The following is a 72,089-nucleotide window of genomic DNA, read 5'->3' on the forward strand; positions in this document are numbered from 1 at the left end:
AACTGTTGACGTTGGACAAGGAAGATAACGTATGATTTATGTTTGTTCACATTCACATAGAAGTTATATTGTTATAGATCCTCTAACATGTGGTGCTTGCCCAATATCCCTGCTAGCCAAAACTCCGCACTAATTAGAGATACTACTTGTGCGTCCAAAACCTTAAACCCAAATCCATGTTTTAAGAGTCCACCATACCAACCTATGGATTGAGTAAGATCCTTCAAGTAAGTTGTCATCGGTGCACAAGGCAATAAAAATTGCTTCTAAACATGTTCGATCATTTAGTGCAAGGGAAATTAAGTGTTGTACGAAGTTGTGATGGCGATAATAAAAGCGATAAAATGCATGATAAAGGCTGCCAGCATAAGGGGAAATATAACGTAACGTTCCTTTGCACTATGGGATTTGGCATACAACCAAAAAGCGCATGAAAACCTCTGCTTCCCTCTATGAAGGGCCTATCTTTTACTTTTACGTATTTACTTTTATGCAAGAGTCAAAGTTTTCTTCTGTGCTCCTTTTTATTTTCTCTTTCACAAGCATCATGTGGCGGGGAAAGATCTAGACATATATATCCAGTTGAATGTGGGTGGTCATTACTTATTATTGTTGACATCACCCTTGAGGTGAATACGTTTAGAGGCGACACTTTAAGCCCCTATCTTTCTATGTGTCCAATTGAAATCTTTTGCTCATATGTATGCGGTGAGTGTTAGCCATCATAGAAGACTAAATGATGATTGAGTATGTATAATTGCTTAAAAGATCTGATATGTGACCCTTCCTGAAAATGTGATGAATTGTGTTGCAAAGTTGACTTAAAACATAGATTGTTAATTTTCAACAGAGTTTATGCTTCATACTTCGGTGTTGTGATGAATTACTTGTTTATGAGAAGTTTTTATAATGAAAATGTTGTGATGAAGTATTTTATAAAGTTTATTTTCTGTTATAATAACGAGGATGATGCTACTATATTCGTATTTTGTTTTTACCGACACCTCTCTCTCAAAGCATGTGGTCATGATTTTCGTTATCGGCTTTCGCTTAAGGACAAGCGAGGTCTAAGCTTGGGGGAGTTGATACGTCCATTTTGCATCATGTTTTATCACTATTATTTATAGTGTTTTTCTGCATTATACCACTTTATGGAGTAATTCTAATGTCTTTTCTCTCATAATATGCAAGGTTTGCACCAAGAGGGAGAATGTCGTCAGATGGAATTCTGGATCTGAAAAAGCTATGTCAGAGATACCTATTCTGCACATCTCCAAATGGGCTGAAACTTCATGATGATTTTTTATGAAATAAATAAGAAATATTGGAAGAAATAAGTACCAGAGGGGGTCTTCTAGGTGGCCACTAGGCACCTGGCGCGCCCTGGTGGGTAGTGGGCTGCTCCGCCCACTTCTGGCGACCATCTTCTGGTATATATTCATTCTTGACCTGAAAAAATCAGTAGAGGACTTTCGGAATGAAGCGTTGCCATCTCGAAGCAGAACCTGGGCAGGAGCACTTCTGCCCTCCAGCGGAGTGATTCCGACGGAGGAACTTCCCTCCTAGAGGGGGAAATCGAGGCCATCGTCATCACCAACAACACTCTCATCTTTGGGAGTAAAATCTTTATCAACGTCTTCAACAACACCATCTCCTCTCAAAACCCTAGTTCATCTCTTGTGCTCAATCTTGTACTGGAACCTCAGATTGGTACCTGGGGGTGACTAGTAGTGTTTATTACATCTTGTAGTTGATGCTTTATGGTTTATTTGTTGGAAGATCATATGTTTAGATCCAATATGCTATTTAATACCTCTCTGATCATGAGCATTCTTATCACTTATGAGTGTTAGAAATATGCCCTAGAGGCAATAATAAAATAGTTATTATTATATTTCCTGTTTCAAGATAATCGTTTATTATCCATGCTATAATTGTATTGAATGGAGACATAAATGCATGTGTGGATATATAGAACAAACAATATCCCTAGTGAGCCTCTAGTTGACTAGCTTGTTGATCAAGGATGGTGAAGGTTTCCTAGCCATAGACAAGTGTTGTCACTTGATGAAGGGATCACATCATTAGGAGAATGATGTGATGGACAAGACCCAAACTATAAACGTAGCATATGATCGTGTCATTTTGTTGCTATTGTTTTCTGCATGTGAAGTATACATTCCTAGGACCATCAGATCATGTAACTCACTCACACTGTAGGAATGCCTTGTGTGTATCAAACGTCGCGACATTACTGGGTTACTATAAAGGTGACCTATAGGTATCTCCAAAGGTGTCCATTGAGTTAGCATGGATCAAGACTGGGATTTGTCACTCTGTGTGATAGACAGGTATCTCGGGGCCCACTCGGTAATACAACATCACAAACAAGCCTTACAAGCAATGTGACTAAAGAGTTAGCCACATGATCTTGTATTATGGAACGAGTAAAGAGACTTTCCGGTAATGAGATTGAAATAGGTATGTCGATACTGACGATCGAATCTCGGGCAAGTAAGATACCGAAGGACAAAGGGAATGATATGCGAGATTGTGTGAATCCTTGATATAGAGGTTCAACCGACAAGATCTTCATAGAATATGTTGGATCCAATATGGACGTCCAGGTCCCGCTATTGGATATTGACCAGAGAGTGACTCGGTCATGTCTACGTAGTTCTCGAACCCGCAGGGTCTGCACACTTAAGGTTCGGTGACGTTTTTGGTATAGTTGAATTATTGATGTTGGTAACTGAATGTTGTTCGGAGTCCCGGATGAGATCCCGAACGTCACGAGTGTCTCCGGAATGGTCCTGAAACGAATATTTATATATATAGGATTGTTGCATTTGGCTTTCGGAAAGATTTCAGGCATTACCGATAAAGTACCGGGAGTGACAAATGGGTTCCGGGGTTTTACCGGGAGGGGCCACCCACCCGGGAGAGGACCTAATAGGCCCATGGGTGGTGCACCAGCCCTTAGTGGGCTGGTGAGGCCAGCCCAATAAGCCTATTTCCGCCAAGGCAAAAATAAAGAAGGAAAGGAAAAAAAGAGAACGAAGGAGGTGGACAAGATGGGAAGGAGTCCTCCACCAAACCGAATTGGAGGAGGACTCCTCCCTCTTGGTCGGCCGACTCCTCCTCCTTGGAGTAGGAGGCAAGCCACCCCTCCTTGTTCCTCCTATATATAGTGGAGGTTTGAGAGGGTTTTTGCACCTCAAGCCTTTGTGCAGCCCTCTCTCCCTCCACTACTTCGTGACACCCCGTAGCTAGTTCGGTACGGCACGCCGAAGCCGTGCCGGGGTAGCTCCACCACGTCGTCGTGCTGCCGGAGAATTCAGCTACCTCTTCATCTCTCTTGATGGATCAAGAAGGCGGAGATCGTCATTGAGTTGTACGTGTGCTGAACGCGGAGGTGCCGTCCGTTCGGTGCTAGACGGGACGGATCGTCAGACAGCAGTGATTTGGATCGCGAAGACGTTCCACTGCATCAACTGCTTTTCTTAACGCTTCCCACTTAGCAATCTGCAAGGATATGTGGATCCAATCTCCCTCTCGTATATGATCATCACCATGATAGGTATTCGTGTGCGTAGGAATTTTTTTGTTTTCCATGCAATGTTCCCCAACAGTGAGTAGTTACTTTTGTTCTTGAGGCCATGGGAGAAGTCATGTTGCAAGTAGTCATGTGAAGTTGATATTCATTCAATATTTTGATGATATGAATATTCTGATTCCCTTAGTGGTGCTATGTGAACGTCGACTACATAACACTTCACCATCTTTGGGCCTAAGGGAATGCATTGTGGAGTAGTTATTATATGGTGGGTTGCGAGACTTACACAAACTTAAACCCCAATTTATGCGCTATTCCATAAGGGGCTAATTTGGATCCCTATGTTTAATGGTATGGTTAGAATTTATTCTTAATACCTTCCTCATAGTTTCGGATGCTTGCGGGAGGGTTAATCATAAGTGGGAGGCTTGTTCAAGTAAGAACAACACCCAAGCACCGGTCCACCCACATATCAAATTATCAAGTACCGAATGCGAATTAACCCGACATGACGAAAGTGACTAGATGAAATTCCCGTGTGCCCTCAAGAGCGCTTTGCCTATTATAAGAAACCATTTCGGCTTGTCCTTTGCCCCAAAAGGATTGGGCTACCATGTTGCACCTATTGTTACTATTGCTACTCATTACTTGTTACAATTATCTTGCTATCAAACAACTTGTTACCGCTATTTTAATGCTTACAAAAATAACCTTTTCTGAAAATAGCTTGTCATTTCTGTCGGCTCCTCGTTGGGTTCGACACTCTTACTTATCTAAAGGACTACCATAGATTCCCTATACTTGTGGGTCATCATGCATTAACGACCACATGTGGAACGTTGACTGACGAGCCGAGCATTTTTTTCAAATTTGATTGCGCAGAGCTTTTGACCTCCACATATAAAATTAGAAAGGTGCACGGTTGATTTCTATTACTTCATTATTTGGCAGATAAATAGTTGCACGAGTCTCTGGGTGCCTTGATGTGTCTTCTCAGGAAGAGAGCTCTTTAATCTATTGTTGTGTCTACTTAACAATATACACCACACATTATAACTTTCATTTTCTGTGATATAATCATTGTTCCCTGTCACTAAATTTTTGTGTTAGGTTGGAATTGGAGGCTCCCTTTTTTATTTTGGTGGTTACTTTATTGGCATGAAATTTTATGATGAGGAAAAAACTCCATTCATACCTAGGAATATAATTCTTGAATGCGTGAGGCATTTCAAGACAAACATGTATATGTCATTAGTGTAAATGTTGCATGGCATGCAAGTATTTTTTTTTCCTCTGTTTATACAAACGCCAGTTTCCAATCCCGATTAAAGGAGAAGGGTTGTGATAGGCTTGGCGAGCCAACGTCAAAACCCAGCCATCCTTATGGAGATGAAACCAAAATGGTTTTCGTTGGGGCATAACCCTCTCAGCGACGCACCACATCGAAACTCGGGTATGGTGTCAAATGGGCAAGGGCCGGGCTGTCACCCCCAGGTGGCGCGCCGTATGGTGATCTAGATACGGTGGCAAGTGAGCAAGGATCGGGTCATCGCATCCTTAGTGGCGCACTACATCGGCGCCCGTGTGTAGTGGAAAATGAGCAAGGGTATTTGCATTTGACTCGATGAGTGCGAAGGGTAAGGAAGCTAGCCGAGCCTAGGAGGATTCTCTTAGGTAGCTGGAACGTAGGGTCGCTAACAGCTAAGCTTCAGGAGGTAGTTGATACAGCAATGAGGATAGGTGTTGATATCCTTTGCGTCCAAGTGACCAAATGGAGGGGACGTAAGGCGAAGGAGGTGGAGGGTACCGGCTTCAAGTTGTGGTACACGGGGATAGTTGCAAGCAGAAATGGATTAGGCATCTTAATCAGCAAGAGCCTCAAGAATGGAGTGGTAGATGTTAAGAGACGTGGGGACTAGATTATCCTAGTCAAGTTGGTAGTTGGGGACTTAGTTCTCAACGTTATCAGCGTGTATGCCCCGCAAGTAAGCCGCAATGAGAACACCGAGAGGGAGTTCTCGGAAGGCCTGGAGGATATGGTTAGGAGTGTACCGATTGGCTAGAGGCTCTTCATAGGAGGATACCCCAATGGCCGCGTGGGCACATCTAACAGAAGTTCTGAAGGAGTGCATGGGGGATTTGACTATGGCATCAGGACTCGAGAAGGAGAAGATGTTTTAAGCTTTGCTCTAGCCTACAACATGATCGTAGCTAACACCCTATTTAAGAAGAGAGAATCACATCTAGTGACTTACAATAGTGGTCAACACTCTAGCCAGATTGATTTCATCCTCCCGAGAAGAGAAGACACGCGTGCATGTCTAGACTGTAAGGTGATACCTGGAGAGAGTGTTGTCCCTTGGCATAGGCTTGTGGTTGCTGACTTCTGCTTTTGGGTTCGTGTCCAGTGGGACAAGCATGCCAATGTTGCTAGAACGGAGTGATGGAAGCTCGGGGGGGAGGTAGCTCATGCATTCAAGGATAAGGTCATTAAGGAGGGCCCTTGGAAGGAAGGAGGTGATGTAGACAACATGTGGATGAATTTGGCGACTTGCATTCGCAAGGTGGCCTCAGAGGAGTTTAGAGTGTCCAGGGGAAGTAGAAGAGAAGCTAAAGATACCTGGTGGTGGAAAGATGATATCTAGGAGGCAATTAAGGAGAAGAAAGATTGTTTCAGACGCCTATATATGGATAGGAGTGCACGCAACATAGAGAAGTACAAGATGGCAAAGAAGTCCGCAAAGCAAGCTGTGAGTGAAGCAAGGTGTCAGGCGTATGATGACCTCTACTATAGGTTAGACACAAAGGAAGGCGAAAGGGACATCTAGAGATGGCCAAGATCCGAGAGAGAAAGACGAGGTATGTTGACCAAATCAAGTTCATCAAGGATAGAGCAGATCAACTCCTGGTGAAGAACGAGGAGATTAAGTATAGATGGAGGAGTATTTTGACAAGCTATTCAATGGGGAGAGTGAGAGCTCTACAATTGAACTGGACGACTTCTTTGATAATACTAGCAGGCGTTTTGTGCGACGAATCCAGGACTCGGAGGTCGAGGAGGCTTTAGATAGGATGAATGGAGGCAAGGCAATGGCCCCTGATTGTATCCCCATTGAGGTGCGGGGAGGCCTCAGGGACATAGGGATAGTATGGCTAACCAAACTTTTCAACCTCATTTTTTGGGCAAACAAGATGCCAGAAGCATGGAGACAGAGTATATTAGTACCAAACTTCAATAACAAGGGGGATGTTCGGACTTGTACTAATTACCGTAGAATTAAACTGACGAGCCATACAATGAAGCTATGGGAGAGAGTCATTGAGCATCGCTTAAGAAGAATGACAAGCGTGACCAAAATTCAGTTTGGTTTCATGCCTAGGAGGTCGACCATGGAAGCCATTTTCTTGGTACGACAACTTATGGAGAGAGATATGGAGCAAAAGGACTTGCATATGGTGTTCATTGACTTCGAGAAGGCCTATGATAAGATACCACAGAATGTTATGTGGCGGGCCTTGGAGAAACACAAAGTGCCAGCAAAGTACATTACCCTCATCAAGAGCATGTACGATAATGTTGTGACAAGTGCTCGAATAAGTGATGGCGACACTGATGACTTCCCGATTAAGATAGGACTACGTCAGGGGTCAGCTTTGAGCTCTTACCTTTTTGCCTTGGTGATGGATGAGGTCACAAGGGATATACAAGGAGATATCCCATGGTGTATGCTCTTTGCGGACTACGTGGTGCTAGTCGATGATAGTCAGACATGGGTCAAAGAAAGCTGGAGTTATGGAGACAAACCTTGGAATTGAAAGGTTTTAGACTTAGTGGGACTAAAATCGAGTACATGAGATGCGCTTTCAGTACTACTAGGCACGAGGGTGAGGAAGATGTTAGCCTTGATGGGCAGGTGGTGCCTCAAAAGGACACCTTTCGATATTTGGGGTCAATGTTGCAGAAGGATCGGGATATCGATGAAGATGTGAGCCATCGAATTAAAGCCGGATGGATGAAGTGGCACCAAGCTTCTCGCATTCTCTATGACAAGAGAGTGCCACAAAAGCTAAAAGTCAAGTTCTATAAGACAGCGGTTCGACCCGCAATGTTGTTTGGCGCTGAGTTTTGGCCGACTAAAAGACGACACGTGCAACAATTAGATGTGGTGGAGATGTACATGTTGAGATGGATGTTTGGCCACACAAAGAAGGACAAAATCTGCAATGATGATATATAGGATAGAGTTGGTATAACACCGACTGAAGAGAAGCTTGTCCAACATCGTCTCAGATGGTTTGGGTATATTCAGCGCGGGCCTCCAAAAGCCCCAGTGCATAGCGGACGGCTAAAGCATGCGGATAATGTCAAAAGAGGCCAGGGTAGACCAAACTTAACATGGAAAGAGTCCGTAAAGATAATCTGAAGGATTGAAGCATCACCAAAGAATCAACCATGGACAGGGATGCGTTGAAGCGTGCTATCCATATGCCAGAACCATGAGTTGGTCGCAAGGTCTTATGAGTTTCACCTTTAGCCTACCTCAATTTGTTTGGGACTAAAGGCTTCGTTGTTGTTGTTGTAGTATAAATACTCAAGTTTCGGTGTACTCCACTTGCTAAAAACATCGGACGATTCGAATATTGCGGAAGCTAGTTCTGTATTAAATTAGCTCTGCAAGATATATATCTTTTTGACTTATATTTGGATCACTGCCTAAAGTTTTAGACACTGTCTGCTAAATTTGTGGTAAGTTTGGTTGTCGGTCTATCTTGGACCTCCAGATACCACTTTAATCTGAAACTCAAGTGCTCTTGGGTTTTACACTCAATTAGTCGCACTCGTAAATACATTTGAATGCTATGTATGCACTGTAAATGCAATTGCTTCTGATGCTAAAGCTTAATTGTGTGCGTGTTTGACAGGACCATTGATGCTAGCAGTACAACAAGCTACAATTTAAACAGGTCACTAGAACGCCCCAGAACTATAATTACAATAGTGCTTTACATGAATTTACTCATTTGCTAACTCTAAAGGATCACTTTTTGAATGATGGCGAGTGTCGAAACCTCAAGGAAACTGCATCCTTGCATCTGGATGCAGATACTCTCGCGGCAGCCACCTCGTGCGCTCGCCACGCGTTTCGTGGATCTGCGTACACGTGGTCTCCCTCATCCTTACCTCCTCAAGTGAACACCGCTCAGCCACTCGTTTCTTCCCTAATCCGTTGAGTCTGTCCATTTCTCCCCTATTCCCTCTCCTTTGAAATTGATTGGATCTCGCCGGTGGGGGCTTCTCTGTGCTACTCTGGCGATGCTGCGATGGTTGTCGCTGTGCTACGAGCATATGTTGCGATGGTTGTCGCCGTGCTGCGAGCAGATGTTGCGATGGTGGCTCGGGCTACTCCGGCGATGCTGCGATGGTTACCACCGTGTTGCGAGCAGATGCTGCGACGGTGGCTCGGGCTACTCCGGCGATGGAGTGATGGTCGTGGCCGTGCTGCGTGCCGATGCTGCAACGTCAGTTATGGCTACTCCAGCGATGCTGCGATGGTCGTCGTTGTGTTGTGAGTCGATGTTGCGATGACAGCTATGGCTAATCTGGCGATGCTACGATGGTCGTCGTTGTGCTGTGAGCCGATGATGCGATGGTGGCTATGGCTACTCCGACGATGCTTCGATGGTTGCCATTGTGCTGTGAGCCGATGCTGTGATGGCGGCTTTGGCTACTCCGAGGATGTTGCAATGGTCGCCGTTGTGTTGCGAACCGATGCTGGGATGGCGGCTATGGCTACTCCGGCGATGCGGGGATGGTCGCCGTTGTGCTGCGAGCTAATGCTGCCATGACGGCTATGGCTACTCCGACGATGCTGCGATGGTCATCGTTGTGCTGCGAGTCGATGCTGCGATGACCGGCGGTGTGTTGAGTTGCAAACCGTACATCGGCTGTCGGACGATGCTTCAATATGATGCCACCGTAATACTGTGTAAAATAGCAAGCGGATAAAAAAATTAGATGGCAGACGCTGAGCATCTGACGGCTGTCAACACGGATGTTCGGATGACGGCTAGCACGCACCAAACCTCAAGGGCAGTGCTCTGCGCCGGTGTGCCGGTCAAAACTTTCGGTCGGCCACGCGCGGGCCGCCTGATCCACCAGTTGCACGTGGGCCGCACCGTTAGATCTCCATGCAGCAAAAAAATTCAATGCAACAAATTTCGTCCATGATGCAGCAATTTTCGTCCACTGTTACAACAAAAATATAGTTGTAGCAAAAAAAATATCAATGTGGTCGTAACAAAAAAATGAAGCTGATGATGCGTGGTAGCAAAACAAAATAAGGGTTGTAGCAAAACAATCCGGTGAACTCGGGTTGCAACTCTCACGAACGTGTATGCAACTTTTTTAGTGAACGGTTGCAGCAAAAAATGATACCGGTTGTAGAAAAATTAACACAGTTGTAGAAAAAACACCGGTTGTAGCAAAAAATTCGATGAATTGAGGTTGCAACCAAACGTATATGCAGCTTTTTTAGTGGACAAATGTAGCAAATTTGGACACCGGTTGTAGCAAATTTAAACGATCATCATAAGGGAAAATGTTGCATGATCATACTCGCGGGTCGCGCGCGAGACGCGTGGGCAGCGAGCGACCGGCGCGTTGCTTCCGCCGGCGTGCCGAAGGGAAACGTTTCCCCAAACCTCAATGGGTTTATCCAGAGAGCGATTTGTTTTTCCTGAACGACGAGGCCGAATTGATAGTAACCCTTTATAATGTTAGAGTTATAATATAAGTCATGTACCCTTTTGTATTTATCCCAATATATAAGGGGTTTCCTGCATATAGTCCATCACCTGTACATGTATATATACTGGCCTATGGCCTCATGGGAATACAAGTTGCTTATTCCTAACATGGTATCAGAGCCTTAGGGTTTTTTTCTCGCACGCGCAACTCGTGCTCCGATACAATCTCGTCTCCCCGCAGTCGCCTTCCGTCTTGTCCGCATCTAGAGGCTGCTGGTTCCCGTCGCGCTCAACGGCTCAAGTCAACGCCGGGCTCCTGGCTCATGGAATCTCGCTTCGCTCCTGGCCGAAGTCATTCTGGGTGTTGTCCGGGTCGTTCCCCATCGCCTACTCCCGCCGCCCTGCTGGTCCCCGTCGCCCTGCTCGTTCTCGTCCTCACCAGCTCGAGGCGCGGCCGCCTGCATCCCGTCCCCGTCGCCTACTCCCACCAGATCGAGGCGAGGCGCTCTGGTTCCCGTCGCCTCTGCTGATTCCCGTCGCCACCAGATCGAGGCGCGACAGTCTGCTGGTTCCCGTCGCCTCTGCTGGTTCCGTCACCATGAGATCGAGGCGTGGGCCTGCTGATTCCCGTCATCACCAGATCGAGGCGAGGTCGTCTCCTGGTTCCCGTCGCCTCTGCTGGTTCCCATTCCCCTGCTGGTTCCCGTCACCACCAGATCGAGGCGCGGGCCTGTTGCTTCCGATTTCGTCGGTCCCGACGTGATCTCTAAAAAAAAGGTGATGGACTATATGCAGGAAACCCCTTATATATTGGGATAAATACAAAAGGGTACATGACTTATATTATAACTCTAACACCCCCCTCAAACTCATGGTGGATGAACAACACTGAGTTTGGAGAGATAAAAGCCATGTTGTGCTCTAGTCTGGGCCTTCGTCAGGAAATCCGCCAGCTGTAACTCAGAAGGCACATACTGAAGAGCAACAACCTGATCCTACACAGCAGCGCGCACATAGAAAGCATCAACACCAATATGCTTGGTGAGCTCATGCTTCACATGATCGTGCGCAATGCTAATAGCACATGTACTATCAGATAAGAGCGGAGTTGGTGTAGTGACAGAAACACCAAAATCCTGAAGTAACCACCGTAACCAAGTCACCTCTGCCGTCAAAAGAGCCATCGCTCGCAACTCAGCCTCTGCACTCGAACGGGAAAATGCAATATGTTTCTTCGTCTTCCAGGCAATGAGAGAACCACCAAGAAAAACACAGTAAGCAGAAAGTGAACGGAGATCTGAAGGATCACTAGCCCACGTAGCATCCGAATAGGCATGAAGCTGTAAAGAACTGGAGCGAGGAAAGAATAGACGGTGAGAGATCGTGCCCCGAAGATATCGGAGAACACGAAGGAGATGACTATAGTGAACCGATGTGGGAGTAGAGACAAACTGACTCAGAATATGAACCGGATAAGAGATATTCGGACGAGTGGCAGCTAGATAAACAAGACTGCCAACAAGATGACGATAGCGCGTCGGGTCAGGGAGGGGATCACCATCAGTAGCAGAGAGGTGAACATTGAGCTCCATAGGAGTCTCAACAATGCGCTCTTCAGTAAGAGCACCACGAGCAAGAAGATCCTGGATATACTTTTCCTGGGATATAAAGAAGCCATCAGAGGTAGAAGAGACTTCAATCCCAAGAAGGTAGCCAAGAGGTCCAAGATCAAAAATAAGGAACTGCTCACTAAGACGGGCCTTGACAAAGGCAATATACTCGGGGTCATCCCCAGTGATGACCATGTCATCAACATAGAGAAGAAGAAGAGTCCGACCATGAGGAGAAAGGTGAATAAACAATGCTGGATCATGAACACTGGGTGAAAAACCAGCGGTGGTCACCACAGAGGCAAAACGCTCAAACCAGGCGCGGGGGGCTTGCTTAAGGCCATAGAGGGAGCGACGAAGACGACATACCATGCCATCAGGAATAGAATACCCAGGTGGAGGCTGCATGTACACCTCCTCACGCAGCTCACCATTAAGAAAAGCATTCTTAACATCAAGCTAAGAGATAGACCAGTGGCGTGTAGAGGCCACGGCAAGAAGTGTACGAACAGTGGTCATATGAGCCACAGGAGCAAAAGTCTCGTCATAATCACGACCATGCTCCTGCTAAAAACCACGAGCCACAAGACGAGCTTTGTGACGCTCAAGAGAACCATCGGAGCGAGTCTTAACCTTGTAGACCCACTTACAAGTGATGGGACGGACTCCGGGAGGAAGAGAAACAAGATCCCACGTACCAGTGCGTTCAAGAGCAGCAATCTCCTCAACCATCGCAAACTGCCATTCAGGATGAACAACATCCTGATGATAAGTAGTCGGCTCAAGAACAGCAGCGCCAGCGGTGGAAAATCCAAAGCGATCAACAGGCGGACGAGGACGAGATCGCAAGCCATAAGTAGGATGAGACGAGGATGACGACACATCCGCAGAGGCATCCATAGAACGTGAACAACGAGTGTAACACTGAGGAAAAGATGGAACAATGGAAGGAGGAATCGCCAAAATAGAATCGGGGAGTGGCGACGAAGAAGTCACCGGAGATGAAGGTGTAGAATCCGGTGACATGCTAGAAGAAGAGATCGTGGAAGATGGTGGCGACAAATCGACTGGAGGTGGAGAAGCAGGGGGAGCGGAACGAGTAGGCAAAGGCTCGACGGGCGTGATAGGTGTCTCAGGAAAAGTGAGAAAAGAGATATCCTCCACTGTAAAAGTCGAGGAAGATGGGCGTGGGTAGAAGGGACGAGACTCATCAAAAGTCACATCCCGAGAGATACGCATCCGACGACCGATAGGATCCCAACAACTATAGCCCTTATGCTCATCACTATATCCTAAGAAGACACACTCAACAGACTGAGCTATCAGTTTGGTGCGTTCGCGGGGGGCAAGAAGAACATAGCAAACACAACAAAACAAGCGAAGCATCGAATAATTGGGAGAACGATCAAAAAGACGCTCGGAAGGAACACCACCCTGTAGGGCAGCTGAAGGCTGGAAATTGATGAGATAGGTGGAGGTGGAGACGGCCTCAGCCCAAAAATGAGGCGGGAGAGAGGCAGCAATCATCAATGCACGAGCCGTCTCAAGAAGATGACGATGCTTGCGCTCAGCAACGCCATTCTGAGCGTGAGCACCAGGACAAGAGAATTGAGAGAGAGTCCCTTGCTCAGCAAGAACACCACGCAACATCTTAGAGATATATTCGCCAGCGGAGTCAGCACGGAACACACGAATGGGAGAAGAGAACTGAGTATGAACCATGGCAGCAAAACGCTTATAAATGGATAACACCTCACTACGAGAAGTCATGAAATAAAGCCATGTGTAACGAGAGAAGTCATCTATGAAAATAATATAGTATTTATGACCCCCTTTAGAAGTAAAGGGAGCCGGCCCCCATACATCGGAATGAACTAAATCAAAAGGACGCTTAGACACTGACTCACTATGTGGATATGGTAGCTGAATCTGCTTGCCAAGACGACAACCCTGACACTTTAAAGAGGCATCTCCTGAGACACACCCCAGAAGACCTCGATGAACTAACGACGACAAACGAGAACCACACAGATGACCAAGTCGATGATGCCACTCCTGGAAAGAACCAGTAGCCGAGGCAACCAAAGCGGAAGAACTCGCGATAGAGTGGGGCAGCGGAAGGAACATGAAGCCAGTCCAAAACATTTTATGTTTTCTTCAAACTTTTATTTCAAAATTCTAAGTTTTATAAATTGCAGAAGTTTTTCAAAGTTCTAAATTATTTAAATTAAAAAATGGAACAAAAAAATGAAAATAAAAAACGAGACTAAAAACAGAGGCATGAACTGTATTTAAGATTTTTACACAGACTTTTGTTTAAAATCATTGACTTTTTTTATTTTATGGACATTTTCTCAAAATTTAAACATTTTTTGTATATGCAAACATTTTTCAAAACTCCTGAGTAGTTTGTGAATTCCCAAAATATATATGTTTTTTTTGAATATTTTATTTCGAAATTCTCACTTTCTTAAAATTGAGAAAAGTTATTTGAAGTTCTAAATTATTTAAAGTAGAAAAACAAAATGGAACTGCAAAGAAAAATTGAAAACTGAACTAAAAAAACAGGCGCCCACGCATGGCCCGGCCCAAACAGGTGTGCTGCATTTTTTTCCAATGCCCAGAGCGTAATATAGGAGGCGTCTACATGGGTCGGCCCAGTCCGGAGATTTTCCTGTTTGAAACGTTTTCTATGACTCGCATTGGTGGGTAATTTTAGCCAACTTTAGAGGCAATTTAAATGACGTACGGCAGAAGCGGTACCTGCTTTATTATTAGGGAGAGAGGTAAGACTACCGGACTCCTCCCAGATATGTACCGGAGTCCTACCAGATACGTGATACAGTAATATGTTTCAACAGATCCATCAGCCTGTCCAAATACAATAGTTTCTATAAAAATTAGTGATGTACGGTATTTTAGAAGATTCTCTTCTTCCTTAATAATCACTTCTTCTTACTCTCAAGAGACAATTTTTCAGGTAAGACGTACTGTCAACTTTACTGAAACATCAAACTCCAAGGAGACGACACGACAGAACAGGAGAACATCTGCATTCAGTAGCGCATTTTTTCAGTGGAGACCAGCACATAAATGCAGCCGTTACAATGTACAGGTCAAATTCTACAGAAACAATAATCTATTCTGCATAATCACTAACTAAACTAATATATGTACACGAGCTGAAATGGTTACAAAATTTGGTAGAAGCTCCAACTAAGTTCACTCCTGGCTCCTGGCAGATCATTCATTTGGTAGAAGCAGCAATAGCTAATGAGGAAACTGCCCCGGTGTTTGTTCAGAATCATCTACAATCATTTCTAAATAACGTTCAGTACAACGGTATTGTTATTGGCATATCTTATTACCATTGACTCCTGAGATCATCTCTTCTTCACATTGTACAGACCATCATTCAGAAGCAAAGCGAGAAGACCATGAAATCAGATGACAATGACTCACAGTTGATGGGGAGAAACAAAATAAGAACAAGTGTATATAAATATTGCGTGGCCGCGCGAACCAGTTTGAGATATTTCAAACGCGCTCAAGGATAAGAAATGAGATATTTGAAAGATATGTAGGTCAAGAAAGAGTACACAATACCGTTGTTAGTAGGTGCAACCATGCAGAAATAGCTAACCTCCAGTTCTACCCCCCCCCCCCTGATTTTGACCTCTGTAAAGAAAAGATCTTCGGCACCACAGTTACAATCATCAGCTCCTTTAGTCTTCATAGTGAAATTGATATGATAGTACCTACGACCATTGCCCCCAGCAACTGATTCCAAGCACACAACATTTTTGAGTTCATATGCAAGATCCCGAAATTAAGAAACATCAATATGATCACCAACCAACTGTTATATGAATATATGACAACACAATGCAATCTTCTAGAAAAGAAGAAAAAAATGAGTGCGGGAGAGATGAGCAGAGATCAAACCCCTGAAAGATGGTGCTGGTCATTATACTTGTCCACCAAAGTTTGAACCAACTGGCGCTTCCAATAACGCCTTTCATCCATTTGTTGCGATTCTGAAAGCTTCTTTCTTGTGCCATCAGGACAGTAAAGAGATAGTCTTACCACCCTTTCCAGCCGAGAAACGGTTACAACTCTAGGACTGCACCTTATGGAATAGACAGCTAATCTGAACTTCATTGAATGAACATAACCATGGTCCTTGAGCGAATAAAAGCGAACGATGGTAGGCAGTTTTGCACTCCGATCTGGGACGCTTGGCACCAGAACCGCTCGCCGGCGTCCCGCCGCCGCCCCTGGGTGCAGCGGCGCCGGCCGTAGCGGTGCTCCTGGCCCGGTTCCTGACGAAGGCGCGCTGGAAGCGCCACGGCATGAGCGCCTTGTACCTCCGCCCGCTGGTCGCCCTGGGCGGCACCGCCGCCTCCCCGATCTCCATCTCGCGCCGCGGCCGCCCTCCCGTCGCCTCGCGCATCTTCTCGGACGGGCCCCTGTATTCGGAGGAAAACAAATCTCGCCGGGTCTCAGCACAGATCGAACGGAAGGTGCCAGAGAGGGGGAGAGAGAGAGGAGATGGGGTCAGGAGAGGAGGGGGCGTACCTGAGCGAGGGCCGGCTGCGGCGACCTCACCTTCCCACCTCGACGTCGGTGACCGTCGGTGAGGATCTCCTCCAGTCCGCCGACAAGGGCGCCGCCACTCACCTTGTCGTGCTCCAATGCGGCTGGAAGAGGATAAGATCAAACAAAGGATGGCGACTGAAAATTTTACAGATGCAGGGGCTTTCTTGCAAATCTGAAACGTTTTTCCACATATCCACTTAATCAGGGACTGCGGGTTGAATGCTCGAAAATGGAGGGACTTTTTCGTAAAAAAGCCACGACGGACGACAGAAGCGCTACGCGCTTTATTATTAGGGGAGATTGCAAACACCGTACGAGGAAAAAAAGACTCTTTTTACTGTGAAAATTTTGTCACACGTTGAAAGAGTTTTGGGTAATCTAATCAATTGCGGCATACAGTGATACACAAAACAGAATTCATTAGGCTTGTGTTTGTAGCAACCAACAGGTGTACATTATTCACAGATTGTACAACTTTCTATTGGGCACTACATGCCTCCTGCAGGAAAATAGGCGGAAAAGGAAGAATCTCACAGCTGACATAATCATAAGACGACACTTGCTAATAATTAACACATACAGCAGCCGATCATCCGCGCTTGCCTCCAAAGTATAAGTGGGCGGCAAAGAAGTGGCTCCGGGACACAACTTCCAAGCACTAGCCACTCCTCAGTGAAGAAAGGAAGCCTTGTGTCAAGGAGAAACAGAACTCTCGCTGTTTCTTGTATTCACCGTACCGTAGGAAGAAGTATCCAAGGTAATCAAAATCGATTGGGGATACCCTTGCCTGCAATTAGATTACAGCACATATTTTGTTATGACAGTTGCATGGCACTCTTCCTATGTGCTAAAAGTAGATTAATGGTGTTTACCTGAATGAGTGCCCACAATGCCCAGTAGACGTGCGATGCCAATCTGAAGGTGTTTGTTTCAGTATAAAGGGCATCCAGATTCTGCTCTTGGACCTTCGGTAAAAGGACAGTCAGATTGTTATGGTGAAAGTATATTACGCGAGAATTATCTATGTTCTGCTATTCGAGGAAGACACTTGTTTTCTCAGTAGCACTCTGAATGTCTTCCTACCTTGTATTGTATGGATGCCAAGTATCCTACTTTTCTCATAAAAAGATGCAAATCATCTTTAACTTATAAGATGTAAAGTACATGTAGCACATGACCTGGTGTTTTTCTATTTAATTCCAAAATGAGAAACAAAGCTACTCTTAGAATGAGCACCATCTAAGTTACAGTAGTGGGCACTTATGAATATCTTTCTTTCCACGGAGACAAAACCTGCACAACCTATGAATACCTTTCAGTTGGTTTTGCCCAGAGAAGATAATGTATTGAATTCACATACCTCACTTGGTCTATCGGATAGATAATTCCTGAAGAAATGGTACTGTGCATCTTTATCTGGGTACCTAAATGAAGCAACAAAATAAACATTAGTACTAGGCAAGAGCAAAGACCAAAGCTCCATTGGACTATTCAACCAGCAAGAAGAGAACGTACAAGTTATAGTCACAATCAAAGCCCGCGTACTCATTGAAATGGTTTGCGATGTCGTAGCCACGGTAGCTATATGATCCATATTCAAAATCAATGAAATAGAGCTTCTCTGCAAAACAAAAAAGGGAAGACAATATTACAACAAACAGAGAGACAATCTAAGCCTTTGCAAAACGGGCAAAAGGAAAGCTTAAGTATGAAAGCATAATGTACTAAACAATCAAGAGAAGGTGACAAGCTAATGTGATATTTACCTTCCAAATCATTTAGCATCAGATTACCCGATAGCAAGTCATTGTGTGCAAAAACGACAGGAGCATGCAAAAGATCGGAGAGATCCTATAAGAGGACAGCAAGACATTATATTCACGGATACCAATTTAGCAAACAGTCATGTAGCCATTTGATTGAATGATTGTGCTATAGGATTAATCTAATAGCATGAATACGTAATATGCCTTTGTGACAAAGCCAAATTAGAAAGAAAAAAACTCCCTCTGTAAACTAATATAAGGCTGTTTAGATCAATAAAATGGTGATCTAAACGGTCTTATATTAGTTTACAGAGGGAGTACTCCTTTAGGAATATGAAACTGAAGTGCACTCAAATTGCTGCAGTGGTCAATAGTACATGACGGTAAGTCTTATAACAAAGTACCTTAAGTTCTTTAACTTCATCTTGTATTTCTCTAAAAGAGATCGTCTCATACCTCTTCTGCTTCTCGTTATCTTCAAACTTCAATACGGAAGCTAAGATAAATAGTTCACAGCACACAACAACATTACGTAATGTCATTCATGATGAGACTGAAATAAAAGTAACCAATTCCAAAATGAAATATCCAAAACAAATTCGGGGTTGGGAATGTAACCTTTTTTCAAAAACTTGAATATGTCATTCCACAACTGTGGTTCTTTTGATCCCGGTATATCTACTTGATGAAATTTCTGTAGCTGCTTGGCAATTTCAGCAGCTATTCTAGGTTCCTTCATGTCTGAAAAACAGAACAAGGGAAATAAACACACTATTTGCAGAAGCATTTATCGCAGACTCTCCAGTCTCTACACACCTATGGGTGCAAAATAACAACCACTGAGTATATACCTAAAACCACAGATCACTTCAAATTACCGTGTGAAAAGATAGAAAATGAGAAAAGATAAATCGCTCCATTAAGTAGACAATGAAATCACCCATTTGTATTGTGCAGAATATAAAAATGCCTACCTGAAGGTGTTAGTGTCCTAGCATGGATGAATGACGAAACCACTCCATTCTCAAATACTCCAAGTAACCGAGCCCCAAACCCTGCAGCTGAGAGATATGGTATGGCCTAACCATGATTGTAATAGATGTATGCATTAGGAAACAGTTCAGCCCCAAAAATGACAACAGAATACTCGGTTTACTTGACAACTTAGTTTTATGTAACAATGAGGTACTTCGAGTGTTATGGCATAGGTACTATTTCTATGGAAGGAAATGACCATTGCATTTCAGAAATTTTAAACTGAACCACAACTAAGAAAGCACCAACAAATAAACCAATACTGTAATGGACAATCAATCACAGGAACACTACAGAATGCAGGTAAATATTACTACATGCCAGTAGCACAAACAATTTTCATACACTATGATTGAAACTCTCACCTGCAATTCCCTCTCCCGATCAATCACCAAGTCTGTATTTGGGCCATACAGCCGAACAGTCACAGAAGACTGACTATCCGTGCCTTCTTTGACAGATACTTTCAGCACTGCAGGTCATGAACATCACGAACAATATAAGATAATCATTTAGGTATTATTGCTGTATCTATGATTCACAAGTAAATTATGTACAGTTGCTCATAGAAACGGTTATTATTTCATAACGCCTCTAAAATAATGGGTCCTGAACTCCGGATGCAATGATAGTAGGAGTGTTTTCGAAGCAGAAATGAGTGCAAAACACTGATGATAAAGAGTGTATGGTCTCAAAAAGGCTGCCAGATGCAATCAAGTTCTAGTGCCACATCTGAAACGATGAGCAAAGTGTGGCAGCAAGCAAACATTAAAGTGCAGTCATTAAGTTATGGCATGGTCTGTGTGGACAATTCAAGCAACTGCCTTGCCTAAGAATTACTATAATTACATAGCCTCTGTTTTTTTCCTCTTTCAAGCATGCTCAGGTAGTCATGTGAGGGAGATGGATCAGGAGCCAGGACAGTGCCGCAAGCCATGCCACTGGCAAGGAGCAGAACTCACACAGGTTGGTGATACCGCCGGACACCGTCGAGATGGAGAAGCACGAGCTGTCCAGGGACGACCACCCCTTCACCAACTCCTTGCAGAGATCTCTGGAGAAGCAAGCAACCTTATTATATTAGAAAAACAAAACGGGAAGCGGGGAAATAATCAGGGGCAGCGGCGCCTGTCGCTCTCTACTAGGCATTTCTCCAAACACCGTCAGTTCATACACCCGCGCGCGCAGAAGCAAAATGGGGAGAGGGGTCAGGGGACTTGCATGACGCGGGGGGTCATCTCGGGGAGCGGCAGCGAGATGTCGACCGCGGCGGCCGACGTGGGCACCTCCGCCGGCGCCGCCCTCGTCTTCTCCTCGCCGCCGCCGCCGGCACCGCCGGCGACCCCGCTCCAGCTCCGGCCATCCGATCCCATGTCCCTCGCTTCCGGGCGATCCTTTCGCTCGCGCGAGGAAGCTCGTTGTCGCGGGGCTATTCTGGTGGGAGCCTCAAGGCGATTCGGTGCCGATGCGATGCGATGCGATCGGAGAGGGACGGAAGTGTGGTGGAGGAATGCGGGGCCTCGAACAGAGGACACCATTTATAGGGCCCAGTCGCCACCCGCCGCGTGGCGGGGGAGGCCAGGAGGGGCCGCCCACGTCAGCTGATGCCCAGGCCCCACCGACCTACCCACCGGGTAGGGTGCCCGTGGCGGCAATCGCGTGGTCCCTGGGATGGGACAGCGACGGGCTTTTGTGTGGCGTGATGGACGGTGAGGATTCGGTGGCTTGTACGGGCCCGCTCAACAGTCACGTGATGGGGGGCCCTCCTCCCTTTGTCTGTTGCTCACTGTCGCTGGGGCTGTCTGGATTTGGGGCGATGCCGGCTCTGTTTTTCTCTCGAGATATTTTGGATGGATGGTGATTTTGTTAGACCATCTCCAACACGCGCCATACAAGCGTCACACCGTAAAAAAAGCAGTTTTAGCGCGCGCGCAACGCGGCTGGCAGCTCCAGCGGGCGCGCGCCATTTCCAGTTCAGCTCGCTGACCGAAACGCAATCCCGCGCCCCTTATTTGCTGCGCCGGCTCCCGCACCCGCGACTCTCCCGCGCTCGCTCCCCCCATCCGGCCGCGCCGCCGCCGCCGCTCGCGCCCCCGCGATCGTTCAGCGCTTCCCTCGCCTATCCCCGCGCCGCCGTCGTCGCCCGCGCCCGCCGGCGGCCACTCAGGCGCTTCCCCGGCCTGTCTCCGCTGCGGGCGCCGCCCGCGCCCCCCGGCGACCGTTCAGGCGCTTCCCCGGCCTCCCCGCACCGCCGCGCTTCCGCCCCACCCCCTCCTAGTCCGGCCGGCCCTCGCGCACCTCCGACGTCCGAGGAACAGCGCCCGAGAGCTCGCTGCCGCGCCGCGCCCGCAAGGTGTTCGACAAAACGCCTACAAGGTAAGTATTGCTCCAAACTTATGAATTTGGTGCATGTTTTGAATGGTAGTTTTTATAGTATAGTATTGAACATTGTAGATGAGTTCGTCGTATGATTCTTCCGAAGAAGAATTTGATATGGAAGAGGAGGAGGATCTTGCAATGATCATAGCTATGCATATCAATAAAAAACCGAAGCACGGTGGTTCGGTTATGGGTCGGGAGAAAATTTGGAGAGATAGGATTGATGCCCATAACAGATTGATGAAGAACTATTTCGTGGAGAATCCCACATACCCGTAGTCGTATTTTCGTCGCCGGTTTAGGATGAGCACAGACTTGTTCAAGCGCATTGCAGAGAAACTAGCGAGCCATGACCGGTTTTTTCAGCAAAGGAGGAATGCCGCCGGAGAGCTCGGGCATAGCACCTTTCTGAAGGTGACAGCCGCATTGCGTATGTTGGCAAACAGTATCCCGGCTGATCTAGTTGATGATCACTTGGCTATGGGTGAGAGTCAAGCCATCATGTGTGTCAAGTGCTTTGCAGTGGGAATTGTGCAAGTGTTTAGCGAGGAGTATTTGAGATCTCCCACTGCTGAAGACGTCGCAAGGCTATTGGCGATGAACAAGGCTCGCGGCTGTCCTGGCATGCTTGGCTCAATAGATTGCATGCATTGGAGTTGGAAGAATTGTCCAAAGGCATGGCATGGGCAATTCCACGGCCAAAAAAAGGGCTCCACTATAATCCTTGAAGCGGTGGCCGATCAGGAGACTTGGATTTGGCATGCATTCTTTGGAATGCCTGGATCTTTAAATGATATCAATGGTGTCAACCGGTCACCACTGATGAATAAGATTGCAGATGGTGAGTTGCCACCGGTGCAGTTTGTAGCAAATGGTCGTACGTACAACTATGGCTATTATCTAGCGGATGGCATATATCCAAAGTGGCAAACCTTTGTGAAGCCGTTGAAAAAGCCGGAAGGTAAGAAAAATCTTGATTTCCACAATGCTCAGGCAGCTGCTAGAAAAGATGTGGAGAGAGCATTTGGGATTTTGCAAGCCCAATTTGCTATTGTGAGAGGACCGGCTAGATTCTGAGATCAAAAAATGCTTTGGTACATCATGCACGCTTGTGTGATCATGCACAACATGATCATCGAGAATGAGCGTGGCCAAGATTTAGATTACTTACAGTATGAGCTCTTGGGACATCCCGTGCGAGTGCGACGGAGGGCTGAAAGGGTAGCCCGTTTTGTTGCCTCCTATCATGTCATTCGGCGTCCCGCAACGCACAATGATCTTCAGAAGGATCTGATTGAAGAGTGGTGGGCATGGCATGGACGACAAAGAGCATGATTTGGTTGTGTTTATTGCATTATTTGTATTGTATTGTTCATGAACTATTGGTTGTGTTTATTGCATTATTTGTTGTACTGAAGGATAAACTATTTGTTTGAGTTGTAATGACTATTTATTGTTGATTTATTTTGCTTGTTTGATCGTTTTTGCTCCTATTTTTTGAAATGTATATGTGGTTTGTGCGTGCTGCGCGCGCTGCATTTTTGGGCACTGCTGGAGCGGCGCTCGCGCGCTGCATTGTAACGCGGCTGTTGGAGCCAGCGCCTATCCCCGCGCTAAACCAGCCGAAGCGCGCGCGGCAAACACATTTTTGTTAGAATTATGCCCTAGAGGCAATAATAAATATAGTTATTATTATAATTCCTGTATCGAGATAATCGTTTATTATCCATGCTATAATTGTATTGAATGAAGACTTAAATACATGTGCCGATACATAGACAAAACACTGTCCCTAGCAAGCCTCTAGTTGGCTAGCCAGTTGATCAAAGATAGTCAGTGTCTTCTGATTATGAACAAGGTGTTGTTGCTTGATAACTGGATCACGTCATTAGGAGAATCACGTGATGGACTAGACCCAAACTAATAGACGTAGCATGTTGATCGTGTCATTTTGTTGCTACTGTTTTCTGCGTGTTAAGTATTTGTTCCTATGATCATGAGACCATATAACTCACTGAGACCGGAGGAATACTTTGTGTGTATCAAACGTCGGAACGTAACTGGGTGACTATAAAGATGCTCTACAGGTATCTACGAAGGTGTTCGTTGAGTTAGTATGGATCGAGACAAGGATTTGTCACTCCGTGTGACGGAGAGGTATCTCGGGGCCCACTCGGTAATACAACATCACACACAAGCCTTGCAAGCAATGTGACTTAATGTAAGTTGCGGGATCTTGTATTACGGAACGAGTAAAGAGACTTGCCGGTAAACGAGATTGAAATAGGTATACGGATACTGACGATCGAATCTCGGGCAAGTAACATACCGAAGGACAAAGGGAATGACATACGGGATTATATGAATCCTTGGCACTGAGGTTCAAACGATAAGATCTTCGTAGAATATGTAGGATCCAATATGGGCATCCAGGTTCCGCTATTGGATATTGACCGAGGAGTCTCTCGGGTCATGTCTACATAGTTCTCGAACCCGCAGGGTCTGCACACTTAAGGTTCGACGTTGTTTTATGCGTATTTGAGTTATATGGTTGGTTACCGAATGTTGTTCGGAGTCCCGGATGAGATCACGGACGTCACGAGGGTTTCCAGAATGGTCTCGAAACGAAGATTGATATATAGGATGACCTCATTTGATTACCGGAAGGTTTTCGGAGTTACCGGGAATGTACCGGGAATGACGAATGGGTTCCGGGAGTTCACCGGGGGGGGGGGGGGGCAACCCACCCCGGGGAAGCCCATAGGCCTTGGGGGTGGCGCACCAGCCCTTAGTGGGCTGGTGGGACAGCCCAAGAAGGCCCTATGTGCCATAGGAAGAAAATCAAAGAAAAAAAAAGAGGAGGTGGGAAAAGGGAGAAGGACTCCTCCTTCCAAACCTAGTTGGACTCGGGTTGGAAGGGGAGGGTTCCCCCCTTAGGCTCGGGCGACCCCCTTGGGAGTCCTTGGAACCCAAGGCAAGGCTCCCCCTCCTCCCCCTATATATACGGAGGTTTAGGGCTGATTTGAGACAACTTTGCCACGACAGCTCGACCACATATCTCCATCGCGTTTTTGCGGAGCTCGGGCGGAGCCCTGCCGAGACGAGATCATTACCAACCTCCGGAGCGCCGTCACGCTGCCGGAGAACTCTTCTACCTCTCCGTCTCTCTTGCTGGATCAAGAAGGCCGAGATCATCGCCGAGCTGTACGTGTGCTGAACGCGGAGGTGCCGTCCGTTCGGCACTAGATCGTGGGACTGATCGCGGGACGGTTCGCGGGGCGGATCGAGGGACGTGAGGACGTTCCACTACATCAACCCCGTTCACTAACGCTTCTGCTGTACGGTCTACAAGGGTACGTAGATCACACATCCCCTCTCGTAGATGGACATCACCATGATAGGTCTTCGTGCGCGTAGGAAAATTTTTGTTTCCCATGCGACGTTCCCCAACAGTGGCATCATGAGCTAGGTTCATGCGTAGATGTCTTCTCGAGTAGAACACAAAAGTTTTTGTGGGCGGTGATGTGCGTTTTGCTGCCCTCCTTAGTATTTTCTTGATTCCGCGGTATTGTTGGATCAAAGCGGCTCGGACCGACATTACTCGTACGCTTACGAGAGACTGGTTTCATCGCTACGAGTAACTCCGTTGCTCAAAGATGACTGGCGGGTGTCAGTTTCTCCAACTTTAGTTGAATCGGATTTGACCGAGGAGGTCCTTGGATGAGGTTAAATAGCAACTCATATATCTCCGTTGTGGTGTTTGCGTAAGTAAGATGCGATCCTACTAGATACCCATGGTCACCACGTAAAACATGCAACAACAAAATTAGAGGACGTCTAACTTGTTTTGCAGGGTATGCTTGTGATGTGATATGGCCAACGATGTGATGTGATATATTGGATGTATGAGATGATCATGTTGTAATAGATAATATCGACTTGCACGTCGATGGTACGGCTACAGGCAGGAGCCATAGGGTTGTCTTTATACTAACGTTTGTGCTTGCAGATGCGTTTACTATTTTGCTAGGATGTAGCTTTAGTAGTAATAGCATGAGTAGCATGACAACCCCGATGGCGACACGTTGATGGAGATCATGGTGTGCCGCCGGTGACAAGAAGATTGTGCCGGTGCTTTGGTGATGGAGATCAAGGAGCACGTGATGATGGCCATATCATGTCACTTATGAATTGCATGTGATGTTAATCCTTTTATGCACCTTATTTTGCTTAGAACGACGGTAGCATTATGAGGTGATCTCTCACTAAAATTTCAAGACGAAATTGTGTTCTCCCCGACTGTGCACCGTTGCTACAGTTCATCGTTTCTAGACACCACGTGATGATCGGGTGTGATAGACTCAACATTCACATACAACGGGTGCAAAACAGTTGCGCACGGGGAACACTCGGGTTAAGCTTGACGAGCCTAGCATGTGCAGACATGGCCTCAGAACACATGAGACCAAAAGGTCGATCATGAATCATATAGATGATATGATTAGCATAGGGATGCTTACCACTGAAACTATACTCAACTCACGTGATGATCGGACTTGAGCTAGTGTAAGTGGATCATGAACCACTCAAATGACTAGAGAGATGTACTTTTTGAGTGGGAGTTTAGCGAATAATTTGATTAAGTTAAACTCTAATTATCTTGAACATAGTCTAAGTCCACTTTGAATATATTTGTGTTGTAGATCATGGTTCACGCGACAGTCACCCTGAATTTTAATACGTTCCTAGAGAAAGCTAAGTTGAAAGATGATGGAAGCAACTTTGTAGACTGGGCTCATAATCTTAAGCTAATCTTACAAGCTGGAAAGAAGGATTATGTCCTTAATGCTCCGCTAGGAGATGAACCACCCGCTACGGCTGATCAGGATGTTAAGAACGCTTGGTTAGCACGTAAGGAGGACTACTCAGTAGTTCAATGTGCAGTCTTGTATGGCTTAGAACCGGGACTTCAACGTCGCTTTGAGCGTCATGGAGCATTTGAGATGTTCCAAGAGTTGAAGTTTATCTTTGAGAAGAACGCCCGGATCGAGAGGTATGAGACCTCCGATAAATTCTATGCTTGCAAGATGGAGGAGAACTCGTCTGTTAGTGAACATGTGCTCAAAATGTCTGGGTACTCAAACCGTCTAGCTGAGCTGGGGATTGAACTCCCGCAAGAAGCTATCACTGACAGAATCCTTCAATCACTGCCGCCAAGCTATAAAGGCTTTGTGTTGAACTACAACATGCAAGGGATGAACAAGTCTCCCGGCGAGTTGTTTGCGATGCTGAAAGTCGTAGAGTCTGAACTCCGTAAAGAGCATCAAGTGTTGATGGTGAATAAGACCACTAGTTTCAAGAGAAACGGCAAAGGCAAGAAGGGCAATTCAAAGAAGAGCGGCAAGCCTGTTGCCAATCCGACGAAGAAACCCAAAGCTGGACCTAAGCCTGAAACAGAGTGTTACTATTGCAAGGGTATGGGTCACTGGAAGCGCAATTGCCCCAAGTATCTGGCTGATAAGAAGGCGGACAAAGAAAAATCAGGTATATTTGATATAGATGTTATTGATGTGTACTTAACCGGTTCTCGTAGTAGTGCCTGGGTATTCGATACCGGTTCTGTTGCTCATATTTGCAACTCGAAACAGGAACTGCGGAATAGACGAAGGCTGGCGAAAGATGAAGTGACGATGCGCGTAGGAAATGGTTCCAAGGTTGATGCAATCGCCGTCGGCACAGTTTCACTTCAGTTACCATCAGGATTAGTTATGAACTTGAATCATTGTTATTTAGTGCCTGCGTTGAGCATGAACATTATATCTGGATCTTGTTTATTGCGAGACGGTTACTCTTTTAAGTAAGAGAATAATGGTTGTTCTATTTCTATGAGTAACATCTTTTATGGTCATGCACCCAATGTGAGAGGATTGTTCATATTGAATCTTGATAGTGATACACACATACATAACATTGAGACCAAAAGAGTTAGAGTTAACAATGATAGCACCATATTTTTATGGCACTGCCGCTTAGGTCATATTGGTGTAAAGCGCATGAAGAAACTCCATGCTGATGGACTTTTGGAGTCACTTGACTTTGATTCACTTGACACGTGCGAACCATGCCTCATGGGCAAGATGACTAAAACTCCGTTCTCCGGAACAATGGAGCGTGCAAGTGACTTGTTGGAAATCATACATACCGATGTGTGTGGTCCGATGAGCATAGAGGCACGCGGCGGATATCGTTATTTTCTCACCTTCACTAACGATTTGAGTAGATATGGTTATGTCTACTTAATGAAGCACAAGTTTGAAACATTTGAAAAGTTCAAGTAATTTCAGAGTGAAGTCGAAAATCATCGTAACAAGAAGATCAAGTAACTACGGTCTGATCGTGGGGGTGAATATCTGAGTTTCGAGTTTGGTGCTCACTTAAGACAATGTGGAATCGTTTCACAGTTGACACCGCCTGGAACACCACAGTGTAATGGTGTGTCCGAACGTCGTAATCGTACTTTATTAGAGATGGTGCGATCTATGATGTCTCTTACCGATTTGCCGTTATCGTTTTGGGGTTATGCATTAGAAACAGCTGCATTCACATTAAATAGGGCACCATCAAAATCCGTTGAGACGACACCATACGAACTGTGGTATGGCAAAAGGCCAAAGTTGTCGTTTCTTAAAGTTTGGGGATGTGATGCTTATGTCAAAAAGCTTCAGCCTGAAAAGCTGGAACCCAAAGCGGAAAAGTGCATCTTCATAGGTTACCCAAAAGAGACAGTTGGGTACACCTTCTATCTCAAATCCGAGGGCAAAGTGTTTGTTGCTAAAAACGGAGCTTTTCTCGAGAAGGAGTTTCTCTCGAGAGAATTGAGTGGGAGGAAGATAGAACTTGATGAGGTTGACGAACCTCTCATCCCTCTGGATGGTGGCGCAGGGCAAGGGGAAACCTCTGTCGTTGTGACGCCGGTTAAGGAGGAAGTTGATGATGATGATCATGAAACTCCAGTTCAAGTTTCTGTTGAACCACGCAGGTCGACGAGACCACGTGCTGCTCCAGAGTGGTACGGTAATCCCGTCTTGTCAATCATGTTGTTAGACAACAATGAACCTGCAAATTATGAAGAAGCAATGGTGGGCCCAGATTCCAACAAATGGCTAGAAGCCATGAAGTCCGAGATAGGATCCATGTATGAGAACAAAGTGTGGACTTTGGAAGTACTACCTGAGGGCCGCAAGGCTATTCAGAACAAATGGATCTTTAAGAGGAAGACGGACGCTGACGGCAATGTGACCGTTTATAAAGCTCGACTTGTGGCAAAGGGTTTTTCACAAGTTCAAGGAGTTGACTACGATGAGACATTCTCACCCGTAGCGATGCTTAAGTCCGTCAGAATCATGTTAGCAATAGCTGCATTTTTCGATTATGAAATCTGGCAGATGGATGTCAAAACGGCGTTCCTTAACGGTTTCCTTAAGGAAGAGTTGTATATGATGCAACCCGAAGGTTTTGTCGATCCTAAGAATGCTAACAAGGTGTGCAAGCTCCAGCGATCCATTTATGGACTGGTGCAAGCATCTCGGAGTTGGAACAAACACTTTGATGAGGTGATCAAAGCATTTGGGTTTATACAAGTGGTTGGAGAATCTTGTATTTACAAGAAAGTGAGTGGGAGCTCTGTGGCGTTTCTAATATTATATGTGGATGACATATTGCTGATTGGAAACAATGTAGAGTTTTTGGAGAGCATAAAGGATTACTTGAATAAAAGTTTCTCTATGAAGGACCTAGGAGAAGCTGCTTACATTCTAGGCATTAAGATCTACAGGGATAGATCAAAACGCCTGATAGGACTTTCACAAAGCACATACCTTGATAAAGTTTTGAAGAGGTTCAAAATGGAACAGTCCAAGAAAGGGTTCTTGCCAGTTTTACAAGGTACGAGATTGAGTAAGACTCAGTGCCCAGCAACTGATGAGGATAGAGAGCATATGAGCACCGTCCCCTATGCTTCAGCCATAGGTTCTATCATGTATGCAATGTTGTGCACTAGACCGGACGTTAGCCTGGTCATAAGTATGGCAGGTAGGTTCCAGAGTAATCCAGGAGTGGATCACTGGACGGCGGTCAAGAATATCCTGAAGTACCTGAAAAGGACTAAGGAGATGTTCCTCGTGTATGGAGGTGACGAAGAGCTCGCCGTAAAAGGTTACGTCGATGCAAGCTTTGACACAGATCCGGACGACTCTAAGTCGCAGACCGGATACGTATTTATTCTTAATAGGGGTGCAGTAAGCTGGTGCAGTTCCAAGCAGAGCGTCGTAGCAGATTCTACATGTGAAGCGGAGTACATGGCTGCCTCGGAGGCGGCTAAGGAGGGTGTCTGGATGAAGTAGTTCATGACGGATCTTGGAGTGGTGCCAAGCGCACTGAATCCAATAACCTTGTTCTGTGACAACACGGGTGCCATTGCTCTAGCAAAGGAACCACGGTTTCACAAGAAGTCCAGGCACATCAAACGACGCTTCAACCTCATCCGCGACTACGTCGAAGGGGAGGACGTGAATATATGCAAAGTGCACATGGATCTGAATGTAGCAGACCCGCTAACTAAACCTCTTCCACGGGCAAAGCATGATCAACACCAGAACTGTATGGGTGTTAGATTTATTACAATATAATTCACATGATGATGTGAGGGCTAGATTATTAACTCTAGTGCAAGTGGGAGACTGTTGGAATTATGCCCTAGAGGCAATAATAAATATAGTTATTATTATAATTCTTGTATCAAGATAATCGTTTATTATCCATGCTATAATTGTATTGAATGAAGACTTAAATACATGTGTGGATACATAGACAAAACACTGTCCCTAGAAAGACTCTAGTTGGCTAGCCACTTGATCGAAGATAGTCAGTGTCTTCTGATTATGAACAAGGTGTTGTTGCTTGATAACTGGATCACGTCATTAGGAGAATCACGTGATGGACTAGACCCAAACTAATAGACGTAGCATGTTGATCGTGTCATTTTGTTGCTACTGTTTTCTGCGTGTCAAGTATTTGTTCCTATGACCATGAGATCATATAACTCACTGACACCGGAGGAATACTTTGTGTGTATCAAATGTCGCAACGTAACTGGGTGACTATAAAGATGCTCTACAGGTATCTCCGAAGGTGTTCGTTGAGTTAGTATGGATCGAGACTGGGATTTGTCACTCCGTGTGACGGAGAGGTATCTCGGGGCCCACTCGGTAATACAACATCACACACAAGCCTTGCAAGCAATGTGACTTAATGTAAGTTGCGGATCTTGTATTATGGAACGAGTAAAGAGACTTGCCGGTAAACGAGATTGAAATAGGTATACTGATACTGACGATCGAATCTCGGGCAAGTAACATACCGAAGGACAAAGGGAATGACATACGGGATTATATGAATCCTTGGCACTGAGGTTCAAACGATAAGATCTTCGTAGAATATGTAGGATCCAATATGGGCATCCAGGTCCCGCTATTGGATATTGACCGAGGAGTCACTCGGGTCATGTCTACATAGTTCTCGAACCCGCAGGGTCTGCACACTTAAGGTTCGACGTTGTTTTATGCGTATTTGAGTTATATGGTTGGTTACCGAATGTTGTTCGGAGTCCCGCATGAGATCACGGACGTCACGAGGGTTTCCGGAATGGTCCGGAAACGAAGATTGATATATAGGATGACCTCATTTGATTACCGGAAGGTTTTCGGAGTTACCGGGAATGACGAATGGGTTCCGGGAGTTCACCGGGGGGGCAACCCACCCCGGGGAAGCCCATAGGCCTTGGGAGTGGCGCACCAGCCCTTAGTGGGCTGGTGGGACAGCCCAAGAAGGCCGTATGCGCCATAGGAAGAAAATCAAAGAGAAAAGAAAAAAAAGAGGAGGTGGGAAAAGGGGGAAGGACTCCTCCTTCCAAACCTAGTTGGACTCGGTTTGGAAGGGGAGGGTTTCACCCGTAGGCTCGGCCGACCCCATTGGGAGTCCTTGGACCCCAAGGCAAGGCTCCCCCTCCTCCCCCTATATATACGGAGGTTTTAGGGCTGATTTGAGACAACTTTGCCACGGCAGCCCGACCACATATCTCCACGGTTTTACCTCTAGATCGCGTTTTTGCGGAGCTCGGGCAGAGCCCTGCCGAGATGATATCATCACCAACCTCCGGAGTGCCGTCACGCTGCCGGAGAACTCTTCTACCTCTCCGTCTCTCTTGCTGGATCAAGAAGGCCGAGATCATCGTCGAGCTGTACGTGTGCTGAACGCGGAGGTGCCGTCCGTTCGGCACTAGATCGTGGGACTGATCGCGGGACGGTTCGCGGGGCGGATCGAGGGACGTGAGGACGTTCCACTACATCAACCGCGTTCACTAACGCTTCTGCTGTATGGTCTACAAGGGTACGTAGATCACACATCCCCTCTCGTAGATGGACATCATGATGATAGGTCTTCGTGCGCGTAGGAAATTTTTTGTTTCCCATGCGACGTTCCCCAACATTTTTTGGGCGCGGCGCGAAGCGCGGCTGTTGGAGATGCTCTTAGTGCGGCGCGCTAATCATTGGCCGGTCCGGTAAGACGTGTCTCCTCCAATTTGCAAGAGGCAACAAATGAGGAGAGAAGTGAATGCATCGAATGGCTAGCAATTCTTTGTTTAGGGTTGGTCATGTGTCCATAGGTGACTTCATTACTTCATTAGGCCAACTCCACTGCGCGACTCCATCTTGTCCGGGTGCGTCCGTTTAGGGTAGAACTGACGAATAGCGCGGCCCAACGCACGGACCCAAACGGACAAATGTCCGGATTTCGTCCGTTTTTGATCCATCCCCGGTCCAAACATGCGCCGAGTTTGGGGGAAACGGACATTGCGCGGACGCGCTTGCCGCACGTCCTTGTCCGCCCATGGCCCGCGTGTCGGGGACACAGGTATTCCTAGAAATTCCAATGCCTCCACCCTATCTCCCGCCCCTCCCCGTCGACGGTGCCTCCGCTATTCTCCGACCACCTCAGCCCCCGGCCGTCCATAGAAAACCATGTCTCGACATGGCCGCCACCACGCCCACGCTTTCGTCGTAGTCTGGGCGTCGATCGGAGGAGGTTTGGCCTCGCTGTCGTAGCCAGCGGCAGAGTGGATACGACCGCAAGCGACGTACCACGACGCCCACGACAGCTTCCGACGAGTGCTCCAGAGCGGCTAGTAGCCGGCCACCAACCACCCCTGCATCGAGGTGATCATCGCGGCCTCTTTGCCACCACGACCGCAAGGTGTTCGACACTTTGCCCGCAAAGGTATGGCACAGTGTGTTGGGTTAAGTAGCATAAATTCAAAAAAATTCCTACGCATATTCAGATCTTCCTATGGAGAGATCAGCAATGAGAGAGGGGTGAGTGCATCTTCATACCTTTGAAGATCGCTAAGCGGAAGCATTGCTAGAACGCGGTTGATGGAGTCGTACTCGCGGCGATTCAGATCGCGGTGTGATTCCGATCTAGTGCCGAACTACGGCACCTCCGCGTTCAACACACGTGCAGCCCGGTGACGTCTCCCGCACCTTGATCCAGCAAGGAGGAGGGAGAGGTTGGGGAAGCTCTCCGGCAGCACGACGGCGTGGTGTCGATGGAGAGACGAGGTCTCCCGACAAGGCTTCGCCAAGCACCGTGGGAGGAGGAGGAAGGAGGGGAGCAGGGCTGCGCCGAGGGGAGAAGAAACGGTGTCCAAAACAGCCCCAAACCCCTCTCTATTTATAGGAGGAGGGGAGGGGGTGCCACCCCTAGGGTTTCCCCCCTAGGTGGTGCGGCAGCCCCCCAGATGGGAGGTGTGGTGGCTAGGGCAGGGGGAGGGGGTGGCGCACCCCTTAGGTGGGCCTTAGGCCCACCAGCGCCAGGGTTCCCCCCCTTGTCTCCCTCCTGCACCTTCGGCCTCTTGTGGGAGGCGCACCAGCCCACTTTGGGCTAGTTTCCCTCCCTCTTTTGGCCCATGCTACCTCTTGGGCCTAGTGGCCCCTCCCAATGGACCCCCGGGACCATTTCCGGTGGTCCCGGTACGCTACCAGTGACGTCCGAAACATTTTCGGTGTCCAATACCATCCATCCTATATATCAATCTTTACTTCCGGACCATTCCGGAGCTCCTCGTGATGTCCGGGATCTCATTCGGGACTCCGAACAACTTTCGGTAACCTCGTATAACATTTCCCTATAACCCTAGCGTCATCGAACCTTAAGTGTGTAGACCCTACGGGTTCGGGAAGCATGCAGACATGACCGAGACGCTCTCCGGCCAATAACCATCAGCGGGATCTGGATATCCATGGTGGCTCCCACACGTTCCACGATGATCTCATCGGATGAACCACGATGTCAAGGATTCAATCAATCCCGTATAGAATCCCTTTGTGCGTCGGTATAGAACTTGCCCGAGATTCGATCGTCGGTATACCTATACCTTGTTCAATCTCATTATCGGTAAGTCTCTTTACTCGTTTTGTAGCACGTCATCCTGTGACTAACTCCTTAATCACATTGAGCTCATGATGATGTTCTACCGAGTGGACCTAGAGATACCTGTCCGTCACACGGAGTGACAAATCCCGATCTCGATTCGTACCAACCCAACAGACACTTTCAGAGGTACCCGTAGTGCACCTTTATAGTCACCCAGTTACGTTGTGACGTTTGATATACCCAAAGCACTCCTACGATATCCGGGAGTTGCACAATCTCACGGTCGAAGGAAAAGACACTTGACATTAGAAAAGCTTTAGCATACGAACAATACGATCTAGTGCTATGCTTAGGATTGGGTCTTGTCCATCACATCATTCTCCCAACTGTGATCCCATTATCAATGACATCTAATGTCCATGATCAGGAAACCATGATCATCTATTGATCAACGAGCTAGCCAACTAGAGGCTTGCTAGGGACATATTGTGATCTATTTATTCACACATGTATTACCGTTTCCTGTTAATACAATTATAGCATGAACAATAGACGATTATCATGAACAAGGAAATATGATAATAACCATTTTATTATTGCATCTAGGGCATATTTACAATAGTCTCCCACTTGCACTAGAGTCAATAATCTAGTTACATTGTGATGTATCGAACACCCATAGCATTATGGTGTTGATCATGTTTTGCTCGAGGAAGAGGTTTAGTCAACGGGTCTGCAATATTCAGATCCGTGTATACTTTACAAATATCTATCACTCCACTCTGGACATGGTCTTGGATGGAGTTATAGCGGCGTTTGATGTGCTTGGTCTTCCGATGAAACCTAGGCTCCTTGGCTATGGCAATGGCCCCAGTGTTATCACAGAAGTGCGTCATTGGACCTGACATGCCTGGAACCACTCCAAGGTCGGTGGTGAGCTCCTTCATCCAAATTCCTTCATGAGCCGCTTTTGAAGCAGATATGTACTCCGCTTCACATGTAGATGCTTCCACGACTTCTTGCTTGCTGCTGCACCAGCTCACTGCCCCACCATTCAAAACATATATGTATCCGGTCTGTGACTTAGAGTCATCCGGATCTGTGTCGAAGCTAGCATCGACATAACCCTTTACGACAAGCTCTTCGTCACCTCCATAAACGAGAAACATCTCCTTAGTCCTCTTCAGGTACTTAAGGATATTCTTGACCGCTGTCCAGTGTTCCATACCGGGATCACTTTGGTACCTCCCTACCAAACTTATGGCAAGGTTTATATCAGGTCTGGTACACAGCATGGCATACATTAGAGAGCCTACGACTGAAGCGTAGGGGACAATACTCATCTTCTCTCTATCTGCTACCGTGGTCGGTGACTGAGTCTTACTCAATCTCATACCTTGCAAAACTGGCAAGAACCCTTTCTTTGAGTTTTCCATATTGAACTTCTTCAGTATCTTGTCAAGGTATGTACTTTGCGAAAGACCTATGAAGCGTCTCGATCTATCTCTATAGATCTTGATGCCTAATATGTATGCAGCTTCTCCAAGGTCCTTCATTGAAAAACTCTTGTTCAAATAGGCCTTTATGCTCTCCAACATCTCTATATTATTCCCCATCAATAATATGTCATCCACATACAGTACGAGGAAAGCTATAGAGCTCCCACTCACTTTCTTGTACAGACAGGCTTCTTCGTAAACCTGTATGAACCCAAACGCTTTAATCACCTCATTGAAGCGAATGTTCCAACTCCGAGATGCTTGCACCATCCCATAGATGGAGCGCTGGAGCTTGCGCACTTTGTTAGCACCCTTAGGGTCGACAAAACCTTCTGGTTGCATCATATACAACTCTTCCTTAAGATTCCCGTTAAGGAACGTTGTTTTGACGTCCATTTGCCAAATTTCATAATCATAAAAGGCGACAATTGCTAACATGATCCGGACGGATTTCAGCTTCGCTACGGGAGAGAAAGTCTCTTCGTAGTCAACTCCTTGAATTTGTCGAAAACCCTTTGCGACAAGTCGAGCTTTATAAACGGTCACATTACCGTTTGCATCAGTCTTCTTCTTGAAGATCCATTTATTTTCTATGGCTCGCCGGTCATCAGGCAAGTCCACCAAAGTCCATACTTTGTTCTCATACATGGATCCTATCTCAGATTTCATAGCTTCAAGCCATTTGTTGGAATCCGGGCCCGCCATTGCTTCTTCATAGTTCGAAGGTTCACCGTTGTCTAACAACATGATTTCCATCACAGGGTTCCCGTACCACTATCGTGCGGAGCGTGCCCTTGTGGACCTTCGCGGTTCAGTAGTAACTTGATCCGAAGCTTCATGATCATTATCATCAACTTCCTCTTCAGTTGGTGCAGGCGCCATAGGAGCAATTTCCCGCGCCGCGCTAGTTTCCTGTTCGAGAGGGGGTGTAATTACCTCATCAAGTTCTACTTTCCTCCCACTTACTTCTTTCGAGAGAAACTCTTTCTCTAGAAAGGATCCGTTCTTGGCAACAAAGGTATTACCTTCGGATCTAAGATAGAAGGTATACCCACTAGTTTCCTTAGGGTATCCTATGAATACGCATTTCTCCGCTTTGGGTTCGAGCTTCTCTAGTTGACGTTTCTTCACATAAGCATCGCAGCCCCAAACTTTAAGAAACGACAACTTAGGTTTCTTGCCAAACCATAGTTCATACGGTGTCGTCTCAACGGATTTAGACGGTGCCCTATTTAAAGTGAATGCTGCAGTTTCTAATGCGTATCCCCAAAATGATAGCGACAAGTCGGTCAGAGACATCATAGATCATACCATATCTAATAAAGTGCGATTACGACGTTCAGACACTCCGTTGCGTTGGGGTGTGCCAGGCGGCGTCAGTTGTGAAACTATTCCACACTTCCTTAGGTGTGTGCCAAACTTGTGACTCAAATATTCTCCTCCACGATCAGATCGTAGACACTTAATTTTTCTGTCATGTTGATTCTCAACCTCACTCTGAAATTCTTTGAACTTTTCAAACGTCTCAGATTTGTGCTTCATCAAGTAGATATACCCATATCTACTCAAATCTTCGGTGAGAGTGAGAACATAACGGTAGCCACCGCGAGCTTCAACGTTCATTGGACCACACACATCAGTATGTATTATTTCCAATAAGTCGGTCACTCTCTCCATTATTCCAGAGAATGGAGTCTTAGTCATCTTGCCCATGAGGCATGGTTCGCATGTGTCAAATGATTCAAAGTCAAGAGACTCTAATAGTCCATCAGTATGGAGCTTCTTCATGCGCTTAACACCGATATGACCAAGGCGGCAGTGCCACAAGTATGTGGGACTATCATTATCAACTTTACATCTTTTGGTACTAACACGATGAATATGTGTAACATCACGATTGAGATTCATCAAGAATAAACCATTCACCAGCGGAGCATGACCATAAAACATATCACTCATATAAATAGAACAACCATTATTCTCTGACTTAAATGAGTAGCCGTCTCGCATTAAGCAAGACCTTGATACAATATTCATGCTCAAAGCTGGTACTAAATAACAATTATTAAGGTTTAAAACTAATCCTGACGGTAGATGTAGAGTTAGCGTGCCGACGACGATCACATCGACCTTGGAGCCATTCCCGACGCGCATCGTCACCTCGTCCTTGGCCAGTCTCCGCTTATTCCGCAGTTCCTGCTTTGAGTTGCAAATGTGAGCAACAACACCGGTATCAAATACACAGGAGCTACTACGAGTGTTGGTAAGGTACACATCAATAACATGTATATCACATATACCTTTAACGTTGCCGGCCTTCTTGTCCGCTAAGTACTTGGGGCAGTTCCGCTTCTAGTGACCTTTCCCCTTGCAATAGAAGCACTCAGTCTCAGACTTGGGTCCATTCTTTTTCTTCTCCCCGGTATCTGGCTTACCGGGCGCGGCAACGGCTTTGCCGTCTTTCTTGAAGTTCTTCTTACCCTTGCCCTTCTTGAAACTGGTGGTCTTGTTGACCGTCAACACTTGATGCTCTTTCTTGATTTCTACTTCTGCAGACTTGAGCATCGAGTACAACTCGGGAATGGTCTTCTCCATCCCTTGCATGTTGTAGTTCAACACAAAACCTTTGTAGCTTGGTGGGAGAGACTGGAGGATTCTGTCAATTATAGCATCATTCGGAAGTTCGACTCCAAGTGAAGTCAGACGATCGTGTAACCCAGACATTTTGAGTATGTGCTCACTGACAGAACCGTTCTCCTCCATCTTACAGCTAAAGAACTTGTCGGAGACTTCATATCTCTAGACACGGGCATGAGCTTGAAAAACCACTTTCAACTCTTGGAGCATCTCATATGCACCGTGTTGCTCAAAACGCCTTTGCAACCCCGTTTCCAAACTGTATAACATGCCACACCTAACAAGAGAGTAGTTATCACTCCGCGTTTGCCAGATGTTCAGAATGTCCTGGGCTGCTACGGGAGCGGGAGGGTCACCTAGCGGCGCATCAAGGACATAAGCCTTTTTAGCTGCTTCAAGGATGAGCTTCAAGTTGCGAACCCAGTCCGCATAGTTGCTACCTGTTGGGGAACGTCGCATGGGAAACAAAAATTTTCCTACACGCACGAAGACCTATCATGGTGATGTCTATCTACGAGAGGGGATATTCGATCTACGTACCCTTGTAGATCGCACAGCAGAAGCGTTAGTGAATGCGGTTGATGTAGTGGAACGTCCTCACGTCCCTCGATCCGCCCCGCGAACCGTCCCGCGATCAGTCCCACGATCTAGTGCCGAACGGACGGCACCTCCGCGTTCAGCACACGTACAGCTCGACGATGATCTCGGCCTTCTTGATCAAGCAAGAGAGATGGAGAGGTAGATGAGTTCTCCGGCAGCGTGACGGCGCTCCGGAGGTTGGTGGTGATCTAATCTCAGCAGGGCTCCGCCCGAGCTCCGCAGAAACGCGATCTAGAGGTAAAACCGTGGAGATATGTGGTCGGGCTGCCGTGGCAAAGTTGTCTCAAATCAGCCCTAAAACCTCCGTATATATAGGGGGAAGAGGTGGAGCCTTGCCTTGGGGTCCAAGGACCCCCAAGGGGGTCGGCCGAGCCAAGGGGGGAAACCCTCCCCTTCCAAACCGAATCCAACTAGGTTTGGAAGGAGGAGTCCTTCCCCCTTTTCCCACCTCCTCTTTTTTTTTCTTTTCTCTTTGATTTTCTTCCTATGGCGCATAGGGCCTTCTTGGGCTGTCCCACCAGCCCACTAAGGGCTGGTGCGCCACCCCCAAGGACTATGGGCTTCCCCGGGGTGGGTTGCCCCCCCGGTGAACACCCGGAACCCATTCGTCATTCCCGGTACATTCCCGGTAACTCCGAAAACCTTCCGGTAATAAAATGAGGTCATCCTATATATCAATCTTTGTTTCCGGACCATTCCGGAAAACCTCGTGACGTCCGTGATCTCATTCGGGACTCCGAACAACATTCGGTAACCAACCATATAACTCAAATACGCATAAAACAACGTCGAGCCTTAAGTGTGCAGACCCTGCGGGTTCGAGAACTATGTAGACATGACCCGAGTGACTCCTCGGTCAATATCCAATAGCGGGACCTGGATGCCCATATTGGATCCCACATATTCTACGAAGATCTTATCGTTTGAACCTCAGTGCCAAGGATTCATATAATCCCGTATGTCATTCCCTTTGTCCTTCGGTATGTTACTTGCCCGAGATTCGATCTTCAGTATCCGCATACCTATTTCAATCTCGTTTACCGGCAAGTCTCTTTACTCGTTCCGTAATACAAGATCCCGCAACTTACACTAAGTCACATTGCTTGCAAGGCTTGTGTGTGATGTTGTATTACCGAGTGGGCCCCGAGATACCTCTCCGTCACACGGAGTGACAAATCCCAGTCTCGATCCATACTAACTCAACTAACACCTTCGGAGATACCTGTAGAGCATCTTTATAGTCACCCAGTTACATTGCGATGTTTGATACACACAAAGCATTCCTCCGGTGTCAGTGAGTTATATGATCTCATGGTCATAGCAACAAATACTTGACACGCAGAAAACAGTAGCAACAAAATGACACGATCAACATGCTACGTCTATTAGTTTGGGTCTAGTCCATCACCGGATTCTCCTAATGACGTGATCCAGTTATCAAGCAACAACACCTTGTTCATAATCAGAAGACCCTGACTATCTTTGATCCACTGGCTAGCCAACTAGAGGCTTGCTAGGGACAGTGTTTTTTCTATGTATCCACACATGTATATAAGTCTTCATTCAATACAATTATAGCATGGATAATAAAGATTATCATGAACTAAGAAATATAATAACAAATAATTTATTATTGCCTCTAGGGCATATTTCCAACAGTCTCCCACTTGCACTAGAGTCAATAATCTAGTTCACATCACCATGTGATTCCAACGAATCCAACACCCATATATTTACGGGGTCTGATCACGTCTTGCTCGTGAGAGAGGTTTTAGTCAACGATTCTGAAACTTTCAGGTCCATGTGTTCTTTACAAATCTTTATGTCATCTTATAGATGCTGCTACTATGTGCTATTCGGAAATACTCCAAATGTCTACTCTACTATACGAATCCGTTTCACTACTCATAGTTATTCGGATTAGTGTCAAAGCTTGCATCGACGTAACCCTTTATGATGAACTTTTTAACCACCTCCATAATCGAGAAAAATTCCTTAGTCTATTAGTTACTAAGGATAAATTTTGACCGCTGCTAGTGATTCAATCATGGATCACTCTCTGTACCTCTCAACAGAGTGCAAGGCACACATCAGGTGGGGTACTCAGCATGGCATACTTTAGAGTCTACGGCTAAGGCATAGAAGACGACCTTCGTCTATTCTCTTTATTCTTTCGTGGTCGGGTTTTGAGTCTTACTCAAATTCACACCTCACAACGCAACCAAGAACTCCTTCTTTGCTGATCTATTTTGAACTCCTTCAAAACTTGTCAAGGCATGCATTTTGTTGAAACTTCTATTAAGCGCTTTCGATCTATCTTCATAGATCTTTGATGCTCAACGTTCAAGTAGCGCAATCCAGGTATTCCTTTGAAAACTCCTTTCAAACAACCTTGTATGCTTTACAGAAATTCTACATTACTTATGATCCACAATATGTCAACCACATATACTTATCAGAAATTCTATAGTGCTCCCACTCACTTCTTTGGAAATACAAGTTTCTCATAAACCTTGTATAAACCCAAAATCTTTGATCATCTCATCAAAGTGTATATTCCAACTCCGAGATGCTTGCACCAGTCCATTGAAGGATCGCTGGAGCTTGCATACTTGTTAGTAACTTTAAGATCGACAAAACCTTCTGGTTGTATCACATACAATGTTTGCTAAAGGAAACCGTCGAGGAAACAATGTTTTGACATCCTATGTGCAATATTTCAGAAATAATGCAGCAACTACTAACATAATTCTAACAGACTTTTAGCATCGCTACGAGTGAGAAAGTCTCATCATAGTCAACTTTTTGATCTTGTCGGAAACATCTTTGCGACAAGTCGAGCTTTTCTTAATAGTGACTTATCACCATCATCGTCTGTCTTCCTTTTAAAGATCCATCGTTACTCAATAGTCCTATGAACATCAAGTAGTTCTTCCAAAGTCTACACTTTGTTTTCATACATGAATCCTCTCTCGGATTTCATGGCCTCCAGCCATTTGTCGAAATCCGGGCCCACCATTGCTTTCTCCATAACTCATAGGTTCACTGTTGCTCAACAACATGACCTCCAAGACAGGGTTACCGTACCACTCTGCAGTAGTACGCGACCTTGTCAACCTACGAGGTTTGTAGTAACTTGATCCGATGCTCGATGATCACCATCATCAACTTTCACTTCAATTGGTGTAGGCGCCACAGGAACAATTTCCTGCGCCCTGCTACACACTGGTTGAAGTGATGGTTCAATAACCTCATCAAGTTCTACCACCCTCCCACTCAATTCTTTTGAGAGAAACCTTTCCTCGAGAAAGGATCCGTTTCTAGAAACAAACACTTTGCTTTCGGATATGAGATAGGAGATGTACCCAACTGTTTTGGATATCCTATGAAGATGCATTTATCCGCTTTGGGTTCGAGCTTATCAGACTGAAACTTTTTCACATAAGTGTCGAAGCCCCAAACTTTCAAGAAACGACAGTTTAGATTTCTCTAAACCTCAGTCTATACTGTGTCATCTCAACGGAAATACGCGGTGCCCTATTTAAAGTGAATGTGGTTGTCTCTAATGCATAACCCATAAACGATAGTGGTATTTCGATAAGAGACATAGCATGCACCATACCAAATAGTGTGTGACTATGACGTTCAGACACATCATCACACTATGATGTTCCAGGTGGCATGAACTGCGAAACAATTTCCACATTGTCTTAACTGCGTACCAAAACTCGTAACTCAGATATTCATTTCTATGATCATATCGTAGACAGTTTATCCTTTTGTTACGACGAACTTCACTCTGAAACAAAATTGAATTTTTCAATATTTCAGACTTGTGATTCATTAAGCAAATACTCTTGTATCTGCTCAAATCTTCATTGAAGTAAGAACATAATGATATCCACTGCGTGCCTCAGCACCCATTGGACTGCATACATCAAAATGTATCACTTCCAACAAGTTACTATCTTGTTTCATCTCAATGAAAAACAAGGCCTTGCTCATGTGGTATGATTTGCATGTCACTAGTGATTCCAAATCAAGTGAGTATAAAGATCCATCAGCATGGAGCCTCTTCATGCAATTTATACCAACATGACTCAAGCGGCAGTGCCACAAGTAAGTGGTACTATCATCATTGCCTCGTGTCTTTTGGCACCAATATCATGAACATGTGTAACACTACGATCGAGATTCAATAAACCATTGAAGGTGATTATTCAAGCAAATAGAGTAACCATTATTCTCTTTAAATGAATAATCGTATTGCAATAAACACGATCTAATCATGTTCATGCTTAACGCAAGCACCAAATAACAATTATTTAGGTTTAACACCAATCCCGATGGTAGAGGGAGCGTGCGACGTTTTGATCATATCAATCTTGGAAACACTTCCAACACGTATCGTCACCTCGCCTTTAGCTAGTCTCCGTTTATGCCGTAGCTATCATTTCGTGTTACTAATCACTTAGCAACCGAACCGGTATCCAATACCCTCGTGCTACTAGGAGTACTAGTAAAGTACACATCAACATCATGTATATCAAATATACTTCTTTTGACTTTTGCCAGCCTACTTATCTACCAAGTATCTAGAGTTGCTCCACCTCAGTGACTGTTCCCCTCATTACAGAAGCAGTTAGTCTCAGGTTTGGGTTTAATCTTGGGTCTCTTCATTAGTGCAGCAACTGTTTTGCCGTTTCACGAAGTATCCCTTCTAGCCCTTGCCTTTCTCGAAACTTAGTGGTTTTACTAACCATCAACTATTGACGCTCCTTCTTGATTTCTACTTTCGCAGTGTCAAACATCGCGAATCACTCAAAGATCATTGTATCTATCCTTGATATGTTATAGTTCATCACGAAGCTTTCACAGCTTGGTGGCAGTGACTTTGGAGAACTATCACTATCTCATCTAGAAGATTAACCCCCACTTGATTCAAGCGATTGTCGTACTCAGACAATCTGAGCACACGCTCAACGATTGAGCTTTTCTCCTTTACTTTGTGGACAAAGAATCTTGTCGGAGGTCTCGTACCTATTAACAAGGGCACGAGCATGAAATCACAATTTCATCTCTTTAGAACATCACTTATGTTCCGTGACGTTTTAAAACGTCTTCGGTGCCTTGCTTCTAAGCCATTAAGTATTTTGCACTGAACTATCGTGTAGTCATCAGAAACGTGTATGTCGGATGTTCACAGCATCCACAGACGATGCTCGAGGTGCAGCACACCGAGTGGTGCATTAAGGACATAAGCCTTCTGCGCAGCAACGAGGACAATCCTCTACAAAGTTTTCTACTATCAAATTTCAACTAAATTTTCTCTAGGAACATATAAAAACAGTAGAGCTATAGCGCAAGCTACATCGTAATTCGCAAAGACCATTAGACTATGTTCATGACAATTAGTTCAATTAATCATATTACTTAAGAACTCCCACTCAAAAAGTACATCTCTCTAGTCATTTGAGTGGTACATGATCCAAATCCACTATCTCAAGTCCGATCATCACGTGAGTCGAGAATAATTTCAGTGGTAAGCATCTCTATGCTAATCATATCAACTATACAATTCATGCTTGACCTTTCGGTCTCATGTGATTCGAGGCCATGTCTGCACATGCTAGGCTCGTCAAGCTTAACCCGAGTGTTCCGCGTGTGCAACTGTTTTGCACCCGTTGTATGTGAACGTTGAGTCTATCACACCCGATCATCACGTGGTGTATCGAAACGAAGAACTATCACAACGGTGCACAATCGGGGAGAACACAATTTCGTCTTGAAATTTTAGTGAGAGATCACCTCATAATGCTACCGTCGTTCTAAGCAAGATAAGGTGCATAAAGGATTAACATCACATGCAATTCATAAGTGACATGATATGGCCATCATCATGCGCTTCTTGATCTCCATCACCAAAGCACCGGCACGATCTTCTTGTCACCGGCATCACACCATGATCTCCATCAACGTGTCGCCATCGGGGTTGTCGTGCTACTCATGCTATTACTACTAAAGCTACGTCCTAGCAATATAGTAAACGCATCTGCAAGCACAAACGTTAGTTTAAAGACAACCCTATGGCTCCTGCCGGTTACCGTACCATCGACGTGCAAGTCGATATTAACTATTACAACATGATCATCTCATACATCCAATATATCACATCACATCGTTGGCCATATCACATCACAAGCATACCCTGCAAAAAAAAGTTAGACGTCCTCTAATTTTGTTGTTGCATGTTTTACGTGGTGACCATGGGTATCTAGTAGGATCGCATCTTACTTACGCAAACACCACAACAGATATATATGAATTGCTATTTGACCTCATCCAAGGACCTCCTTGGTCAAATCCGATTCAACTAAAGTTGGAGAAACTAACACTTGCCAGTCATCTTTGAGCAACGGGGTTACTCGTAGCGATGAAACCAGTCTCTCGTAAGCGTACGAGTAATGTCGGTCCAAGCCGCTTCAATCCAACAATACCGCAGAATCAAGAAAAGACTAAGGAGGGCAGCAAAACGCACATCACCGCCCACAAAACCTTTTGTGTTCTACTCGAGAAGACATCTACGCATGAACCTAGCTCATGATGCCACTATTGGGGAACGTCGCATGGGAAACAAAAAATTTCCTACACGCACGAAGACCTATCATGGTGATGTCCATCTACGAGAGGGGATATTCGATCTACGTACCCTTGTAGATCGCACAGCACAAGCGTTAGTGAACGCGGTTGATATAGTGGAATGTCCTCACGTACCTCGATCCGCCCCGCGAACCGTCCCGCGATCAGTCCCACGATCTAGTGCCGAACGGACGGCACCTCCGCGTTCAGCACACGTACAGCTCGACGATGATCTCGGCCTTCTTGATCCAGCAAGAGAGACGGAGAGGTAGATGAGTTCTCCGGCAGCGTGACGGCGCTCCGGATGTTGGTGGTGCTCTAATCTCAGCAGGGCTCCACCCGAGCTCCGCAGAAACGTGATCTAGAGGTAAAACCGTGGAGATATGTGGTCGGGCTGCTGTGGCAAAGTTGTCTCAAATCAGCCCTAAAACCTCGGTATATATAGGGGGAAGAGGGGGAGCCTTGCCTTGGGGTCCAAGGACCCCCAAGGGGGTCGGCCGAGCCAAGGGGGGCAACCCTCCCCTTCCAAACCGAATCCAACTAGGTTTGGAAGGAGGAGTCCTTCCCCCTTTTCCCACCTCCTGTTTTTTTTTCTCTTTGATTTTCTTCCTATGGCACATAGGGCCTTCTTGGGCTGTCCCACCAGCCCACTAAGGGCTGGTGCGCCACTCCCAAGGCCTATGGGCTTCCCCGGGGTGGGTTGCCCCCCCGGTGAACACCCGGAACCCATTCGTCATTCCCGGTAACTCCGAAAACCTTCCGGTAATCAAATGAGGTCATCCGATATATCAATCTTCATTTCCGGACCATTCCGGAAACCCTCGTGACGTCCATGATCTCATCCGGGACTCCGAACAACATTCGGTAACCAACCATATAACTCAAATATGCATAAAACAACGTCGAACCTTAAGTGTGCAGACCCTGCGGGTTCGAGAACTATGTAGACATGACCCGAGTGACTCCTCGGTCAATATCCAATAGCGGGACCTGGATGCCCATATTGGATCCCACATATTCTGCGAAGATCTTATAATTTGAACCTCAGTGCCAAGGATTCATATAATCCCGTATGTCATTCCCTTTGTCCTTCGGTATGTTACTTGCCCGAGATTCGATCGTCATTATCCGCATACCTATTTCAATCTCGTTTACCGGCAAGTCTCTTTACTCGTTCCGTAATACAAGATCCCGCAACTTACACTAAGTCACATTGCTTGCAAGGCTTGTGTGTGATGTTGTATTACCGAGTGGGCCCCGAGATACCTCTCCGTCACACGGAGTGACAAATCCCAGTCTCGATCCATACTAACTCAACTAACACCTTCAGAGATACCTGTAGAGCATCTTTATAGTCACCCAGTTACGTTGCGACGTTTGATACACACAAAGCATTCCTACGGTGTTAGTGAGTTATATGATCTCATGGTCATAGGAACAAATACTTGACACGCAGAAAACAGTAGCAACACAATGACACGATCAACATGCTACGTCTATTAGTTTGGGTCTAGTCCATCACGTGATTCTCCTAATGACGTGATCCAGTTATCAAGCAACAACACCTTGTTCATAATCAGAAGACCCTGACTATCTTTGATCAACTGGCTAGCCAACTAGAGGCTTGCTAGGGACCGTGTTTTGTCTATGTATCCACACATGTATATAAGTCTTCATTCAATACAATTATAGCATGGATAATGAAGGATTATCATGAACTAAGAATTATAATAATAACTAATTTATTATTGCCTCTAGGGCATATTTCCAACACTACCATCATCTTTCAGCTTGTTTTTCTCTAGGAATGCGTTGAAATTGAGGTTGACGTTGGCCATCTACAATATTTATAAAGACAACTTTTAGACTAAGTTCATGACAATTAAGTTCATTTACTGAAATTAAGTATGAACTCCCACTTAAATCGACATCCCTCCAGTCATCTAAGTGATACATGATCCATGTTGACTAACCCGTGTCCGATCATCACATGAGACAGACTAGTCATCATGGTGAGCAACTTCATGCTAATCGTATTCAACCATATGACTCATGTTCGACCTTTCGGTCTCTTGTATTCGAGGTCATGTCTGTACATGCTAAGCTCGTCGAGTCAACCTAGGTGTTTCGCGTGTGTAAATCTGGCTTACACCCGTTGTATGCGAACGTTAGAATCTATCACATCCGATCATCACGTGGTGCTTCGAGACAACGATCCTTCGCAACGGTGCACACTTAGGGGAATACGTTCTCGAAATTTTAAGAGGGATCATCTTATTATGCTAGCATCATTCTAAGCAATAAGATGAAAAACATGATAAACATCACAATGCAATCATATAGTGACATGATATGGCCATTATCATCTTTGCTCTTTCGATCTCCATCTTCAGGCATCGCATGATCATCATTGTCACCGGCGTGACACCATGATCTCCATCATCATGATCTCCATCATCGTGTCTCCATGAAGTCGTCACGCCAACTACTACTATCACTACTACTATAGCTAACCTTTAGCAATGAAGTAAAAGTAGTAAGCACATGGCGTTGCATCACATACAATAAGTTAAGTCAACTCCTATGGCTCCTGCCGGTTGTCATACTCATCGACATGCAAGTCGTGAAACCTATTACAATAACATGATCATCTCATACATCATACATGCAACATCACAACTTTGGCCATATCACATCACATGTCAAACCCTGCAAAAATAAGTTAGACGTCCTCTAATTGTTGTTGCAAGTTTTACGTGGCTGATTTGGGTTTCTAGCAAGAACGCCTTCTTACCTACGTGACAGCCACAACGATGATATGCCAAAGTTGTTTACCCTTCACAAGGACCCTTTTCATCAAATCCAATCTGACTAGAGTAGGAGAGACACACACCCGCTAGCCACCTTTATGCACGGTGTGCATGTCTGTCGGTGGAACCAGTCTCACGTAAGCGTACGTGTAAGGTCGGTCCGGGCCGCTTCATCCCACAATACCGCCGGAAAAGAATAAGACTAGTAGTGGCAAGCAATTGAAAAATCATCGCGCACAACCGTTTGTGTTCTACTCGTGCATAGAATCTACGCATAGAAAACCTGGCTCGGATGCCACTGTTGGGTTACGTAGCATAAATTCAAAAAAATTCCTACGCATATTCGGATCTTCCTATGGAGAGACCAGCAATGATAGAGGGGTGAGTGCATCTTCATACCTTTGAAGATCGCTAAGCGGAAGCATTGCTAGAACGCGGTTGATAGAGTCGTACTCGCGGCGATTCAGATTGCGGTGTGATTCCGATCTAGTGCTGAACTACGGCACCTCCGCGTTCAACCCACGTGCAGCCCGGTGACGTCTCCCGCACCTTGATCCAACAAGGAGGAGGGAGAGGTTGGGGAAGCTCTCCGGCAGCACGACGACGTGGTGTCGATGGAGAGACAAGGTCTCCCGGCAGGGCTTCGCCAAGCACCGTGGGAGGAGGAGGAAGAAGGGGAGCAGGGCTGCACCGAGGGGAGAAGAAACGGTGTCCAAAACAGCCCCAAACCCCTCTCTATTTATAGGAGGAGGGGAGGGGGTGCCACACCTAGGGTTTCCCCCCTAGGTGGTGCGGCAGCCCCCCAGATGGGAGGTGTGGCGGCTAGGGTAGGGGGAGGGGGTGGCGCACCCTTTAGGTGGGCCTTAGGCCCACCAGCGCCAGGGTTCCCCCCTTCTCTCCCTCCTGCGCCTTGGGCCTCTTGTGGGAGGCGCACCATCCCACTTTAGGCTGGTTGCCCTCCCTATTTTGGCCCATGCTACCTCTTGGGCCTGGTGGCCCCTCCCGGTGGACCCTCGGGACCATTTTCGGTGGTCCCGGTGCTCCTGATACGCTACTGGTGACGCGCGAAACATTTCCTCTGTCCAAAACCATCCATCCTATATATCAATCTTTACCTCCGGAGCTCCTCGTGACTCTGGGATCTCATACATGACTCCTAACAACTTTCGGTAACCTCGTATAACATTTCCCTATAACCCTAGCGTCATCGAACCATAAGTGTGTAGACCCTACGGGTTCGGGAAGCATGCAGACATGACCGAGACGCTCTCCGGCCAATAAACTTCAGCGGGATCTGGATACCCATGGTGGCTTCCACACGTTCCACGACGATCTCATCGGATGAACCACGATGTCAAGGATTCAATCAATCCCGTATACAATTCCCTTTGTGTGTCGGTTTTGAACTTGCCTGAGATTCGATCGTTGGTATACCTATACCTTGTTCAATCTCGTTACCGGTAAGTCTCTTTACTTGTTCTGTAGCACGTCATCGTGTGACTAACTCCTTAATCACACTGAGCTCATGATGATGTTCTACCGAGTGGGCCCAGAGATACCTCTCCGTCACACGGAGTGACAAATCCCGATCTCGATTCGTACCAACCCAACAGACACTTTCAGAGGTACCCGTAGTGCACCTTTATAGTCACCCAGTTACCTTGTGACGTTTGATACACCCAAAGCACTCCTACGATATCCGGGAGTTGCACAATCTCACGGTCGAAGGAAAAGACACTTGAAATTAGAAAAGCTTTAGCATACGAACAATACGATCTAGTGCTATGCTTAGGATTGGGTCTTGTCCATCACATCATTCTCCCAATGACGTGATCCCGTTATGAATGACATCTAATGTCCATGATCAGGAAACCATGATCATCTATTGATCAACGAGCTAGCCAACTAGAGGCTTGCTAGGGACATATTGTGATCTATTTATTCACACATGTATTACCGTTTCCTGTTAATACAATTATAGCATGAACAATAGACGATTATCATGAACAAGGAAATATGATAATAACCATTTTATTATTGCATCTAGGGCATATTTCCAACACAGTGGTGATGAGTTTTTCTTCCACCACTTCATTTATTCATCGGATGATTCGTCATCGGATGATGAAGATATTGTGGTGGCTGCAGTGATGGTTCACAACCACATTCAACGGCAGCTTCCTCGATACAGGGGGTCACTCCCTGGCCGTGGTCGCAACAGGGAGAGAGGCCGGGCCCTGCTCTATGCCGATTACTTTGCGAACACACCGCTCTTCAAGCCGGATAAATTCCGTCGCCGTTTTCGTATGGCAAGGCATGTGTTCAATCGTATCCGAGAGGGAGTGGTTGCTCATGACCCATACTTCCAGTGCAAGACGGATGCCCTTGGCAAACTAGGATTCTCCTCTTACCAGAAATGCACCGCGGCCATCTGCATGCTTGCATATGGAATTCCAGGCGATCTGGTGGATGAGTATGTGCGTATGAGTGAGACAACATGTCTGATGTCAATGTACAAGTTCTACCAGGCTATGATCGAGGTGTTTGGCCCTGAGTACTTGAGGCAGCCAAGTGTTGGTGATACAAAGAGATTGTTGGCGGCCAACGCAACTAGAGGCTTTCGGGGCATGCTTGACAGCATAGATTGTATGCATTGGGAGTGGAAGAACTGTCCATTTGCTTGGCAGGGCCAGTACAAGGGGCATTTCAAAGCATGCACTGTCGTATTAGAAGCGGTGGCTTCGCAGGATCTTTGGATATGACATTCTTTCTTCGCATGGCAGGTTCTCACAATGATATCACCGTGCTGCAGCGTTCTTCAGTCTTCGCAAGGCTTGCAGAAGGACACTCCCCACCTGTCAACTTTGAGATCAACGACCACCAGTACAACAAGGGATACTATCTAGCTGATGGTATATATCCTCAGTGGTCAACTTTTATGAAGACAATCTCGAACCCCCAAGATGAGAAGAGAAAGAAATTTGCCCAAATGCAAGAGAGTGCTAGAAAGTATGTGGAACGTGTTTTTGGTGTGCTTCAATCCCGATGGGGTGTCGTTCGAAACCCTGCACTGTCATGGGATGAAAGGAAGCTTTGGGAGGTGCTGACTGCTTGTGTGATCATGGACAACATGATCGTTGAGGACGAGCGTGATGACAGTATCTTCGACCAAGGATTTGATTATCAAGGTGAAAATGTTGAGCCCCTGCACCAAGAACCGGCCACGTTTCAACAATTTGTCCAGTTCCATCGTGAGATGCGTGATTGGCACACTCATTTGGATATTCAAAATGACTTGGTTGAACACATGTGGGAACATATTGGCAACCAATAGATGTATTGCTTCATTTTATGTTCATTCAAGACAATTTCGATTTGATTGTAAAACTATTTTACTTAGAGACAATTTTAATTGGATTGATGTGCAAACTTGTTTTGATACGAAAATATGGTCATTTTAGGCCCTGGCGGACAGGATGGGGCAAAAGGATGCGGCCGCGCGCTCGGCGCACGGCCACCGCATCCCACGACAGGCCCGGACACGACCCCATCGCCCTATCCAAAAGGACAAAATCCGGGCAAAACGAACGTCCGTTTAGGGTCGCGAGGTGGAGTTGGCCTTATTTATTTGTATCTTTCCTCAGTTTTCTTATTGGTACTATCTGATGTCATAGGAGAAGTACCCGAGCATCCAATGGACGTCAGCTTTCTAGGAATGGCAACTCAAAGGTTTTTCATGAAAAAAATCATTTTTCTTGAGGATGACAAGTTTAACTAGCAAGCATGACAAATTCATATCATTTAATTTTGTTGCCAGAAAATTACCGTGCTTATAAATTAAAATTTTCATCCTCGCGTCATTATAAATTGTCATGAAAAATATTCGATTTGCCATGCATAAAAATCTAACATCAGATTTTGGAACCAAGCCAATTGATGCTTTGGTCATTCTACTCTTTGATGCGAGTCTATAGTTGTTATCGTGCTGGCTCTTGATCTAACATAAACAGACTTCTAACAAATCTGACATGGGACCCAAAAGATGAAGACTAATGAAATAATCCAACCCATCAAAGTTTAAGAATGTAGAGTGGTATTCTGGCAAAGTCAATGTAGTATATGTTCTTTTGTCAATTTTAATAAGTGGACACCTGTTTAGTGATTATTCTTTTGTTTGAAATGGAACCGTGGTGACTACTCCACATGTTTTAAAATGTAAGATCTAAACATTTCAAATATAAGACCTTTTTGATATTAAACATCAAAATTACTTGTAAAAAAAATAATATCTATACATATTTTAATTATAGATACATTCATTTTTATTATTTTTTAGTAAGTAATTTCAAAAGGAGAGAGTACTAAATACTGTATGCTTTCTCTTTGTGCGTTTCAGAACCTACAAGCATCCGGGCAGACACGTGTAGAGGAAGTGGAATGTTTAAAATGTCATCAAAACATTTTGCCATGCTTGTGGTGTAGAACTTGACGAAGCTACGTAAGTGATCCAAACTTGATCATAGTCATAGTTAAATACCGCACGATTTCTCTCTGTCCAAATCTTAAAGCATCTACAGCTAGACATTGCAAATATGACTCTTTGAACATTTATAGGCGCGTTCGATCAGTGATCGGACATGTTTCCTATTTATCCGTCCGCATAATCAGAACATTTTCAGCCATGACTTGCACATTCGGACCCTCAAACGTCCGCGGACGTGTCTGGTCACTAACCGGGCATGTCCCCTATTTGTCCGCTCGTATAGCCACACTCCTTATTTTCTTTCTTATATGTCCGATCAATTTGCAAGTAAATGGTGGACAGGAAGAGAGAGAAAGAAAAGAATGAATAAAGAAAAGAAAAAGGTGGTTCGAGGTGGGGTCGCGTTCTATATAGCGGACTGATCGGGCGCGTGTGGGCGCGTCCGCATATCCTTCCCATATTTAAAATGAATATGAAGGTCCGCGGACAACTCAAACATATAGGGACAATATAAGTGGTCCGGTTGAGTCAATTTTCTCTCTCTCTCCTATCCAACCATTGATCGTTCGCGTTCAGGGGCGTATGAGGGGTCCTTTGAAGGATCGATTGTAGATGTTCTCACAGTTTTCATTTTCTTCGTCATATGTCCGGTCACTTATTCATGATTGACGAAAAAAACAGAAAAATAAAAAAATAATCCGGGATAGGATCGCCTTATATATGGCGAACTGAGCAGAGGCGTCCGGTGCTCTTAGGAGGATCCGAGCAGCTGTATACACGTGAGATGGAATAAATACTTGCGCCACACCAAACCGAACTCAAATTCAGTGTCTTCGAAAACAGTCTCTCTGTCTTGCTTGTGGTGTTGTATTTGCCGAAGCATCGGAATTAACGTGTGCTGTGACGTCCAGCAACTCCGTCGCACGTCCAAATCGAACAGATGCCACAAGAGTTTTCTGCTTGGCGATCTCCTCATTGCTGCCTGGTCGGCACGCTACTTCCGTGAAGTAAAATGCATGTATCATCCTTATGCTTCCTGACGAGGTCAAAACGATCCTCATACTCACAAAGTGATCCAATACAGTCGAAAACGACCGACGGTGATGTGGCACTAGCAGGATACAGGATACATACGTGCCATGTGACTCAAGACCATCGTTCCAACCTCCAGGACCATATACCTTTTTTTTAGAAGTTTCTTCGGGACTATATACAACATGTATTTTCAAGACACATCGATTTTGGACCTCGCCAACAAGCACGAGGATGATACATGTATTTTACTCTACTAACAAAAGAGCCCGTGCGTTGCAACAAAGAGAAAAATAACACACACTCTGAACGCAATATATTTTCACATGTCATCACATTTGTGTTGCCGACAATAGCCTTAATGCTCACACAACGAAAACGTGTTTGAATGTACAGTCATTTGAAATAAGATGAGAAATATGTTGTTTCTCCCCACGAGGTTTTTTTAAGGTGTGCATGTGTGATTAGCGATGTTTTCTTTTCTTTCAATTTGGTTTTAATTTAATGGATGTTTATTGCAATTCGTGTCGTCGTCGGAAATAGAGAAAAAAAGAACCGTGCACTACAGATTAAGTTTGCACTAAAAATAATATTTAAGAAGTATTCAACAGCTAAAAATAACATACTATTTAGATTCTACACATTTTTTAATCAAATTTCACATATAACATGTTAAAATCGAAGTTACGGTTTAAAAGATATAGATAATTTTGTTTTAGATAAAATGTGGGTTGATTAACTGAAAAGTCAGGTTTCTTTTTGTTAAAACGAAAAAAACGTTTCGGCTGACTTAAATCCGGACTGCGGGTTGATTACCTGAAACATCAGGGGGTTTTCTAAAAACTACAAACAAACGATTTGTTTTCTGACTTAAATACTGACTGCGGGTTGATTACCTGAAACATCAGGGGGTTTTCTGAAAAATGCAAAAACCGATTTGTTTTCTGACTTAAATCCGGACTGTTGGTTGATTTCAGGAAACGTCAGGAGCTTTTTTATAAAAATGACACGACGGATGACAGAAGCGAACGATGCTTTATTATTAGGGAGAGATTTCCCTGTAAATAGCCTGAATCTCCACTGAGAGAACCACAACAGTTCGTACTTATCGTCCGGGTCTTAGAAAACAGCCTTGAACCGGTTTTATATTTTCTGTGTTTTCTTTCATTTGGCATATTTATTTTTATTTTTCCCTTTTTAATTTCATGAACATTTTAAAACTTGTGAACAGTTTCCAAAATTTGAACATTGTCCAAGCTCGTGAACAACTTTTCCAATTCATGAACAATTTATGAATTCACGAACATATTTAAAAAATTCAAAAACTATTTTTGAATTTTTGAATATTTGTATGAAATCCGTAAACACTTTTCAAACTTGCAAGCATTTTTTGAGTTTGTAAACCTTTCTCGAATTTTATAAAAATCAAACACACAAACATTATTTCAATTTACAAAGAAATTTTCAAATTTGCAAACATTTTTGAAAATTTATGAACATTGTTTTCAAATATGCGGACATTTTCCAAAGTCAATATTTTATTAGTTCGGCAGTATTTTTCAAACTCATGAACATTTTCTCAATTTTGAAGTGTTTCTAAATCCAGAACTTTTTATTGAAGCTAAAAAAAGTATAAAACTAATAAATGAAAGAAAAAAAATGGGGGCCAACCCCGCACATGGGCCGACCAAAATCACTTCGAGGAGGCATGTGAGTGTGATTGAAGGATATCATGTGACCCACTCATCGGGAAAAGAAAAGAAAACAACAAACATGAAAAGAAAACCAAGAAAAATCGAAAGAGAAAAAAGCGAGGAAAGGTTCCAAAACCTTCCCAAAGTAGGAAAATGGGAGCTAGTTGGGCCGGTCCAATTGTTGTAGTGGTACGAGGGGGTATGCGATACCTCCCCGCAATTTCCACTAAGAGGATCAATCGGTCGAGCTGACATCATCTAGCCCATTCGGCTAACTTGCACCATGTCATTCATCCGACTCGACATGACGTGGGGCATTGAAGACTCATGTTACCAATGGCATCATCAAATCTAGTTATATCGCAACACGAGTGAAGGCCAGTTTGAGTGTGTAGTTATCAGTATGTGACCATGTGCTCGGGCTCACCACCATCTATGCTCAGAATGGAGCATGGATCATCCATGAGTCTGACCTGACACACATCAACGAGGAGGAGGTGTGACAGCTTGTGCCTGCCGCTCTTGAGTCTGAATCCATGCCTCCATGGAGGATATCTCTTTGGAGGCGGAGGAGGGGGACACTTGTGAGGAGGAGAACAACAAGAATGAGAAGGAGGACAATGTTGACGAGGGCAATGACTGTTGGAAATATGCGCTAGAGGCAATAACAAATTGGTTATTATCACATTTCCTTGTTCCTTATAAACATTTATTATCCATGCTAGAATTGTATTGATCGGAAACTTAGACACATGTGTGGATACATAAATAACACCATATCCCTAGTGAGCCTCTACTAGACTAACTCGTTGATTCAAGATGGTTTCACGTTTCCTAACCATAGATATGAGTTGTTATTTGATAACGAGATCGCATCATTAGGAGAATGACGTGATGGACGAGATCCAATCATAAGCTTAGCATATGGTTGTTTCGCCTAGTTTTTGTTACAACTTTCATTATGTCAAGTAACTATTTCTTAGCACATGCTATCGTGCAACTCCCTAACACCGAAGGATTATTTGGTGTGTATCCAAATGTCACTCCGTAACTGGGTGATCGTAAAGTTGCTCTACAGGCATCTCCGAAAGTGTTTGTTGGGTTGCCATGGATCGGGACTGGGATTTGTCACTCCGTATGAGGGAGACATATCTCGGCCCACTCGATAATACAACATTCGAAGAAGCTTGCAAGCAATGTTATTAATTAGTTAGTCATGGGATCTTGTATTACGAAATGAGTAAAGAGACTTGTCAGTAATGAGATTGAACTAGGTATGGAGATACCGACGATCGAATCTCGGGCAAGTAACATATCCCTGGACAAAGGGAATTGCATATGGGATTAATCGAATCGTTGACATCGTGGTTCGACCGATAAAAATCTTCGTGGAATATGTAGGAACCAATATAGACATCCAGGTCCCGCTATTGGTTATTGACCGGAGAGGTATCTCGGTCGTGTCTATATGATTCTCGAACCAGTAGGGTCCATACAGTTAACATTCAATGGCGCTAGAGTAGTATTAGGATATGTATTTAGGTGACCAAATGTTGTTCGGAGTACCGGGTGAGATCGCAGACCTCACGAGGAGCTCCAGAATGGTCCGGAGGTAAAGATTTATATATGGGAAGCCATATTTGGGCCAACAAAAAATTTCCGAGTTTTACTAGACAATCTGCTGGGAGTGCTGGAAGGGTTATAGATTCCACGAGGGGGTCCACCCGCCCGGGGTGGCCACATGAACTAAGAGGGAGGCATACCATCCCCTGGTGGTTGGGATCCCCTTCCCCACAAGGCCCATGCGCCAAGGGGTAGGTGGGAACCCTAGATGGGTTTCCCACCTAGGTGCCTTGGGAGGTGGGACTCCTCCCCTTGGCGTCGGCCCCTCCCTTGGAGGAGGGCTTAGGGATGGTGCCCCTCCCCCTGCCTCTTATAAATAGTGGAGGGGAGTGGAGGGCTGCACACACCAATTCCTATGCCCAAGCGGCAATCCCCCTCTCCTCTTCCTCCTCGTTTCAGTTTTGGCAGCGCTCGACGAAGCCTTACCGACACCACTTCACCACCATCGCCGCCACGCCATCGTACTACCGACGATCTCATCTACTCCTCCGCCCTCGTTTGCTACATCAAGGAGGCGGAGACGTCATCGAGCCGCACGTGTGCTAAACATGGAGGTGTCTTCCATTTGACGCTGCATCGGATTGAATCGTGAAGAGTACGACTACATTAAGGACGTAATATACGCTTCCTTCTAAAGGTCTACAAGGGTATGTAGACACACTCTTCCCTCTCATTTTTATGCATCTACATAGAGAGATCTCGGGTGTTCGTAGGAATTTTTTTGTTTTTCCATGATTCGTTCCCCATCAGTGGGATCATGAGCTAGGTCTATGCATAGATGGTATGCACGAGTACAACACAAAGATGTTGTGGGCGTTGATGTTCAGATTGCTTACCTCCCTTGTGTTATTTGGATTCTGCAATACCGCGGTATTGTGGGATGAAGTGGTTCATACCAACCTTAGTTGTCCTCGCATAAGAGACCGGTTCCACTGATTACCATGCAACTCGTATTACATAAAAGTGGCTTTTGGGGAACTGTCATGGTTTTGTCACGCCAAATTTCCTCATGAGAGGACTAAATCTAGGAGCCATCGCAACTAGGTGGCGACTAGAAGGGGTTAGTCAGGAGACGAGAGACACGAATTCACCATGTTTGGCCCCTCCGATGGAGGTAAAAGCCTACGTCCTGCTTTTGTGTCTATTGATGATGATGATCTCGATTACAAGGGTGCAGAATTGCTAACCTAGCTCTCGAGTCTATCTTACTTGTCCTTTTTCATCTCAGCCCCCCTTTATATATGCAGGTGGAGTCCCTGAGATTACAATAGAGTCCGGGTTGTATTGCAACCCGTGTCTTCTTCTACTTCTTACTAACTTAGGAGAGGAAGAATCTCCACGTTTCCCTTAATGAGCCGACCTTCATTTCATGGGCTTGAGCTGGTCTTGGCGAGTCCCCCTTGGGCCACTGCGTCGAGGGTCTCCTGCCCAAAGTATGGTCTATGCGGGTTATCCCCATGGCAGGTTGACCCATGGGGTATATCCCCAACATTAGTCCCCAATTTAATTTGAATTCATTCATGTCAAACTTCATCCTGAAAAAGAGAAAAGAACCTCAAAGGCGAGGATTAGCATGAGTCGTCTTTTGAGTTGGAAATCTCCCTCTGAGAAACATATTTGCCCGGGTCAATATTTCTTCGGGTCGTCTCTCTTGTTCAGGACTTGGTATTTTCTTCAGTCGTCGTGGTCATGACACCATCATAGTTGCTACTGACGTCATCTGTCATCATAGCAAATCTTCCCCAATAGTGTTCAAATCTCTATCAAGCATGAAAATCGAGGCATCCACTTCACCACCAATTACTCCTTTTTTTACTGTGCCGCTTCGGGTCTTATTATTATAAGTAGACAAGCCAGGTTTACTTTTTCACTTCTTCTTCTTCTTCTCACCCATGGTCCTATCTCGAATTTCGCCAACACCGCTCCTTCACGCGACTTCATTTCTTTGCAGCCATCATCGGGATTCATCTTTGTCGATAGCGGAGGTCTCCCGAGCGCGGGCGACCACAACCCTCTTCCGCCGCAGATCTTTGTAAGTCCCTATTATCACTTTTAGGTCACCACCGTCGTTCATAGTTCATCCAAAGTTTATCATGCAAGTTGTAGATTGTAGCTGTAGATCTCTTGCTTTGTCATGTGTGCAATTGATGCGATTTCACCACCACTATCGACCAACAACTCTAGTAGATCTGTAATAGATTCATTTTGACTTCTTGTAGACTTATTTGTCTCAGTAGATCCTTTATTTGGAAGATATTTCCCCCCTTTTTATGCATCGTACCAATCCACTTGCTCAGTCACTTAGATAGAAAATTGGTTCATGGTTCTGCAAGATTTCACCAAGTCTTGATAGGGTTTTCGGACCACTCGCGAGATGGCTTTAATTTTATAGCTCCTCATTTGCCGGCTTACCATGTGAACCCTTTGCCGGCTTATCTTTCATCTCAGTTTTTCTCTTTTTGCAGTGTTGTTGTTTTAACCACAATGGCCCCAAACACCAGTAAAGAGGTTAGCTGAGTCAGATCCAAAGTAATCACACTTTCTTTAAATGAGCTGGTAACCCAAGGTTTTCTGCCACCTAAAGATGAGATTGAGTGGAGGGTGCATGAGGAGGAAACCTCCCCTCAACCCGCCCAGGGAGAGGTACTGATTTTCGCCAATCATCTGCTTAGAGGTTTTTGTTCCCCTGGGTCAAAGTTCTTTAGGGACTTGCTTCATTTTATGGGCTCGGGCCTCAAGACCTTGGTCCCAATTCAATGACCAACATCTATCAGTTCGCCGTACTTTGTGAGGTTTATCTTGAGATGGAGCCGACACTTGTTTGTTCAGATATTTTTTCTACCTTAATCACCAAACCGAGGTGAAAAATTGCCCAAGCGTGGAGCTTGGTGGAGTCACAGTTCAGAAGAGGAAAAACAATATTTTCCCCGAATCCAAGATGGCTAGTCACCCCAAAGGCTGGTTTGCCACTTGGTTCTATTGCAAATACACTTCTCCGCAAGGTCAAAGTCCCTTGCCAGGTGGGTAAAATGGCTCAACGCCATTTCTGAATTTCCGGGTTGGCCAAGCGAGGAAGAACAAGCATTGTTGGCACCCATAATTTCATGGTTGAAAGCTTTAACTGCTCACGGTCTTAATGGGATTGACCTTATCCGGTGTTGGTTAACTTGGATGATTCAACCCCTTAGCTTGAGGGGTGATCTAATGTTCAACTATACTGGTGAATCAATGTACCTCCAACGCTTTAGTGAAAAAGATTTGACTAACAAGGATATCAACAAGGCCACCAAGCAGATGTTTGGCGACTCAAAAGAGTTGTGTAGTTTTACTTGCTTAGCTCCATTTTGTATTGATAACCTGGTTCTACTAGTAAGTATTCTGTGTCACTTTTGCCTCGTTTCATTTTTTTTCCGGTATTCACACGTGTTAAGCCGGCTTTCACTTTTTCTTTTCATGCAAATTCTGATTTGTGGAACATCAGGGCTAGTACACATGTTCCCCCTCTTTCTGGTCAAGTAGATGACCCGGACGATGAAGCCGCCTCGGGTGATGAATCTGATGTAGAACTCGACTCCTCAAGTTATCTCTTTATTGAGCTTGCTGACTCTTGTTTCCGTGAGGATGACATTGAAATAGCCAAATCCGCAATGTTGAGGTAATTTCGATTTCCTCCAGTTCTTCAGAAACATATGTTGTGAGGACAAAAGGCGAGGCATCCGAAAAGTTAAGTTTTCACATCAAGATGCTTACTTAGATCCAAACTTTCTTTTGAAGCAAGATCAACATGCCACTCAAACAAAACACAAAACCGGGAGTTGCTCCGGAGAGTTATCTACCGGCTTGGATCCACCTACTCGCAAGCGACGTCAAGAGGTGCGATATAGTCCAACTGTTTCTCATCCACAAGCCGGTCTCTTCAAGCAACCCCTTAGTCCGTCTATTCCACTTTATTTCCACGAGTCATCTGTTTCATCTGGCGACTCGAGTGCAACCAATCTTCCAGCTTTCACCATCAACCGTGGGTAAGCTTTTATTCAAACCGTCTTTTCTCGACCGCATCATTGCTAGTTGTTTTCCTTAACTTGATAATCTTATTTTTATGACTTAGAAGGCGAAGGAATTTGTTAGAGAAAGGCAGGTGAAACATCTTATGCGGCTGAGGATCACACTATTAAAGATCCTCCCGTCAGTGAAGTAAGAACTCATGATGAGCCTCCAGAACAAGTTGAGCCAGCTCACGATGTGGAAATTGTCCAGGCTAAAAAAATTGTCGAAAAGACAACTAGTGATAAACAAGATGTCCTTGATGAGCCGGTCTTTCATCCTCCAAGCCCTTCTGAACCTTCAAGTCATGTACCTCCCACAGTTTGTATTACTCCATCCGCTAGTAAGGATGATGTAGATGCAATCATAACTGGCAAGTCTTATCACACCCCTGGCTCTTTGACCGTTCTAGCCAAGATCATGTCCAAAGATGAGATGTTATACGTAGATAAAGGGAAAGCTAAACTAGAGCTCCTAGGAATTGAAGGCCTTGACATTCAAGGACGTTATCAGCAATTGATACGTCCCAAACGTATCTATAATTTCTGCTTGTTCCATGATTTTTTGGGTGATATTGTTATATGTTTTGCTACACTTTTATATCATTTTACACATATTTGGACTAACCTACTAACTCAGTGCACCCAGTGCCAGTTTCTGTCTGCTGATGTCTATTTTGCAGGGGCTTTTACCCAATTTTCCGAAGCCTAAAAAATACCAAAAAATATATATAAAAAATCAGCGAAACAGAAGCTTCCGGATCACCGAAGATGGGCCAGATGGGGGCCAGGGGCCTCCCAGGCGACCTGCTGGTGCGGCCAGGCCCTAGGCCGCGTCAGGAGGCCACCTAGGTGGGTCCCACCTCCTCCGGTGCCCTCCTTTGGCCTATATTTAGAGTCCCGAGAGGAAACCCTTTGACAACTTCCAGAATCGCAAATTTCTACATTGTTCCGCCGCCGCAGCGTTTCCGAGACCGGGAGCATCAGGAGACCTCTTCCCGGCACCCTGTCGGAGGGAGGATTGACCTCCGGGAGCTTGTCCACCGTCATGGACGCCTCCCGGACGTGTCGTGAGTAGTCCAATGACCAGTAGCTATGTGATGTCTACTCTCCAATATTGTGCTTCAATGGTTAGTCCTTGTGAGCTGCCCTACATGATCAAGGCATCTATGTAATTCTCTTTCTATTGCTATGCTCGATTTGTAGGGATCTGATGGATTATAAGACTATGTTCAGATTTTTATGAGTTATATATTTGATTATCCTTTTATATTATGTTCCTTAGTGATTCATGCATATACTCTGTTGCTATTTATTGATTTGGCCGAGTAGTAGATTGTAACTCCAAGAGGGAGCGTTATACATGATTGTGGGTTCATGCCCCTCGATGTCTAGCTTGAGTGATAGAAACATGAAATGAGGGGATGTGCTTGTTTCCACCAGGGAGAAAAAAACGGTGCTTGTGACCATGGTTTCAAGGATTGTTTACCTTACGCATAGTTCGTTAATGCAGTTGTCCGTTGCTTTGAGTTTACACTTTGGGTGGGGATCGCAACTTAATACCGGAGAGATGTTCTGGATAGATATCCCAAGGTGGATGATTTGTAAGTCGATGCTGATGAATAATCAGTCTACTTGTCTTGGTGTACTGCCCATTACTATTGAACCTCTAACTATCAAGTAGCATAATTAGCATTGCGGTGCGTTCATAATTCTGTCAGTTGCCCAACTGTGATTTGTTTACCCAAGCATAGTTGTTTATCGTCTTTTGGGAGGGATACATCACTAGTGAACATCATGTGACTTCGGTCCATATCACCATAATTGTTTACACCTCCATCATTTACCGCTTTTATTTACTTTTCCGTTGCAATCACTATTACCTTCCCGCTTGTGTTTTGATCCTTTGCAAACTACAAGGCCGGAGAGATTGACAACCTCTCTGTACTCCTTGGGAGCAAAGTTATTTGTTTTGTGTGCAGGTCCACGTCTTTTGCTAGCGCCATGGTGGAAGACACCTACTTGTTGATCCTAGGAGTCCTCCTGGTTCGATAAACCTTACAGTTCTCGTGTGAGGGAAAACTTGCTGCCGATTACATCTCAACCTTCCACTTGAAGTAACCAACAGGGTGTGAGAAGTATATACATCATCTCGTCATCAGCAATATATGACCAGGCTATCTAAGAGTCGGGATTTTGAAGCAAATTTGGTCAATACTATGAAGACTAAATATGAGGTAACATTTTTCATCATTTTCTCATTATATATACCTCTATAGCCCTCAAGAGCTAATTTAGTATGGATAAGTAGTGAATTGGCTCTTCAAGGTTGTATGAAGAATCATGTGTGGCCCCCAAGGGTCAGGTCATTGTGATAATAATGAGCAGGTATTTCCTTTAAGGTGCAATTTTTTGTGGATTGTATCCCCCAAGGGATGGCTTGTCTCCATGAGATAGACGGGTCTTCAATGTGGACATTGTGATCTGTTTAAACAGCCGAATACCATAGCCCCCAAGTGCCAGGTCGCATTCGTGCAACGACTTGGGACTTTTTGATTAAGAAAATTTGATCTGAGATGTGTAGCCCCCAAGTGCCAGGTCGTTTTGCGTGCAGCGACTCGGGACTTTACATGTACTTCTCTTTTTGAAAAGAAATTCACATGACGTAGCCCCCAAGAGCTGGTTTTCCTCTTTGAGATGGCCGGGTCTTCTTTTTGTAAAACAAAGAAAGTGATGCATCAGCCCCCAAGTGTTGAGTCGCCTTTCTTCCAGGGGGCTCAAAACTTGTATTATAAACTCTATGCCTTTTGTAGGAATCATTGCGACAATCCGAGTCTGCTGCAGTCGATCTTGAGAAGCAACTGTTAAATGAGAAGAAGCCGAAGCCTGCAGAGAAGAAAATAACCCGGCTTGAGGTTGAGAAGAAACAAGCATGTGATCTGCTTGAGCAAGCCGAGACCAATTTTGAGATGTAAAGAATTGCCTTGCTGCAACATGCCTTGGATGTTGAAAACCGCCTAGAACTAGTCACGCAAAGGGTGTACACTCTGACAAAGCAGCTCAATGATATGATTACAACAATCTTTTGTATGATGCATGAACTGCTCTCTTAAATTCTGGGTCGAAATATTTTCCGGCTTATCTTCTTGTTCATTGTTTGCAGGACGAAAAGATGGTCATCAGGTCCAACCACCTATTGTGAAGTTGAAGGCTATCTTCACTTACATAGAGCAGCTGTTCATAGGGTCTCTTTCTGCCATCCGGGCAGCCAAGGATTTGTAGGATCCGCCGCTGAACATAAAATATATGCTGAAACAATTATCAACGGTTCCTTAGTGGATCGAAGAATATAAGAGGTCGACAGCTCGTACAGGAGCAAACTTGGCGCTTGCTCATGCCAAAGCTTATGTCCCAGAGTTTGATGTTCAAGCAACAGCGAGTGGTTTTCCAGAGTTGAAAGTGGATGCCTAGCAATTTACAAAGGAAGACTTCTCCAAGTTCATGAAGGAGACCTATCCTGTTGCAACTCTTCTCGCAAAGGATCTGGATATCAAGAATTATCATCCTGTTTACTGTATGGACAATCATCGCATAAGTCCACCACAGGACCAGCTCTTTGACATTATTCCTCCACACCATAAGAGACCTATTTTTCCTGATGTCGACTCCTCTGTAATTGTGCTGGTACTTCAGAATTTGCATCTCTATGCGCCATTGGGTGGCTTGACAAATACCAATAAGTTGATGAGGGCGAGTCGACTGCTGTAGATCCTGGCGTAGAAAATCAGGACAAGCCGACCGAGGTAGAGACCTCACAAGCCGTCGAGCAGGAGTAATATCTATTAGAGTCGATGTAAAAAACTTGATATTTTTTGTGGCTCATGAGAGCTTGTAATAGGGGTTAGCAACTTTGAGCCGCCTGATGTTCCATCGTGCATGAAACACTTCGACTCTCGAGTCTGCTTATGATATTTGTCAATCTGCCTTTGCTTTGCTTGATTGTGTCATAAGTCGCTCCTTTTTTGTTTGTACGAGACAAGCTGCCAAAATCAATATTCCTATGATATGTTGATCAGGAAAATAACTGGTCGTCTTGGACCCAGTAGAATAACTCGGTAATTTGTGAATGACCCGACAATAATTTTGTCCAAGAAAATAACTCTTCATCCTTGTGAAATAGTGCAATAGCTTGGTAGTCAATATTTGACTAGAAAGATGAAATTCCTGCGATAAGAATTTGAAATAATGTATATTTCTGAGTTGGCTTTATAAGCTCGATGATGTAAATCAATTTGTGAGACTAGAATCTTACTTCAATGAAACTAGCATGATAGCCACTGATTTATCCTTGCTCTGTGTAAGTCGGACCTCACATGACCCAATCAATTTTTTAACCTGGATAAGTTCAGATGAGACTTATCCTAGAGTACACGAGGCCGGAGTAGCATGATGCAAATAGGCAGGTTTAACCAAGTTTCAAAGAAGGCGGCTCATTAGGCCATGGAGTATCCTCTCATTCTGTTTTGTCGGCTCTCGCATGACACAAGTGTGTTTTAACCTAGATAAGTTCTGGGTTCCTAAGCATTGACTTATCGAGAGTACACGGGGTCACCTTGTTCGGAGAAGCATCTTGTAGTCAGAGTGGTTTAACCATATTTTTTTGTTGTATTTGGCTTATAGACATCTCAAGAGGAAAATTATTACAGACTAACTCGTTGAGCCGGGAGCCCCCAAGTGACCTGTGTTTTAAAGAATAAAGACTCAGACAACTTTTGTAGCTGAAACGATAGAGATCCCGAGTTCTGGGGGTGCCGACTTCATTATACTGAACACAAATATTGATACATAGGTATGTACAATGTTGAGGAGCGAGTGGCTCTAAGTGTAGTAAGGCCGAAGATGAGCAATGTTCCAAGGCATGTTTGTTTCCTCCTCTGAGGTACGTGACTCCTGTGCTGACGTATGTCAATCATATAATATGACCTATTATTGAGGTTTTTGATAATGACAAAAGGCCCTTCCTGTGGTGGTGAAAGCTTGTGGTTGTGTGTTTGATCTTGAATCAAGCAGAGCACTAATTCACCTTCCTGGAAAGTTTGGCTGCGGACTCTACGAGTGTGATAGCGATGTAGGTCTTGTTGATATATGACTGCGCGTGAAGCGGCAAGGTCATGTTCCTCGTCCAATGCATCAAGGGTGTCTTAGAGAGCTTGTTCATTGTCTACTTCAAAATAGGCTACAACTCTGGGGGAGTCATGTCTGATATCTCTTGGTAACACAACTTCTACTCCATAAACCATAAAAACGACATGTAGCGTGTGGATCGATTGGGAGTAGTGCCATGCTCCATAGTATTGAGGGAAGTTCTTCAACCCAACAACCCAGTGTTCATTCCAGAGGGACTATGAGCCGGGGTTTGGTTCCACCTAAGATTTCTTGGTTGGCCCTCTCGGCCTGCCCGTTAGATTGTGGATGTGCTACTGATGCCAGATCAAGCCGGATATGTTCTTGCTAGCAAAACTCCTCCATACATCCTTTAGACAGGTTTGTGCCATTATTTCTGATGATGCTATGTGGATAATCATAGTGATAAATCATATTTTTTCACGAATTGCACCACAGACTCAGCATCACTCTTACTGATCGGCTCTGCTTCAACCCACTTGGTGAATTCATCCACTACAACCAGAAGATGTGTCTTTTTATGTGACGACATTTTGAAAGGTCTCACCATATCGAGCTGTTGGAAATATGCCCTAGAGGCAATGATAAAATAGTTATTATTATATTTCCTACTTCAAGATAATCGTTTATTATCCATGCTATAATTGTATTGAATGAAAACATAAATGCATGTGTGGATATATAGACAAAACTATGTCCCTAGTAAGCCTCTAGTTGACTAGCCAATTGATCAAGGATGGTTAAGGTTTTCTGACCATATGCAAGTGTTGTCACTTGATGACTGGATCACATCATTGGGAGAATGATGTGATGGACAAGACCCAAACTATGAACGTAGCATGTGATCGTGTCATTTTGTTGCTATTGTTTTCTGCATGTCAAGTATTCATTCCTATGACCATGAGATCATGTAACTCACTGACACTGGAGGAATACCTTGTGTGTATCAAACACCGCAACGTTACTGGGTGACTATAAAGGTGCTCTACAGGTATCTCCGAAGGTGTCCATTCAGTTAGCATGGATCAAGACTGGGATTTGTCACTCCGCGTGACGGAGAGTTATCTCGGGGCCCACTCGGTAATACAACATCACATATAAGCCTTGCAAGCAATGTGGCTAAAGTGTTAGTCATGGGATCTTGTATTACAGAACGAGTAAGGAGACTTGCGAGTAATGAGATTGAAATAGGTATACGGATACCGACGATCAAATCTCGGGCAAGTAACATACCGAAGGACAAAGGGAATGGTATACGGGATTATGTGAATCCTTGGCACAGAGGTTCATCCGATAAGATCTTCGTAGAATACGTAGGATCCAATATGACATCCAGGTCCAGCGGTTGGATATTTACCGGGGAGTGTCTTAGGTCATGTATGCATAGTTCTCGAACCCACATGGTCTGTACACTTAAGGTTCGGTGACGTTTCGGTATAGTTGAGTTATAGGCGTTGGTGACCAAAGGTTTGTTCGGAGTCCCGAATGAGATCACGGACGTCACGAGGGTTTACGGAATGGTCCGGAAACAAATATTGATATATAGGATTGTTTCATTTGGCCTCCGGAAAGATTTCGGGCATTGCCGGCAGTGTACCGGGAGTGACGAATGGGTTCCGGGTTTTTACCGGGAGGGGGCCACCCACCCGGGAGAGAACCTAATAGCCCATGGGTGGCGCATTAGCCCTTGGTGGGCTGGTGAGGCCATCCCAATAGGGGTATTTCGGCCAAGAGGAAAAAAATCAAAGGAGAAAGAAAAAAAGGAAAAAAAGAGGAGGTGGGAAGGAAGGAAGGGACTCCTCCCTCCAAACCGACTTGGAGGAGGATCCCTCCTCCCTCTTGGTAAACACCCTGGGGCAAAGCCCCACCCCTTGGCTCCTCCTATATATACTTGATGTTTAGGGCTTTTTGAGACACAACTTTTCCACGTGCAACCTAAACCTCTACTTCGTAGTTCTTCCTCTAGATCTGTTTTCTGCGGAGCTTGGGCGGAGCCCTGCAGGAATAGATCATCACCATCACCGACGCACCGTCACGCTGCTGGAGAACTCATCTACTTCCCTGTCTCTCTTGCTGGATCAGGAAGGCGGAGATCGTCATCGAGCTGTACGTGTGCTGAACGTGGAGGTGCCGTCCGTTTGGTGCTAAATCAGGACGGATCGTGGGACGACGGTGATTTGAATCATGAAGCTGTTCCACTACATCAACCGCGTTTCTTAATGCTTCCCGCTTAGCGATCTAATAGGATATGTGGATCCGATCTCCCTCTCGTAGATGAACATCACCATGATAGGTCTTCGTGTGCCTAAGATTTTTTTTTTGTTTCCCATGCAACGTTCCCCAACAGTGGCATCATGAGCTAAGTTCATGCGTAGATGTAATCTCGAGTAGAACACAAAAGTTTTTGTGGGCGTTGATGTTCGATATATTGCCCTCCTTAGTATTTTCTCGATTCGACGGTATTGTTGGATCGAAGCGGCCTGGACCAACCTTACTCGTACGCTTACGAGAGACCGGTTTCATCGACTAACATGCAACTTGTTGCATAAAGATGATTGGCGGGTGTCTGTTTCTTCAACTTTAGTTGAATTGGATTTGACCGATGCGGTCCTTGGAGAGAGGTTAAATAGCAATTTGCACATCTCCATTGTGGTTTTGCGTAAGTAAGATGCGATCATACTAGATACCCATAGCAGCCACGTAAAACATGCAAGAACAAATTAGAGGACGTCTAACTTGTTTTTGCAGGGTATGCATGTGATGTGATATGGCCAACGACATGATGTGATATATTGGATGTATGAGATGATCATGTTGTAATAATTAAATATCGACTTGCACGTCGATGCTATGGCAACCGGCAGGAGCCATAGGGTTGTCTTTAAACTAACGTTTGTGTTTGGAGATGCGTTTACTATATTTCTAGGTTGTAGCTTTAGTAGTAATAGCATAGATAGCACGGTAACCTCGATGGTGGCACGATGATGGAGATCATGGTGTGGCGCCGGTGACAATGAAGATCATGTCGGTGCTTTGGTGATGGAGATCAAGAAGCACAAGATCATGGCCATATCATGTCACTTATGAATTGCATGTAATGTTAATCCTTTTATGAACCTTATCTTGCTTAGTATGACGGTAGCATTATAAGGTGATCCCTCACTAAATTTCAAGATAAAATTGTGTTCTCCCCGACCGTGCACCGTTGCGACAGTTCATTGTTTCGAGACACCACGTGATGATCGGGTCTGATAGACTCAACGTTCACATACAACGGGTGCAAAAGAGTTGCACACGCGGAAAACTCGGGTTAAAACTTGACGAGCCTAGGATGTACAGACATGGCCTCAGAATACAAGAGACCGAAAGGTCGAGCACGAATCGTATAGTTGATATGATTGACATAGAGATGTTTACCACTGAAACTGCACTCAACTCACGTGATGATCGGACTTGAGTTAGTGAATTTGGATCATGCCACACTCAAATAACTAGATGGATGTCTATTTGAGTGGGAGTTTATTAGTAATATGATTAGCTGAACTATAATTGTCTTGAACATAGTCTAAGTCCACTTTGCAATATTTTATGTTGTAGATCAATGGCTCACACAGTAGCAAACCTGAATTTCAATACGTTCCTAGAGAAAGCTAAGCTGAAAGATGATGGTAGCAACTTTGTTGACTGGGATCATAATCTGAGCCTTATCCTACAAGCTGGGAAAAAGAATTATGTCCTTGATGCAGCGCTAGGAGATGAACCACCCGCTTCGTCTGAACAAGATGTTTTGAACGCTTGGGAAGCACGTAAGGAGGACTACTCGGTAGTTCATTGTGCAGTCTTGTATGGCTTAGAACCGGGACTTCAACGATGCTTTGAATGTCATGGAGCATATGAGATGTTCAAGGAGTTGAAGTTTATCTTTCAGAAGAATGCCCGGATTGAGAGGTATGAGACCTCCAATAAATTCTATGCTTGCAAAATGGAGGAGAATTCGTCTGTCAGTGAACATGTGGTCAAAATGTCTGGTACTCAAACCGTTTAGCTGAGCTGGGAGTTGAACTCCCGCAAGAGGCTATCACTGACAACATTCTTCAATCACTGCCACCTAGCTACAAGAGCTTTGTGTTGAACTATAACATGGAAGGGATGAATAAGTCATCCGGTGAGTTATTCGCGATGCTGAAAGTCGCAGAGTCAGAACTCCGAAAAGAGCATCAAGTGCTGATGGTCAATAAGACCATTGGTTTCAAGAGAAATGGCAAAGGCAAGAAGGGTAACTCCAAGAAGAGCGGCAAAACCGTTGTCCCTCCAACGAAGAAACCCAAGGCTGGACCTAAGCCGGAAACAAAGTGCTATTATTGCAAGGGGATGGGTCACTGGAAGAGAAACAACCCCAAGTATTTGGCCGATACGAAGGCAGCCAACGCCAAACCAGGTATATGTGATATACATGTTATTGACGTGTACCTAACCCACTCTTGTAGTAGTGCCTGGGTTTTTGATACCGGTTCTGTTGCTCAGGTTTGCAACTCGAAACAGGAACTGCGAAATAGACGAAGGCCGTCGAAGGATGAAGTGATGATGCGCGTGGGAAATGGTTCCAAGGTTGATGCAGTCGCCGTCGGCACGGTCTCACTTCATTTACCATCAGGATTAGTTATGAACTTAAATAATTGTTATTTAGTGCCCGCGTTAAGCATGAACATTATATCTGGATCTTGTTTATTGCGAGACGGTTACTCATTTAAGTCAGAGAATAATGGTTGTTCTATTTTTATGAGTAATATCTTTTATGGTCATGCACCCAATGCGAGGGGTTTGTTCATATTGAATCTTGATTGTGATGACTAACATATCCATACCATTGAGACCAAAAGATGTAGAGTTAACAATGATAGCGCCACCTTTTTTGGCACTGCCTCTTAGGTCATATTGGTGTAAAACGCATGAAGAAACTCCATGCTGATGGGGTTTTGGAGTCACTTGATTTTGAATCACTTGACACGTGCGAACCATGCCTCATGGGCAATATGACTAAGACTCCGTTCTCTGGAACAATGGAGCGTGCAAGCTACTTGTTGGAAATCATACATACTGTGTGTGCGGGCCAATGAGTATGGAGGCACACAGCGGATATCGTTATTTTCTCATCTTCACTGATGATTTCAGTAGGTATGGATATATCTACTTGATGAAGCACAAGTCTGAGACGTTTGAAAAGTTCAAACAATTTTAGAGTGAACTTGAAAATCATCGTAGCAACAAGATCAAGTTCCTACGATCTGATCGAGGGGGCGAATTTATGAGTTTCGAGTTTGGTGCTCACTTATGACAATGTGGAATCGTTTCACAGTTGACACCGCCTGGAACACCACAACGTAATGGTGTGTCCGAACGTCATAATCGTACTTTGTTAGATATGGTGCGATCTATGATGTCTATTATCGATTTACCATTATCGTTTTGGGGTTATGCATTAGAGACAACTGCATTCACTTTAAATAGGTCACCATCTAAATCCGTTGAGACGACACCATATGAGCTATGGCATGGCAAGAGGCCAAAGTTGTCATTTCTTAAAGTTTGGGGATGTGCTACGGCAACAAAAGTCCTTCCCCGGCAATGGTGCCAGAAATCCTTCTGTCGTCTCTTGAGCTTGCG

The 72,089-nt window shown here is 45.1% G+C and overlaps 2 protein-coding genes across 2 annotated transcripts; one reads left to right on the forward strand and one right to left on the reverse strand.

Moving 5' to 3' along the window:
• Positions 1-16,914: 16,914 nt before the first annotated feature.
• Positions 16,915-20,821, reverse strand: LOC123397538 (probable ethanolamine kinase). Its single transcript, XM_045092065.1, has 11 exons — positions 20,535-20,821; positions 20,276-20,367; positions 19,679-19,785; positions 19,253-19,358; positions 18,897-19,019; positions 18,683-18,774; positions 18,279-18,363; positions 18,028-18,133; positions 17,873-17,936; positions 17,385-17,477; positions 16,915-17,299 (listed from the first exon to the last, which is right to left on the reverse strand). Exons 1-11 carry the CDS (start codon positions 20,684-20,686, stop codon positions 17,171-17,173), a joined length of 1,149 nt encoding a protein of 382 aa, XP_044948000.1. The 5' UTR covers positions 20,687-20,821; the 3' UTR covers positions 16,915-17,170.
• Positions 20,822-21,983: 1,162 nt separating this feature from the next.
• LOC123396828 lies at positions 21,984-51,700 on the forward strand (the record flags this gene model as incomplete). Its single annotated transcript, XM_045091634.1, is given in 3 exon segments — positions 21,984-22,450; positions 50,681-51,138; positions 51,141-51,700. Coding segments are annotated over 3 exon segments (1,485 nt in total), but the record flags the coding sequence as incomplete, so codon positions are not given.
• Positions 51,701-72,089: the final 20,389 nt, after the last annotated feature.

This window comes from Hordeum vulgare, chromosome 5H (assembly GCF_904849725.1).
Source record: "Hordeum vulgare subsp. vulgare chromosome 5H, MorexV3_pseudomolecules_assembly, whole genome shotgun sequence".
NCBI classification, from domain to species: domain Eukaryota; kingdom Viridiplantae; phylum Streptophyta; class Magnoliopsida; order Poales; family Poaceae; genus Hordeum; species Hordeum vulgare.

What these genes read in the sequence shown, in the direction of transcription:
- LOC123397538 (XM_045092065.1), bottom strand. Translation starts at nt 20,686, where the DNA reads ATGGGATCGGATGGCCGGAGCTGGAGCGGGGTCGCCGGCGGTGCCGGC. An exon ending in TAGGACACTAACACCTTCAG is followed by an intron (nt 19,020 to 19,252) that starts GTAGGCATTTTT and finishes TCTGTTTTTCAG; the next exon opens with ACATGAAGGAACCTAGAATA. An exon ending in ATTCAAGTTTTTGAAAAAAG is followed by an intron (nt 18,775 to 18,896) that starts GTTACATTCCCA and finishes TATTTATCTTAG; the next exon opens with CTTCCGTATTGAAGTTTGAA.